Raw genomic sequence first — 72089 nt, 5'->3', positions numbered from 1 at the left:
TATTTGTCTGTGTCAGCCAATCCTTGTTAAACCATAGCCATAAAGGTGCCCATACACCTCATACTGTGGCAGCCTCCCGACTCGCCACCTGGCCAGTATTTCACCAGTACAGCCGGTATTATTGCCACCCTGATGGTATTTTTATATTATACCTGCCCAATACCATCCCTACAGTGATCATGGTGGGGGCAGCATCATGTCTGGGGGAAACCAGGTACTGCCCATCACCTGCCCAATACCATCCCTACAGTGATCATGGTGGGGGCAGCATCATGTCTGGGGGAAACCAGGTACTGCCCATCATCTGCCCAATACCATCCCTACAGTGATCATGGTGGGGGCAGCATCATGTCTGGAGGAAACCAGGCACTGCCCATCACCTGCCCAATACCATCCCTACAGTGACCATGATGGGGGCAGCATCATGCCTGGAGGAAGCCAGGCAATGCCCATCAATTGCCCAATACCATCTCTACAGTGATCATGGTGGGGGCAGCATCATGTCTGGAGGAAACCAGGCACTGCCCATCACTTGCCCAATACCATCCCTACAGTGATCATGGTGGGGGCAGCATCATGTCTGGGGGAAACCAGGCACTGACCATCACCTGCCCAATACCATCTCTACAGTGATCATGGTGGGTGCAGCATCATGTCTGGAGGAAACCAGGCACTGCCCATAACTTGCCCAATACCATCCCTACAGTGATCATGGTGGGGGCAGCATCATGTCTGGAGGAAACCAGGCACTGCCCATCACCTGCTCAATACCATCCCTACAGTGATCATGGTGGGGGCAGCATCATGTCTGGAGGAAACCAGGCACTGCCCATCACCTGCCCAATACCATCCCAACAGTGATCATGGTGGGGGCAGCATCATGTCTGGAGGAAACAAGGTACTGCTCATCACCTGCCCAATACCACCCCTACAGTGATCATGGTGGGGGTAGCATCATGTCTGGAGGAAACCAGGCACTGCCCATCACCTGCCCAATACCATCCCTACAGTGATCATGGTGGGGGTAGCATCATGTCTGGAGGAAACCAGGCACTGCCCATCACCGGCCCAATACCATCTCTACAGTGATCATGGAGGGGGCAGCATCATGTCTGGAGGAAACCAGGCACTGCCCATCACCTGCCCAATACCATCCCTACAGTGATCATGGTGGGGGCAGCATCATGTCTGGGGGAGACCAGGCACTGCCCATCACCTGCCCAATACCATCCCTACAGTGATCATGGTGGGGGCAGCATCATGTCTGGAGGACACCAGGCACTGTCCATCACCTGCCCAAAACCATCCCTACAGTGATCATGGTGGGGGCAACATCATGTCTGGAGGACACCAGGCACTGCCCATCACCTGCCCAATACCATCCCTACAGTGATCATGTGGGGGGCAGCATCATGTCTGGAGGAAACCAGGCACTGCCCATCACCTGCCCAACACCATCCCTACAGTGATCATGATGGGGGCAGCATCATGTCTGAGGGGAAACCAGGCACTGTCCGTCACCTGCCCAATATCATCCCTACAGTGATCATGGTGGGGGCAGCATCATGTCAGGAGGAAACAAGGCAATGCCCATCACCTGCCCAATACCATCTCTACAGTGATCATGGTGGGGGCAGCATCATGTCTGGGGGACACCAGGCACTGCCCATCACTTGCCCAATACCATCCCTACAGTGATCATGGTGGGGGCAGCATCATGTCTGGAGGAAACCAGGCACTGCCCATCACTTGCCCAATACCATCCCTACAGTGATCATGGTGGGGACAGAATCATGTCTGGGGGAAATCAGGCACTGCCCATCACTTGCCCAATAACATCTCTACAGTGATCATGGTGGGGGCAGCATCATGTCTGGAGGACACCAGGCACTGCCCATCAGCTGCCCAATACCATCCCTACAGTGATCATGATGGGGGCAGCATCATGTCTGGAGGAAACCAAGCACTGCCCATCTCCTGCCCAATACCATCCCTACAGTGATCATGGTGGGGGCAGCATCATGTCTGGAGGAAACCAGGCACTGCCCATTACCTGCCCAATACCATCTCTACAGTGATCATGGTGGGGGCAGCATCATGTCTGGAGGAAACCAGGCACTGCCAGTCACCTGCCCAATACCATCCCTACAGTGATCATGGTGGGGGCAGCATAATGTCTGGAGGAAACCAGGCACTGCCCATCATCTGCCCAATACCATTCCTACAGTGATCAAGGTGGGGGCAGCATCATGTCTGGGGGAAACCAGGCACTGTCCGTCACCTGCCCAATACCATTCCTACAGTGATCATGGTGGGGGCAGCATCATGTCTGGGGGACACCAGGCACTGCCCATCGCCTGCCCAATACCATCCCTACAGTGATCATGGTGGGGGCAGCATCATGTCTGGGGGAAACCAGGTACTGCCCATCACCTGCCCAATACCATCCCTACAGTGATCATGGTGGGGGTAGCATCATGTCTGGAGGAAACCAGGCACTGCCCATCACCGGCCCAATATCATCCCTACAGTGATCATGGTGGGGGCAGCATCATGTCTGGGGAAACCAGGTACTGCCCATCACCTGCCCAATACCATCCCTACAGTGATCATGGTGGGGTCAGCATCATGTCTGGGGGACACCAGGCACTGCCCATCACCTGCCCAATACCATCCCTACAGTGATCATGGTGGGGGCAGCATCATGTCTGGGAGAAACCAGGTACTGCCCATCACCTGCCCAATACCATCCCTACAGTGATCATGGTGGGGGCAGCATCATGTCTGGAGGAAACCAGGCACTGCCCATCATCTGCTCAATACCATCCCTACAGTGATCATGGTGGGGGCAGCATCATGTCTGGGGGACACCAGGCACTGCCCATCACCTGCCCAATACCATCCCTACAGTGATCATGGTGGGGTCAACCTCATGCTGTGGAGACAGGGAGATTGGTCAGGGTTGAGGGAAAGCTGAATGCAGTAGTACAGTGCAGCTATATTCTGATTCTTAATGAAAACCTGATCTAGAGCTCTGGACCTCAGACTGGACTGATGTTTCACCTTCCAACAAGACAATGGCGCTAAGCACACGGCCAGGACAACACAGGATTAGTGTTGAGCAAATTCGTAATGCAAATTTTTATCGTGAATATCGGCACTTCGCGATTTCGGGAATATTTAGAATATAGTGCTATATATTCGTAATGACAAATATTCTTTTTTTTCCCATGCAAATTTTTATGCAAATTTTCCATGCGAATTTTCACATGGGAAAAAAAAGTGAACGAACATAGCGAATATGCGAATTTCACAAACATAGGACGAATAATCGTCAATATATTCACAAAATATCGCGAATTTGAATATGGCCCCTGCTGCTCATCACTACACAGGAGCGGCTTAGGGACAATGCTGTAAATGTCCTTCAGTGGCCACAGCCAGAGCCCGAACCCAATGGAACATCTCTGGAGAGACCTGAAAATGGCTTCACCGACCGTCCTCATCCAACCTGACAGAGCTGAGACGATCTACAGAGAAGAATGGGAGAAAATCCCCAAATCCAGGTGAGTAAACCTTGTGGCCTCATCCCCAAGAAGACTGGAGGCCGGAAGTCATTGCCAAAGGGGCTTCAACTAAGTGCTGAGTAAAGGGTATGAATACTTATGTCACTGCAAAATTTTAGTTAGTAAAGATTTGTAACATTCAGTTCTCCCTTTGTCATTATGGGATATTGCGGGCAGAATGCTGGGAAAAATTTGTTTTTTTTTTGTTATATCAGCACAAGTAAAAACTTTCCGAATGTCTTGTGTAACACCTCGTATGTCCTGCGTGTAAAGATGTGTAAACCTGCACCAGACTGCAATGAACCCAGTGACCCGTGAGTATGAAGCAGGTGAGACGGATGATGTCAGATTACCCACACTCAGGGATTACAGAATATGTGCCTGGTTGGACATAGTTCAGGGCCCCGACCGTCATACGAGTCTGTGATAAACTGTATTGTGGGATTAGATGGTGAACCGGATGAACTCTGCTTCTCCACTGGCCAAAGTGATGGACGTGTAGGACAACCTGTGACCGGTTTATTTTCAGCGTATTAGGGGTGGTACAAAGTGGACAAATCCTGTAAAGCATTGGTCTCCAAACTGTAGACCTCCAGCTGGTGCAAAGCTACAACTCCCAGCATGCCCGGACAGCCGTTGGCTGTCCGGGCATGCTGGGAGTTGTAGCTTTGCACCAGCTGCAGGTCTACAGTTTGGAGATCAATGCTTTAAAGTGTGTGCTGCCAAAACTACCATGTAGGATAAAATTATTTACCGTCAACGGGTATAGGGTTTCGGGCAGTGACGTTGTCTACTAACACGTGTTCCTGACCAAAGAGTGTTATCTTGACTCTTCCTAAGCCTGATACCTCAGTACCTGTTTGCTTCTCCTGTGCATGACCCGGATTTTCGACCCTGCCTCTGCTGATCAAGACTATTCCATCTGGATGCATCGGAGCGCCTCAGCTCTTCAGTTCACACTCGCTGGGGGCGTTACAATCAGACTACACCAGTGGTCAAGTCCTGGGGGAAAAAAAGTGTGGTAACTCACCCAAGATTTCCATTTAAAGGGGTACTAGACATCTTATACCCTATCCAAAGGATAGGGGATAAGATGTCTGATCTTGGGGGTCCCGCCCATGGGGACCCCTTGTTCTCCCTGCTGCACCTGGCGTTCGTTAAGAGCGTTGGGTGCATCGCAGGAGGCTCGTGACCTCACGGCCCCTCAATGCAAGTCTAGGGGAGGGGATGTGACAGCCGTCACGCCCCCTCCCATAGACTTATATTGAGGGGGCATTACTGTGACATCATGAGCCTCTGCCCCGCATCACCGCTCCGTGCACCGGATGTCTGGGGTGCCACAGCCAAGATCAGACATCTTATTCCCTATACTTTGGATAGGGGATAAGATGTCAAGGGGCGGAGTACCCCTTTAAGGGCTGGTCCTGCAGGACTCCTGCTAATGGGAACTGCGTTCCTGCTGTGGAAAAAGTGCAGGAACTCCGTTCCCATGAGTTCCTGCAGGACTTGAGCCCTGGACTACACACAAGATTTGCTTGCGGTCTGTAAACATGAGGACATGATTTTCATAAATTGTGATAAAATGAATCTATACATAAAAATAAGCTATACTCACTAGTTGTTGGGTTGTTCACCCAGTATATGTTCCTATATGAGCTGGAATGGGGGGGGGGGGGGGTCATCCACACTGATAGTCATGTGACTTCTTCTTCGTCTGAACTAATAAGAAGATGTGTGGGATCAAGAAGTATCCAAAGGTGATTCACACGCCTACAAAGTGAAGATAGGTTCTACTAATGATAATAGATATATAAGGTGCAACTGGTTCACGAGTCGGGAGGGGTATAGGAATATGGATACATTAGAAGACACAGAATAGATAAGGATGTGAAGAATGTGTGTCTCGGAATGTCAAGTCCATAGTAATAGAAACAGGCTGGATATACGGAGCACACGGTCACCGGGTTCACTTAGAAAAGATAGAACGTGTCGGCAAATAAGTGTCGGCCCATCTAGTCTGCCCAATATTCTGAATATTATGAATAGTCTCTGGCCCTATCTTATATGAAGGATAGCCTCATGCCTATTGTGGTACCACGGGGGTGTTAGGAAAAATAACTGATCAGTTTGTGACGCCAGGGCACAGTTATCCTATATACGGTTTGAGGTTGGAGAAAGCTTTTCCTGGGCCAGACATGGGGAGCCAATGAACACACCGACGCCAGGTTACGGATAACTGTCTTTACTGAGCTGGTGCAGATGGTAATACACATACAGCTTGCTTTAGGTCAGAGGATGCAGTGTAACACCCTGGGAGCCCGGTTGCCTTGCTGGGACTTGTGGTGCTTTCACCAAACAGATTAATACTGACTTGTAAGGCTGTTTTCACACTATGAAAAGTACCCGTTATATAACGCCCGTTATTAAATAGCGGGCGATCGCGGGGTTAAACGCCCATTAGAAAATCCCTAACGAACGTTAGAAAATCACATTATAGTCTATGGGATTTTTCTAATAGCCATTTTAACCCGTTATCGCCCGTTATTAATAACGGACGTTATTTTGTGGCGGAAGATAATAACGGGAGAAATAGTGCATGCACTATTTCTTCCATTCAATCGCCCTTCACAAAATAACGTCCCTCTGCGCTGCAGGACTACCACTACTCCCATCATGGGACAAACTCTGAAGTATTAGTAGTACCGCAGCACTGAGGGACAGCTCCTGCACATCCCCCGGCTGCAGGAGTCCCAGGCGGCGGTCAAGTAAGGCTATGTTCACACGTCCGGAATGTCCGCATGAAATATCTCTGTGCCAGTGTCTTCTAATGTATCCATATTCCTATACCCCTCCCGACTCGTGAACCGGTTGCACCTTATATATCTATTATCATTAGTAGAACCTATCTTCACTTTGTAGGCGTGTGAATCACCTTTGGATACTTCTTGATCCCACACATCTTCTTATTAGTTCAGACGAAGAAGAAGTCACATGACTATCAGTGTGGCTGTCACGTGCCCTCCCCTAGACTTGCATTGAGGGGTCGTGAGGTCACGAGCCTCCTGCGATGCAGGAGTATAAGATGTCTAATACCCCTTTAAATGGAAATTTTGGGTGAGTTACCACACTTTTTTTCCCCAGGACTTGACCACTGGTAGTCTGATTGTAAAGCCCCCAACGAGTGTGAACTGAAGAGCTGAGGCGCTCCGATGCATCCAGATGGAATAGTCTTGATCAGCAGAGGCGATGTCGACAATCCGGGTCATGCACAGGAGAAGCAAACAGGTACTGAGGTATCAGGCTTAGGAAGAGTCAAGTTAACACTCTTTGGTCAGGAACACGGGTTAGTAGACAACGTCACTGCCCGAAACCCTATACCCGTTGACGGTAAATAATTTTATCCTACATGGTAGTTTTGGCAGCGCGCACTTTAAAGCATTGATCTCCAAACTGTAGACCTGCAGCTGGTGCAAAGCTACAACTCCCAGCATATTAAAAAAAAGTGAAAAAACGCCAAAAGGATTTAAAAAACGCCAAAGTTAAAAAACGCCAAGTGGAATTCGAAATTTGCTATTTCTCATTGATTTACAGCTAACACCTGGCCGCATCGTTTTTTGACCAAAAAAAACGCCATGCGGCAGAATTGGTGTTTTTGTGGGCGTTTTGCCCCAAAAAAAACACAAAAAACAAGGGGAAACTTAGCCTAAGTGTTTTTATGGTAGGTCAATGAATATGGTTTGCTATATGATTGTATACGGTTTTCATATACAAAACCATATACGGCAACTATATAGCAAAAACGTGATATTATGCTTCACATTCGAAATGAGCGAACTTACAGTAAATTCAATTAGTCACAAACTTCTCGGCTCGGCAGTTGATAACTTTTCCTGCATAAATAAGTTCAGCCTTCAGGGGCTCCGGTGGGCTGGAAAAGGTGGATACAGTCCTAGGAAAGAGTCTCCTAGGACTGTATCCACCTTTTCCAGCCCACCGGAGCCCCGGAAAGCTGAACTAATTTATGCAGGTCATCAACTGCCGAGCCGAGAAGTTCGTGACGAATCGAATTTACTGTAAGTTCGCTCATCTCTATTTCAGATATCTGAAGACGCCATCTTTATTTATACATGGTAAGTGGGGGCCTTCTTGCACTGGGACTGGATCTAGGATATATATATATATATATATATATATATAGTAACTCTTTCTAGGAGTAACGTGATGAGTAATACTCTGATTATGTTCGGTCCTGGTGACGCCCCCTCCCCCCCTTACCTTCATCATAAGGAGGGACATTAAATCATCGCCCGTCCTGTGCTGGGAGGGGACCTCTGATTTCCCTGGAGTCAATCTGCTCTATATCAGGCAGCAATATTCCTTATTAAATGAAGGGGAGGATCGGGGTGTGGAGCGAATAGACAATGTAATCTCAGGGAGAGGCAGCCGCATGTGTATATATATATATACTGCACTCGGGTCTGGTGTATGTGCAGTGTCAGAAATGGCCGACATCATCAGGCTTTGTCCTATAAAATGTTATTATCATCTATAAAGCTCCAAACATAACCAAAAATCAGAGGATAAAAGTTCTGTTAGGCTATGTTCACACTGCGGAATGTCCATGCAGAATTCCTACAGAAATCTACTGCCCATTCATTTGCTTGTATAGAAAAAGTAAAGACCTGTCTTAAATTTTTTGGAATTCCGCGGCAGAATCCCATTAAAGGGGTACTCCGGCCCTAAGACATCTTATCCCCTATCCAAAGTATAGGGGATAAGATGTCTGACCGTGGGGGTCCCGCTGCTGGGGACCCCCGCAATTTTGCATTCGGCACCCACCTCTTTGAGCTGCATGCCGCGCTGCCAGCTCACAAACTGCCACCCACAGGGCTGGAGTATCGTGACGTCACGACTCCGCCCCCGTGTGACGTCATCCCCCCGTTATGCAAGTCTATGGGACTTGCATAACGGGGGGTGGGGGTGATGTCACACGGGGGCGGAGTCGTGACGTCACGATACTCCAGCCCTGTGGATAGGGGATAAGATATCTTAGGGCCGGAGTACCCCTTTAAAGTCAGTGGGGCTTTGAATTTCAGAAATCTGTGTTTTGAGCTTGATGTGAAGTTCTCTTCACATCACAGAATTATATATGCCCTGAGAGCCGTGATTGGCCGGCACCATCACAGAGCAGTACAGTGCCGGCCGCCCACTTCTCCTGATTATAAAGGACGATCGCAACGGGTGTCACTCCTGACAACTGCTCTGATCTGTCTCTTAGTCTGTTCCTTGCTGGGAGCAGTAGTAGTACCTATATAATGTCGAAAATAAAGTTGAAAAGTAGTAAAAATAAAACGCACTTTATAGAACACATTATTAAAATACATTATATATAAAAAGTTTCACAAAATGAATTTAAAAAAACACATTATTTTTACAATTAAATGGCCCCTTTATCCATTTTTTTTATATTGCCGGCTACATTTTTATGTCCCTGCTGTTCACATGAATCGGTCCGTGATTGAAAATTTATTTTAAAAAAATGTTGTTCTAAAAAATATAATTTTTTTTCCCTAGAATTTTTTTCTATCCCTACTGTATCTTTTTTTTTTTTATAAATTTTTTTATGATAACCTACGAAATTTTATTTAAAAAAAAAAAAGCCAGCTCCATCCCTTTTTTGGATCACTAAAGTAAAAAGAAAAGAATAAAAAAACACCCACAAAAAACGGCAATGTTAAAATCCACATGGCTTTTTTTTGGCGTTTTTCCCTTCTATGGGAGAAGATTTTCCTGATAAAACTGCAAAGTCTCAACAAGAGGTTGTTTGTGAAAATCGTCCACAGAGCCCAAATTAGCTGAAAAAAGCCAAAAGGATTATAAAAAAAACACCAAACTGAAAAACACTGTGTTGCAGAATGGGCCTTTTTGGGGGCATTTTTGGCTGAAAAACATTAGTAGAATTCCAGCCTTGGCTTTTTCTTTTCTAACTCACTTTTTCTTCTCTCGCCCACATTCTTTTGATTTCTTCTTAAAGGGGTACTCCACTGAAAAAAAAAAAAAAAGAATTATGAACTGGTGCCAGAAAGTTAAACAGATTTGTAAATTACTTTTATTTAAAAATCTTAATCCTTCCAGTACTTATCAGCTGCTGTTATGATCCACAAGAAGTTATTTTCTTTTTGAATTTCCTTTCTGACCACAGTGCTCTCTGCTGACACCTCTGTCCATGTCAGGAACTGTCCAGAGTAGGAGCAAATCCCCATAGCAAACCTCTCCTGCTCTGGACAGTTCCTAAAATGCAGCAGGGAGAACTGTGGTCAGACAGAAAAGAAATTCAAAAAGAAAATAACTTCCTCTGGAGCATACAGCAGCTGATAAGTACTGGAAGGATGAAGATTTTTAAATAGAAGTCATTTACAAATCTGTTTAACTTTCTGACACCAGTTGATTTAAAAAAAATATATATTTCCACCGGAGTACCCCTTTAAAGTTGTTATTCAGGAATAGAAAAGCAGAGCTGATTTCTTCAAAACATGGCGCTGCCCCCTGTCCTCAGGTTGTGTGTTGTATTACAACTTGGTTGCATTCACTTCAATGGAACTGAGCTGCAATACCGCACACAACCTAGGGGGGGGGGTGGCGCTAAAGCAGATGCTGGGGGGTACAGGTGCTGAGGCAAGTTTGTGCAATGTTCCTGTTCAGCATTTAGCTTTACCCAAAAATGTCCATGATCATGTGGTGCAGTGTTTCCGAACCAGTATGCCCCCATTAGTTACAAAACTAAAACTCTCAGCATGCCCAGATTTGCAACAGCTGGAGGCAACCTGCTTGGGAAACACTGCTATAGTATTTTTGTAGTAGGGTTACAAAATATCTTCATGAAGCCTTCGACAAAAATTAGCTTCATTATAGCATTCGGGTACATAATAAAAAAAGAGGATTTTCGAGATTTCTTCATGTGACTTCCTATGATTATTCAGGATTTTGTCCAGCAATCCAAACTGCATTAAATCTTTCCACTAGATCAGTGTTTCCCAACAAGGCTGCCTCCAGCTGTTGCAAAACTACATTTCCCAGCCAACGGCTGTCCGGGCATGCTGGGAGCTGGAGTTTTGCAACAGCTGGAGGCACTCTGGTTTGGAAACACTGCATTAGATGTAGAATCCAGGCAGCGTCTGATCGTCCAGGATACTAATAAAGTTTAATTGTACACAGAACTTACAGTACCCCTACAGTACAGGGAGGTATTACATGTTCTGTACTCTTTACCTGTATTACTGAAGTGCATGCACTGACTGGTGTCTGGTAGCGCCCCCTACAGTACAGGGAGGTATTACATGTTCTGTACTCTTTACCTGTATTACTGAAGTGCATGCACTGACTGGTGTATGGTAGCGCCCCCTACAGTACAGGGAGGTATTACATGTTCTGTACTCTTTACCTGTATTACTGAAGTGTATGCACTGACTGGTGTCTGGTAGCGCCCCCTACAGTACAGGGAGGTATTACATGTTCTGTACTCTTTACCTGTATTCTGAAGTGCATGCACTGACTGGTGTATGGTAGCGCCCCCTACAGTACAGGGAGGTATTACATGTTCTGTACTCTTTACCTGTATTACTGAAGTGTATGCACTGACTGGTGTCTAGTAGCGCCCCCTACAGTACAGGGAGGTATTACATGTTCTGTACTCTTTACCTGTATTACTGAAGTGTATGCTCTGACTGGTGTCTGGTAGCGCCCCCTACAGTACAGGGAGGTATTACATGTTCTGTACTACTCCTTACCTGTATTACTGAAGTGTATGCACTGACTGGTGCCTGGTAGCGCCCCCTACAGTGCAGGGAGGTATTACATGTTCTGTACTACTCCTTACCTGTATTACTGAAGTGTATGCACTGACTGGTGTCTGGTAGCGCCCCCTACAGTACAGGGAGATATTACATGTTCTGTACTACTCCTTACCTGTATTACTGAAGTGTATGCACTGACTGGTGCCTGGTAGCGCCCCCTACAGTGCAGGGAGGTATTACATGTTCTGTACTACTCCTTACCTGTATTACTGAAGTGTATGCACTGACTGTTGTCTGGTAGCGCCCCCTACAGTACAGGTAGGTATTACATGTTCTGTACTCTTTACCTGTATTAATGAAGTGTATGCACTGACTGGTGTCTGGTAGCGCCCCCTACAGTACAGGTAGGTATTACATGTTCTGTACTCTTTACCTGTATTAATGAAGTGTATGCACTGACTGGTGTCTGGTAGCGCCCCCTACAGTACAGGGAGGTATTACATGTTCTGTATTCTTTACCTGTGCCGGGGTTAGCTGCTCATTTGGACACCAAGTAAGGGCGGCTCCATTTGGGACACTGTGTGTACTGTATAGGACCCTGAAGAAGCTTCTGTCCTCTACATAAACCATTGTTTCCCAACCAGGGTGCCTCCAGCTGTTGAAAAACTACAACTCCCAGCATGCCCGGACAGTCAGCAGCTGTCCGGGAATGCTGGGAGTTGTAGTTTTGCAACAGCTGGAGGCAATAAGTACAAAAGAATGGGATGGAGTAATAAATTGATAAAAATATTATGACTTTATTAATAATTAATTACATTGTAAAAACAAGAAAAAACATCATAAAAAGGGAAAAGCCAACTTGTGGTGGAAAGAGGGCGTCACTCCAGGAGGTCCACAATGTAAACTATAGTATTAGATACATTTCATAAGTTACGCTACTGCTCATTCTATTGCACAATCCCATAGAGGATATACCTCAACAACTATAAAGTGCTTAGAGACAGTATATATACCAATAAATAGAATCAAAGTGCAAATAGAAGAGGGAACACTGGAGAGACGCCACCCCAACGTACATTTCGGGTTGTCCTTCGTCCTGGGGGTCAAGGACAACCCGAAATGTACGTTGGGGTGGCGTCTCTCCACCGTGTAGTGAATAGAACCCTCATATATACATGGGCAGTGAATAGAACCCTCATATATACATGTGCAGTGAATAGAACCCTCATATATACACGTGCAGTGAATAGAACCCTCATATATACACGTGCAGTGAATAGAACCCTCATATATGCACGTGCAGTGAATAGAACCCTCATATATACATGTGCAGTGAATAGAACCCTCATATATACATGTGCAGTGAATATAACCCTCATATATACATGTGCAGTGAATATAACCCTCATATATACATGTGCAGTGAATATAACCCTCATATATACATGTACAGTGAATATAACCCTCATATATACATGTGCAGTGAATAGAACCCTCATATATACATGTGCAGTGAATAGAACCCTCATATATACACGTGCAGTGAATAGAACCCTCATATATACACGTGCAGTGAATAGAACCCTCATATATACATGTGCAGTGAATAGAACCCTCATATATCCATGGTCAGTGAATAGAACCCTCATATATACATGTGCAGTGAATATAACCCTCATATATACATGGGCAGTGAATAGAACCCTCATATATACATGTGCAGTGAATAGAACCCTCATATATACATGTGCAGTGATATATATACATTTGCACTTTGATTCTATTTATTTAATCTTCACTTTTTCCTATTTTTGGATGACATTTTGGGGCTTCAGAACCAATTACAAGGTTTCCATAGAGTTCTGGTCTCAACATACAATGGTCTCAACTTACAATGGTCGTCCTGGAACCAATTAATATTGTAACTTGAGGGAGCACTGTATATATAATAACATTATTACATTATTAAATTATGCTGTGCAATTTATGTAATTCCGCATCCAATAATTCCTAAATTCTATGGAAGCCACGAATGTATTCAAGTCAATGGGATCCGTTGGGACTTGTAGAGTTTGTTGTGCCCCGACTTGTTTTGGGGCAGTTGGTCACAAAAAAAAAGGGCAGAAGGGACCCAGAATGGGACCGAGCACAATGGCAAGGTGAACCTAGTCATTTTTGATGCTCCGGCCCTGTTGGTACCGACTCTTCCCAGCACCCCTGTGGCGGTGGGTACCGGGGTAATAATTGGGGGTTAGCGCTAGCTGTTTTTTGGGGCTAAAGCTAAGCCCTGGCTTAGTAATGGACTCAGTTTATGAGACGGCTTCCACTACTATGCCTGTAAAGTAAAAAAAATTATTAAAAAAACACATTTAAAAACTTTTATTCCAAAAAACACTCCCCCACAAACCCTTGTTACAAAATGTTTTTAATAATAAAAAAAAAAAAAAACGCTGGTCATCGTAGTCCACCAAATCTGAAGTAAATAAAAAATATTTAAAAAAAAGAAAAAAAAGTGAAAAAGAAATACACACTACATTTTTATTATTGTCAGCTACAATTTTAGTTCCCTGCCCCCCACATAAATTGATCCCTGTTTAAAAATGTATAAAAAAAATTTGTTATAAAAAATATGAATTTTGTTAAATGCATTTTTTCCATTACTGCACCCTTTTTTTTTTTTTTTTTTTTTTTTTTTTTTTTTTTTGGTAACCAACAAATTTTGAAAAAACGCCAAAGGGGCGAAAAATGCAATTTCTACAGAAATGCAAAAACGCAGGACAAAAAAACAAGTACATTTCAATTTACTGTTTGCATTTTTTTGTTATATTTTTTATTTTGTATTCATTATTATTTTACTATTTTTACATTTTTTGCATTATATACTTTATTATATTTTGTTTTCATAATTAGTCTTTATTATCATTATTATTATTTTGCTTATTTTACTTTTTCTTTTTTTATCAGTCTTATTTATATTATATTGTGTTTTCTTTTCTTTTTTTCGTTACATTTTATGTTTTGTTTCCATTATATTTTTGTAGATTCTTATATTTGTCTACTGATTACTTTTATTTGACAATTGATTGTATTTTAGTTGTTTTATCTTATATTTTATTTTTCATTACTTTAATTTGACTATTATTATATTGTCTTTGTTTCTAGTGAATTTCCCTTTACCAGTTTATCTCCCTTATATAAATGTAATATCACTTGTTTACCTCTTTATGAGGTTCTGCCCAGATATCAATGCTTGGGAAATTGTAACCTTTAGCAAATTGACATTTAATTGTTTTATGGTTTTCTGGATAAACGCAGCAGCTGTCGGGCACAGGGAAGTGTTCAGACTAGTGTGTGGGCTGGAGCAGGCGGGACATGAAGAGACTACAAAGGAGACATTGTCACTATCTCAGAGATAACCTGTGTACAAGGATCAGACACCTCCACAGGACTAATGGCTGTCATTACATTGTAACGAAGAGTCAGCTCTGTGCACAAGAGACTAATGGTGAGAAGCTGAGGGCAGGAACCTGTGGGGGAAAGACAGAAAGAGACTGGGAGAGAGGGACACAACAGGGACACAACAGGGACACAACAGGGACACAACAGGGACACAATAGGGACACAACAGGGACACAATAGGGACACAATAGGGACACAACAGGGACACAACAGGGACACAACAGGGACACAATAGGGACACAACAGGGACACAATAGGGACACAATAGGGACACAACAGGGACACAACAGGGACACAACAGGGACACAATAGGGACACAACAGGGACACAACAGGGACACAATAGGGACACAACAGGGACACAACAGGGACACAACAGGGACACAATAGGGACACAACAGGGACCAGCACAAATATTATTACTCTATAGACTGTAAATATTGTGATATGGAGACAGGTATGAAGTATAATGTATCCAGACTAAATACACAGTAATAATGTGACATTATAATAACAACCACTTACTGGACCAACAAGAAAGAAAGATATAGATAGATAGATAGATAGATAGATATGAGATAGATAGATAGATAGATAGATATGAGAGAGATAGATATGAGATAGATAGATAGATAGATAGATATGAGAGAGATAGATATGAGATAGATAGATAGATAGATAGATGGATATGAGATAGATAGATATGAGATATATAGTTAGATAGATAGAAATAAGATAGATAGATAAATAGATAGATAGATAGATATGAGATAGATAGATATATAGATAGATATGAGATAGATAGATAGATAAATATGAGATAGATAGATGATAGATAGATAGATAGATAGATATGAGATAGATAGATAGATATGAGATAGATAGATAGATATGAGATAGATAGATATGAGATAGATAGATAGATATGAGATAGATAGATAGATAGATGAGATAGATAGATATGAGATAGATAGATTAGATATATATGAGATAGATAGATAGATAGATATGAGATATATAGATAGATATGAGATAGATAGATAGATAGATAGATATGAGATAGATAGATAGATAGATAGATAGATATGAGATAGATAGATAGATATGAGGTAGATAGATAGATATATATGAGATAGATATGAGATAGATAGATAGATCTGAGATAGATAGATAGATATGAGATAGATAGATAGATATGAAATAGATAAATAGATAGATCTGAGATAGATAGATAGATATGAGATAGATAGATAGATATGAGATAGATAGATAGATAGATAGATATGAAATAGATAAATAGATAGTTTTGAAATAGATAGAGATAGATGGATCTATAGATCGATAAACAAGTAATAGTTCTAGCCATATTCTAAATATTTGTGGATAATTAATTGTGGATAATTCTGTAGATACCAGGTACAATATATATATATATATATATATATATATATATATATATATATATAAAAGGTGATTACAGGTATACACATACATTGCCACATATCCTCCCATATAGTGAGGTCATTATTATTATACATATTATATACATTGTAATGTTCTCATACTCCTCCTCCCCACACATTACTACATGTTACATCCGCACTTCGTTCCATGTTTGCTTTATTACCACACACACACATATATATATATATATTTTATTATTATTATTATTATTTATGTCTTTATTTAGTTTCACGATTTCTTTATAGTCTCCGCAGATTTACGGTGGAATTTTGGGGGAAAAAATTGGGAAAATCTGAAAGGAATCCGCAGCAGTTCAGCCCCATGTGAATAAACCTTAGAATTATTTCTATTCCAGTTTTTGTGCCGAAATTCCATTGACCAATAGAGGATCGGAGACCATCACCTGAGCTATGACTACTCCCATCAGACACTGCACTACTCCCCTGATTATACATTAACCTCCTATATACATTGTTTTCTGGTGATCTCTGTGTAAAGTACGAGCTCTTATCTCCAGCCGCCCACTGACTGTGATATCTACTGATTATACATCAGTGGTCTCCAAACAGTGTGCCTCCAGCTGTTGCAAAACTACAACTCCCAGCATGCCCAGACAGCCGAAGGCTGTCTGGGCATGCTGGAAGTTGTAGTTTTGCAACAGCTGGAGACACAATGGTGGGCTGTCCAGGCATGTTGGGAGTTGTAGTTTTGCAGCAGCTGGAGGCACAATATTGGGCTGTCCAGGCATGTTGGGAGTTGTAGTTTTGCAACAGCTGGAGACACAATGGTGGGCTGTCCAGGCATGTTGGGAGTTGTAGTTTTGCAGCAGCTGGAGGCACAATATTGGGCTGTCCAGGCATGTTGGGAGTTGTAGTTTTGCAGCAGCTGGAGGCACAATATTGGGCTGTCCAGGCATGTTGGGACTTGTAGTTTTGCAACAGCTGGAGACACAATGGTGGGCTGTCCAGGCATGTTGGGAGTTGTAGTTTTGCAGCAGCTGGAGGCACAATATTGGGCTGTCCAGGCATGCTGGGAGTTGTAGTCTTGTGACAGCTGGAGACACAATGGTGGGCTGTCCAGGCATGTTGGGAGTTATAGTTTTGCAGCAGCTGGAGGCACAATATTGGGCTGTCCAGGGATGCTGGGATTTGTAGTCTTGTGACAGCTGGAGAAACAATGGTGCGCTGTCCAGGCATGCTGGGAGTTGTAGTCTTGTGACAGCTGGAGAAACAATGGTGGGCTGTCCAGGTATGCTGGGAGTTGTAGTTTTGAGACAGCTGGGTGCACACTGTTTGGGAAAACACTGTCCTATCCTGGGCACAGGAAGGGTTAACATGGCTGTTCCACCACCTTCTGCAGAGATCTGCCCCGGTCTTATCTACAGGGGAGGGTTTGTTACAATGGGAGGCTAATCAGCTCATTAGGAGATTGTCCTGCTGCCGCTTATTGAAGTGGGAGGGGGGAAGGGGGGGGGGGGCTGAGGTAATTGTCTGACAACCAATCAGAAGAGGGCCCCGGGCCCCAGGGGCCAAGACTGAGGCTGGGAGAGCAGCGGGGACTCAGCGCAAAACTCAAGTGCAACTAACTAAGAACTTTGCGGAGTTGGTTCATTTTGTTTCCATCAGCAAGAAACAAAAGAAACAGAAGAGAAAGAAAAAGAAGAGGAGGAAAAAGAGGAGGAAGAAGAGGAGGAAGAAGAGGAGGAAAAAGAGGAGGAAGAAGAGGAGGAAGAAGAGGAGGAAGAAGAGGAGGAAAAAGAGGAGGAAGAAGAGGAGGAAGAAGAGGAGGAAGAAGAGGAGGAAAAAGAGGAGGAAGAAGAGGAAGAAGAGGAGGAAAAAGAGGAAGAAGAGGAGGAAGAAGAGGAGGAAGAAGAGGAGGAAGAAGAGGAGGAAGAAGAGGAGGAAGAAGAGGAGGAAGAACAAGAAGAGAAGGAAAAAGAGGAGGAGGAAGAAGAAGAAAAGGAAGGAAGGGGAAGAAGTTCCATCCACATCTGTGCAGGCTGAAGATGTGCTGAATGTATCTGCTGAAATCATTGCTAAGGACCTGAAAGAAACCAAAGAGCTTACAGTTAGTTACCCCGAACACTAAGTGACCTCCAGAGCATCGAGCCCTGGTGAAGAAGACAAGGGACTACTACCCCATCCTCCTCTTTGTAGGTCCAGTATATACCAGGTGTTTGCCTGCAGAGAACCACAGATCTTGCAATTAAATTTCCGTAATTACTAAGCGACCTCCAGAAGAAAGTCTAAGGACTACCACCCCATCCCTAAGGACTACCACCCCCATCCCTAAGGACTACCACCCCATCCCTAAGGACTACCACCCCATCCCTAAGGACTACCACCCCCATCCCTAAGGACTACCACCCCCATCCCTAAGGACTACCACCCCATCCCTAAGGACTACCACCCCCATCCCTAAGGACTACCACCCCCATCCCTAAGGACTACCACCCCCATCCCTAAGGACTACCACCCCAATCCCTAAGGACTACCACCCCAATCCCTAAGGACTACCACCCCATCCCTAAGGACTACCACCCCATCCTTAAGGACTACCACCCCATCCCTAAGGACCACCACCCCATCCCTAAGGACTACCACCCCATCCTTAAGGACTACCACCCCATCCCTAAGGACTACCACCCCATCCTTAAGGACTACCACCCCATCCCTAAGGACTACCACCCCATCCCTAAGGACTACCACCCCATCCTTAAGGACTACCACCCCATCCCTAAGGACCACCACCCCATCCCTAAGGACTACAATTCCATCCTCCTTACTGTATTACAAGGATCCATCAGCTGTCACCGAACCATAGAGCTTGCGATCAAACCCCCTCCTCATCCTGCTCACTGCCCCACCAGGACCACCAGACAGATCACAATCCACCATCCATATTCATGGAATGACCTTTACAGCTCCAGGACACCTAATACCCCATCATCCACCTCCTCTGACCCCCAAGATGCCTTGTTACCCCCGGGCCTGAGCAGTCTGCAGGGAGCCCAGAGCTTGCACTTAGTTTTCTCTACTCACCACAGAAGTCCCCACAGAGACAAGTCCTGTCCTGATCCACAATGCAGAAAGTCATGGAAAACTCACAGAAGTTTCGAATTGATGCCCTCCTGGCTGAAGAGCGCCCCCGTGTGGCCCCAGCTCAGGGCAGAGAGCCGTGTCTAGCGCAATCTGCCCACCTATCGCCACTTTACCCTAAGACTGGTTTCCTGCCGCTGCACGGACTGTACCCCGCACCCCTCTACCACATGCCCCCCATGGGCACCGTGCACCACCACTTCCCATACAGCAGCTTCTCAGGGGTCCCAGGACCGGAGCAGATAAAAGCCTCCCTGCCCCTGGAGCACTGGCTGAGGGCCGGACTACTCCTGCACAGGGGACCCGAACTGCACGGTAAGTGCCTGGGGTATCAGGGATGATGGGGGGTGTAGTACATAGGAGAGGGGTCTGTGGGTACAATCAGCAAGTACTGTAAATAAATACAGAATAATTTAGTATAATCTTATACTCAATCTATCTATCTCATATCTATCTATCTATCTATCTATCTATCTATCTATCTCATATGTATCTCATATCTATCTATCTCATATCTATCTATCTATATCTATCTCATATCTATCTATCTATCTCATATCTATCTATCTCATATCTATCTATCTCATATCTATCTATCTATCTATCTATCTATCTCATATCTATCTATCTCATATATATCTATCTCATATCTATCTATCTATCTATTTTATATCTATCTATCTCATATCTATCTATCTATCTATCTATCTCATATCTATCTATCTCATATCTATTTCATATCTATCTATCTCATATCTATCTATATATCTATCTCATATCTATCTATCTATTTCATATCTATCTATCTATCTATCTATCTCATATCTATCTCATATCTATCTATCTATCTATCTATCTCATATCTATCTATCTATCTCATATCTATCTATCTATATCATATCTATCTATCTATCTCATATCTATCTATCTCATATCCATCTCATATCTATCCATCTCATATCTATCCATCTCATATCTATCTCATATCTATCTATCTCATATCTATCTATCTATCTATCTATCTATCTCATATCTATCTCATATCTATCTATCTATCTATCTATCTATCTATCTATCTATCTCATATCTATCTCATATCTATCTATCTATGTATCTCATATCTATCTATCTCATATCTATCTTTTTATCTCTTATCTATCTTTCTATCTCTTATCTATCTATCTATCTCTTATCTATCTATCTCATATCTATCTATCTCATATCTATCTATCTCATATCTATCTATCTATCTATCTCATATTTATCTATCTATCTATCTATCTATCTCATATCTATCTCATATCTATCTATCTCATATCTATCTATCTATCTATCTATCTATCTATCTATCTATCTCATATCTATCTATCTATCTCATATCTATCTATCTATCTCATATTTATCTATCTATCTATCTATCTCATATCTATCTCATATCTATCTATCTATCTCCCCTCCCCATAGCAGGGCACCATGCCATCTTTAGATAAAATTAGGTAAAATTCTCTTCCAGACTCATTTTTATTATTATTATTGTTATTATTGTTATTGTTATTGTTATTATTATTATTATTATTGTTATTATTATTATTATTATTATTATTGTTATTATTATTATTATTGTTATTATTATTATTGTTATTATTATTATTGTTATTATTATTGTTGTTATTGTTATTATTATTATTATTGTTATTATTATTGTTATTATTATTATTATTACTATTATTATTATTACTATTATTATTATTGTTATTATTATTATTGTTATTATTATTATTATTGTTATTATTATTATTATTATTATTATTGTAGCATTAGAAGAGGAAACAATCCTTAGGAATGTCCCAGTGCTCAGTGTAAATATTCAGTGATGTAATTTTTGCTACTTAATAGGAAGATCACATAGAAAGACTAAGATCCCAATAATGAATAATGCCCCTGGGGACTGTGTACAGGTGGGTCTGTGCCCCTGGGGACTGTGTACAGGTGGGTCTGTGCCCCTGGGGACTGTATACAGGTGGGTCTGTGCCCCTGGGGACTGTGTACAGGTGGGTCTGTGCCCCTGGGGACTGTGTACAGGTGGGTCTGTGCCCCTGGGGACTGTGTACAGGTGGGTCTGTGCCCCTGAGGACTGTGTACAGGTGGGTCTGTGCCCCAGGGGACTGTGTACAGGTGGGTCTGTGCCCCTGGGGACTGTGTACAAGTAGGTCTGTGCCCCTGGGGACTGTGTACAGGTGGGTCTGTGCCCCTAATGACTGTGTACAAGTAGGTCTGTGCCCCAGGGGACTGTGTACAGGTGGGTCTGTGCCCCTAATGACTGTGTACAAGTAGGTCTGTGCCCCAGGGGACTGTGTACAGGTGGGTCTGTGCCCCTGGGGACTGTGTACAGGTGGGTCTGTGCCCCTGGGGACTGTGTACAGGTGGGTCTGTGCCCCTGGGGACTGTGTACAGGTGGGTCTGTGCCCCTGGGGACTGTGTACAGGTGGGTCTGTGCCCCTAATGACTGTGTACAAGTAGGTCTGTGCCCCAGGGGACTGTGTACAGGTGGGTCTGTGCCCCTGGGGACTGTGTACAGGTGGGTCTGTGCCCCTAATGACTGTGTACAAGTAGGTCTGTGCCCCAGGGGACTGTGTACAGGTGGGTTTGTGCCCCTGGGGACTGTGTACAGGTGGGTCTGTGCCCCTGGGGACCGTGTACAGGTGGGTCTGTGCCTCTGGGGACTGTGTACAGGTGGGTCTGTGCCCCTGGGGACTGTGTACAGGGGGGTCCGTGCCCCTTGGGACTGTGTACAGGTGGGTCTGTGCCCCTGGGGACCCTGTGCCCCTTGGGACTGTGTACAGGTGGGTCTGTGCCCCTTTGGACTGTGTACAGGTGGGTCTGTGCCCCTGGGGGCTGTGTACAGGTGGGTCTGTGCCCCTGGGGGCTGTGTACAGGTGGGTCTGTGCCCCTGGGGACTGTGTACAGGTGGGTCTGTGCCCCTGAGGACTGTGTACGAGTGGGTCTGTGCCCGTAATGACTGTGTACAAGTAGGTCTGTGCCCCAGGGGACTGCATACAGGTAGGTCTGTGCTCCTGAAGACTGCATACAGGTGGGTCTGTGCCCCTGGGGACTGTGTACAGGTGGGTCTGTGCCTCTGGGGACTGTGTACAGGTGGGTCTGTGCCCCTGGGGACTGTGTACAGGGGAGTCTGTGCCCAAGGGGACTGTGTACAGGTGGGTCTGTGCCCCTGGGGACCCTGTGCCCCTTGGGACTGTGTACAGGTGGGTCTGTGCCCCTAATGACTGTGTACAGGTGGGTCTGTGCCCCTGGGGGCTGTGTACAGGTGGGTCTGTGCCCCTGGGGACTGTGTACAGGTGGGTCTGTGCCCCTGGGGACCGTGTACAGGTGGGTCTGTGCCTCTGGGGACTGTGTACAGGTGGGTCTGTGCCCCTGGGGACTGTGTACAGGGGGGTCCGTGCCCCTTGGGACTGTGTACAGGTGGGTCTGTGCCCCTGGGGACCCTGTGCCCCTTGGGACTGTGTACAGGTGGGTCTGTGCCCCTTTGGACTGTGTACAGGTGGGTCTGTGCCCCTGGGGGCTGTGTACAGGTGGGTCTGTGCCCCTGGGGGCTGTGTACAGGTGGGTCTGTGCCCCTGGGGACTGTGTACAGGTGGGTCTGTGCCCCTGAGGACTGTGTACGAGTGGGTCTGTGCCCGTAATGACTGTGTACAAGTAGGTCTGTGCCCCAGGGGACTGCATACAGGTAGGTCTGTGCTCCTGAAGACTGCATACAGGTGGGTCTGTGCCCCTGGGGACTGTGTACAGGTGGGTCTGTGCCTCTGGGGACTGTGTACAGGTGGGTCTGTGCCCCTGGGGACTGTGTACAGGGGAGTCTGTGCCCAAGGGGACTGTGTACAGGTGGGTCTGTGCCCCTGGGGACCCTGTGCCCCTTGGGACTGTGTACAGGTGGGTCTGTGCCCCTAATGACTGTGTACAGGTGGGTCTGTGCCCCTGGGGGCTGTGTACAGGTGGGTCTGTGCCCCTGGGGACTGTGTACAGGTGGGTCTGTGCCCCTGAGGACTGTGTACAGGTAGGTCTGTGCTCCTGAAGACTGCATACAGGTCTGTGCCCTAATGACTGTGTGCAAGTAGGTCTGTGCCCCTGGGGACCGTGGCCTGCACAGTGCCATTAGGATGCTGTCCAGGATTTATCCCTCTTCCCAGTTGATGGGTCCCCGGGGAGCGGACACTGAGCGCCTCTTGTTCCTCAGTGAAAATCAATTGGAGTAAATGTCAGCAGTGGATGTGGGAGTCCCTGAGGAGGTCACAGAGGGAGCAGAGGTCACAGAGCATTGTCTGTAGCATTAGCCCCTGTATACAAAGGAATTCCTGCCACAGCACTGCCCAGACAAGTATCCTATAGCCACCTCATAACTGGGCTTATATACTGCCCCTCCTGTATACCCATCTGGCACCTTAAACTCTACTTTTAGGGGTTATACCGAAACCTATTTACACCTGGAATCTACACTCTGCATCCTAGGCTGATAATGACATCTTTCTGTACCAGTGTTTTCCAAACAGTGTGCCTCCAGCTGTTGCAAAACTACAACTCCCAGCATGTCCGGACAGCCAACGGCTGTCCGGGCATGCTGGAAGTTGTAGGTTTTGCAACAGCTGGAGACACACTGTTTGGAAAACACTGCCCTAAACCCATATGGCAACCTTTTCTCTGCATCTTGGGCTGACACTGGCATCTCCTTATACCCACCCTCCACTACCCCTGGGCACTAGAGGGGCTTTATTGTAAAAAAATAAAAAACACAATGGCGCCCCCCATTGGTGCTAGTTCATTATAGCACATCATCTCACCATCCTGGGACATTACCTTTTGCCCCTTGACCCTCAGCACATGCCAGGTCCTATAGTCCCTAGGGCAGTGGTCTTCAACCTGCGGACCTCCAGATGTTGCAAAACTACAACTCCCAGCATGCCCGGACAGTCGTTGGCTGTCCGGGCATGCTGGGAGTTGTAGTTTTGCAACATCTGGGGGTCCGCAGGTTGGAGACCACTGCCCTAGGGCAGTGTTCCCCAATTTGTTGCTCTCAATCTGTTACAAAACTACAACTCCCATCATACTCCTCCCATAACAATGGGAGTTGTAGTTTTGCAACAGCTGGAGAACCACAGGTTGGAGAACACTGTTTTAAAGCAATAGTCCCCAACCCGTTGTTTTCCAGAAGGCCGTCAGAGCATGATGGGAGTTGTAGTTCTGCAACAGTTGAAGATTCACAGATTAGAGAACGCTTCTTTGAAGCATAAGGGTACGTTCACACGCGCTGATTTTTTAGCGGCTGTCCGCTGCAGGTTTTCCGCAGCAGAATTTACGCTGCAGAAAATCCGCCACAGTCCCTACTGACTTCAATGGGGCTTGCGGCGGATTTTCCGCAGAGTACATTCGGCTGCGGACAGCTGAGAAGAGCCTGCCCACTTTCAAATACGCAGCGGAAAACCCGTAAAAAAATCTGTGCATGTGAACATACCCTTAGTCTCCATTCCATAGTTCTCCAGAAGGCTGTTGGGAGTTGTAGTTCTTCAACGGTTGAATAAGACTCTCCTAAGGCATGGGCCTCCTAGCAGCTACATAGGCCACCTCCATGTACACAGGCTCTTGAGCATGGAAGCAGTACAGACCGGCTCTAATTACAGCCTAAATGTTGTCAGGGTATGCTGGGAGTTGTAGTTCTCCGAGCACTAAAAAGTTGAAAACCAGCAATTGATGTCCTATATCTTGTACTCGGCTGACGGTATATATCAGTGGTCTCCAAACTGTGGACCACCAGCTTTTGCAAAAGTACAACTCCCAGCATGCCCGGACAGCCAACGGCTGTCCGGGCATGCTGGGAGTTGTACTTTTGCAACGTCCGTTTGGAGACCACTGGTGTGTTTTGCTTTATGGCGCTGTTCAGATTACAGTCTGTTAAGGGCACAGAGCCATCACTTTTGATAAGCGAGACATCAGGAAATGATAACATTGTCCGCCGCAGATTCCAGGGATGATTTATACGACTGATAAGATAATGAAAAACCTTTATTCCGGGCCGTATATCACCGCGGGCAAGTGCATAGGTCAGGGGACAAAGCCCCCTAAGGCCGGGTTCACGCCACGTTTTTGCAATACAGTTCCTGTATCAGGTTTTTGATAAAAAAAAAAATAATAATGGATTCCTCAAAACCGGACTAAACTGAATGAAAACGTGTGTCCAAATTTTTATCTGTATACGGTTTGAAAAATGATGTCCGGTTGCATCCGTTTTTTAAGAAAAAAAACTTATACGTTTTTAACTTTTCACTCCATTATGAATAAAGTTTCACTTGTTTGATTGAAATTCCCCCCCAAAAAAAAAACTGAGCAAAGCCAAAAACCGTATGGTGAAAACCGGATAGAACCGTACGCACATGCAGTTCTGTACGGTTCCCATTGACTCCCATATTTTAAAAAAAACGTATACGGTTTGAAAAATGATGTCCGCTTGCATCCGATTTTAAAGAAAAAACTGTATACGTTTTTAACTTTTCACTCCATTATGAATAAAGTTTCACTTGTTTGATTTAAATTCCAAGGAAAAAAAAACTGTGCAAAGTCAAAAACCGTATGGTGAAAACTGGATGGAACCGTGGGCACATACAGTTTTGTACCATACAGTTTTGTACCCATAGCAAACATATGCCGCTCTGGACAGTTCCTGACACGGACAGAGAGCACTGTGCTCAGACAGAAAAGAACTACACAACTTCCTGTGGAGCATACATCAACTGATAAGTACTGGAAGGATTAAGATTTTTATATAGAATTAATTTACAAATCTGTTTAACTTTCTGGCACCAGAGGTTTCAATAAATGGAACTGTCCAGAGCAGCATATGTTTTCTATGGGGATTTTCTCCTGCTCTGGACAGTTCTTAAAATGGACAGAGATGTCAGCAGAGAGCACTGTGCTGGTGATGTCAGCAGAGAGCTCTGTGTTCCAAAAAGAAAAAACATTTCCTCTGTAGTATTCAGCAGCTAATAAGTACTGGAAGGATTAAGATTTTTAATAGAAGTAATTCACAAATCTGTTTAACTTTCTGGCACCAGTTGATTAAAAAACAAACAAGAAAAAAAACAAACAGGTTTCCACCGGAGTACCCTTTTAATACTCGATATCCCTGGTGGTTAGGGGGTTTACAGAAAATAAAATCTTGGACCAATGTAGTGTGAACCTTATGTCCCGTTCCGGTGGACTTTCCTCTCCGCCTTTATGTATTTCCAATAATACACCACCAGGGACTTGTCAGCGTGAGTATTATAGTAATATTTTGTATACCCTCTATCATGAACCCGACTCAGGTGGGGCTAGTGTATCTAAGCCTATTATGGTACTCCATCTCCTATCACAGTGTTTCCCAACCAGGGTGCCTCCAGCTGTTGCAAAACTACAACTCCCAGCATGCCCGGACAGCCTTTGGCTGTCCGGGCATGCTGGGAGTTGAAGTTTTGCAACAGCTGGAGGCACCCTGATTGGGAAACACTGCGCTATATGGGGTAACTCTGCTTGTTTTGTGGTGCTGAAATAGTTGTCATTTATATCCATGGTGCCCTAGGGCGGTGGTTATAGGGTTTTTAGTATCTATGGTAGTATAACTCTTAAATGGTGTTCCAGGATGGGGGTTATGGGTTAAAGGGGTCCTCCGGTGGAAAACTTTTATTTAATCAACTGGTGCCAGAAAGTAAAACAGATTTGTAAATTACTTCTATTAAAAAATCTTAAAGGGGTATTCCAGGCAAAAACCTTTTTATATATATCAACTGGCTCCAGAAAGTTAAACAGATTTGTAAATGACTTCTATTAAAAAATCTTAATCCTTCCAATAGTTATTAGCTTCTGAAGTTTTCTGTCTAACTGCTCAATGATGATGTCACGTCCCGGGAGCTGTGCATGATGGGAAAATTTCCCCATAGGAACTGCACAGCTCCCGAGACGTGAGTCATCAGAGAGCAGTTAGACAGAAAACAACAACTCAACTTCCGAAACTAATAACTATTGGAAGGATTAAGATAATTCACAAATCTGTTTAACTTTCGGGCACCAGTTGATTTAAAAAAAAAAAAAGGTTTCCACCGGAGTACCCCTTTAATACTCGATATCCCTGGTGGTTAGGGGGTTTACAGAAAATAAAATCTTGGACCAATGTAGTGTGAACCTTATGTCCCGTTCCGGTGGACTTTCCTCTCCGCCTATATGTATTTCCAACAATACACCACACTTGTCAGTGTGAGTATTATAGTAATATTTTGTACACCCTCTATCATGAATCCAACTCAGGTAGTGTATCTAAGCCTATTATGGTACTCCATCTCCTATCACAGTTTTTCCCAACCAGGGTGCCTCCAGCTGTTGCAAAACTACAACTCCCAGCATGCCTGGACAGCCTTTGGCTGTCCGGGCATGCTGGGAGTTGTAGTTTAGCAACAGCTGGAGGCACCCTGATTGGGAAACACTGCGCTATCATGTAATACTATAGGTATAATATACAGGGGCCCCAGTCTGTAGTATGTAGGCATTATATGTGACCTTGGATTGGTATATATATATATATATATATATATATATATATATATATACGCCCACTTCATCAGTTCTCTCATTCTGCCCTCAATGAGGGGGCGGAGGGTAATCATCAGATTTGGACATCGTTCTCTTTATTGTCCGGTATGGCGGGGGCTGGGGTCAGGGTTATAGCACCATTATTATTTAGAGCCCCTGAGATGTAATAAGACAAAGAGAGAGGAGTTTACAGCTTGTCATCTCCAGCACAAAGCAGCCACTTAACACCACAATTTATGGCCGCCAAACCCGCCGCGTCCTCATTTATGGGAATGTCCTTGGGAAACAAACAGATCTGTGGAGTCGGGGTGCAATGCAGGGTAGATGCAGGGCAGATGTTATGGCCCAAGTGGCAGATGGTATTGACACCTTCTTGTTGTGACGCCAGGGCATGGTTAAGCCTTAACCACCCAAATGTATACCGCTGATCCTGGGTTAGGCACGGGGGCAATGAAGACACCGACTCCAGATGAAGGATAACGGCAGCTTTACTGAGGCAAGACAGGTGATATAGTCTTTGCAGTACAGCCAAATATCCCAGGGAGGTCACCAGTGACACAGGGGGACCTCGCAGGCTTGCTGAGACTTTCAGTAGTTAGACTGACTTTAGTTCAGTTTAGTTCAATACGATGACTTGACTTACTGATGACCGGCTTGTGGCTGCAGGACTTTTGGCTTGAGGCCTCCAATGCTCTGGACACAGACACTGAGATGACTGCACTGGACCTCAGCAAGAAAGAAAGAGATTGCAGCCCCTCCCCTGGTTATATAGGGGGGCTGTGCAAGGAGCCCCTAGGTTACTTGGGGGGTCACCTGGTCACTAGTGCCTCCTGAGTAACAACCATGTGGTACAAACTTTAAAGAAACAGTACACTTTTATTATACATTATGGTAATACTATAAGGGGGACCCTGGGGATATGCAGTATGGGGCCACACCATCCCATAATGGGACACTACAAACTCCCCCACTTTAACAAAGTCACCCTCGATGCCCAGTCCTGGAGGGCGGAGGAGCAAAATGACCACAGGGGTCACATGCAGTCCTGGGGCATTACACACAACATCCATATCCAGGCTGAACTTGCTTGAACTGGTAGATGTAAAGAGTCCTTGTATATGAAATGTCCATACATGCTCCAAACTTATAAAGACTACTGAAGAATATGACATTCTATATGACTACAATATTATACATATGACTATGAAATTAAGTTTAACTTTAGAAACACTTGGGATGGATTGGGTTGCCGGAGGCTTTTTGCCCAATGCCTTGGCTACTGGGGTCCCTTGGCATAACACACATCTCCCTAGAACACTAGATATATAGATTAGACTAGACATTTTTAGAGTAACATCTGTTAAGCCAATGTATCCAAGCCTTTCCTGTGTGATACTTCTGTTAACGCAGTGTATTTAAGCCTGTGATGAATTATTCAGACTGTTAAACCTGTGCACATAGGCATAATGGGGGAGACCTATCAAAAGCTGAGTAGAAGAAGAGCGGTGCAGTTACCCATAGCAACCAATCAGATCGCTGCTTTTATTTGTCAAAGGCCCATTTTAAAAGAAGCTATCTGATTGGTTGCTATGGGTTACTGCACCGCTCTTCCTCTGCACCGGTTTTGATAATTCGCCCCCATTGTGTGTGATACGTCTCCTGAGCTGCTGTTTTTGAGCCTATCATGTATTTTCTGCTGAGCCTGTGTATCTAAGCCTATCACGTGTGATACGGTATGGGGAGGCGCACATGTTGTAAATTATATAGGTGATAATAAGCTGCCGTCTTATCGTTGGCTCAGTGATTAAATCTCCATTACTAGCGGCTGATAAGAGCCTCTGCTATCTGGATACAAAGTTCTCGCTTTTCGCCGTGTACCCGGCAGCTGTCATGTCCGCGGTGACAAATTAACTTCTATAATTCTAATCAAACAGAAATCTCAGGTCCCTCTTATTACTGCCGGGAGGGCGGAAGACGCGGAGTCCTCCCATAGGATGAGACCTAGGCCGCTGCTTAGATCCAGTGATTGCTCAGGACAAACATCTCCTTGTGTTACGGGGATGTGTACGCAGTCACCTCCGGCACACGACATCATTTATATCCAATATTACACCTACAGCCATTTCTAGGGGTATACATAGAAGAGGGAAGCCCATATTACAGAACAAACTGGGTACCCCTTTATAGAGATGATTACTGCCCCCAGTATCTTAGGGTACCCCTTTATGAAGGTGGATGCTACCCCCCAGAACCTAAGGGGTACCTTTTTTTATGGAGATGGGAGCTGCCCTCAAGAACCTGATGGATACCCCTTTATGGAGATGGGTGCTGCCCCCAGAGCCAGAGGAGTACCACTTTATGGATATGAGTGTTGCCCCTCAGAACCTAAGGGGAACCCCTTTATAGAGATGGGTACTGCCCCCAGAATCTGAGAGTACCCCCTTATGGAGATGGGTGCTGTCCCCAGAATCTGAGGGTACCCCTTTATGGAGATGGATGCGGTCCCCAGAATCTGAGGGTACCCCTTTATAGAGATGGGTACTGCCCCAGAATCTGAGAGTACCCCTTTATGGAGATGGGTGCTGTCCCCAGAATCTGAGGGTACCTCTTAATAGAGATGGGTGCTGTCCCCAGAATCTGAGGGGTACCCCTTTATAGAGATGGGTACTGCCCCCAGAATCTGAGGGGTACCCCATTATGCAGATGAGTTCTGTCCCCAGAATCTGAGGGGTACCCCTTTATAGAGATGGGTGCTGTCCCCAGAATCTGAGGGGTACCCCATTATGCAGATGAGTGCTGTCCCCAGAATCTGAGGGGTACCTCTTTATAGAGATGGGTGCTGTCCCCAGAATCTGAGGGGTACCTCTTTATAGAGATGGGTGCTGTCCCCAGAATCTGAGGGTACCCCTTTATGGAGATGGGTGCTGCCCCCCAGAATCTGAGGGTACCACTTTATAGAGATGGGTACTGCCCCCAGAATCTGAGGGTACCTCTTTATAGAGATGGGTGCTGTCCCCAGAATCTGAGGGGTACCCCTTTATGGAGATGGGTGCTGCCCCCCAGAATCTGAGGGTACCACTTTATAGAGATGGGTACTGCCCCCAGAATCTGAGGGTACCTCTTTATAGAGATGGGTGCTGTCCCCAGAATCTGAGGGGTACCCCTTTATAGAGATGGGTGCTGTCCCCAGAATCTGAGGGGTACCTCTTTATAGAGATGGGTGCTGTCCCCAGAATCTGAGGGGTACCCCTTTATAGAGATGGGTGCTGTCCCCAGAATCTGAGGGTACCTCTTTATAGAGATCAGGGTGCCTCCAGCTGTTGCAAAACTACAACTCCCAGCATGCCCGGACAGCCCAAGGCTGTCCGGGCATGCTAGGAGCTGTAGTTTTGCAACAGCTGGAGGCACACCGGTTAAGAAACGCTGCCTTTAGTCAATATTTCCCAATCTGTGGCATTCCAACTGTTGCAAAACTACAACTCCCAGCATGTCTGGACAGCCAATGACAGTTCGGGTATGCTGAGAGTTGTAGTTTTGCAACAGCTGGAGCGTCACAGGTCGGAGAACACTTCCCTAAACCCTGTTGTGGGGATTGATGTGACAATGACCCTGGGCGGCCCTGGCTGGAGTGTGGCAGAAGGAGGAACATTATCCCGGGTGATGGACCACAGAGCTTGCGCTCTTTGTCCCCATTGTCCTGCGGGTTTAATGTCCTGTTAGTGTGATCACATGGGAGGGCCGCATTTTCTGCCCCATTACCCTGAGCGAAGAGACAAAGTGCTCTCCTCCCCGCTGACCACAGATTAGTGATCCGGGGCGTGAGTGTGAACGACGCCTTACATGGGAGTTTGTCTACAGGGCGGATATTTGGTTTCTGAAAGTGAAAATTATGAGAGTTCAAACAAGACTATTTATCAGAGATTACGGTGTGAATGTGTGTGCCGAGCGATTCTCCGCGGATTATTATATCATCATTTACCTGTTTAGTTGTGATGACAGAGAGAGAGACAACGTTTTATACCCCAGAGCTGTACTCACTATTCTGCTGGTGAGGTCACTGTGTACATACATTACATTACTTATCCTGTACTGATCCTGAGTTATATCCTGTATTATACACCAGAGCTGTACTCACTATTCTGCTGGTGGGGTCACTGTGTACATACATTACATTACTGATCCTGAGTTATATCCTGTATTATACTTCAGAGCTGCACTCACTATTCAGCTGGTGGGGTCACTGTGTACATACATTACATTACTTATCCTGTACTGATCCTGAGTTATATCCTGTATTATACCCCAGAGCTGTACTCACTATTCTGCTGGTGAGGTCACTGTGTACATACATTACTTATCCTGTACTGATCCTGAGTTATATCCTGTATTATACTCCAGAGCTGTACTCACTATTCTGCTGGTGAGGTCACTGTGTACATACATTACATTACTTATCCTGTACTGATCCTGAGTTATATCCTGTATTATACACCAGAGCTGTACTCACTATTCTGCTGGTGGGGTCACTGTGTACATACATTACATTACTGATCCTGAGTTATATCCTGTATTATACTTCAGAGCTGCACTCACTATTCAGCTGGTGGGGTCACTGTGTACATACATTACATTACTTATCCTGTACTGATCCTGAGTTATATCCTGTATTATACCCCAGAGCTGTACTCACTATTCTGCTGGTGAGGTCACTGTGTACATACATTACTTATCCTGTACTGATCCTGAGTTATATCCTGTATTATACTCCAGAGCTGTACTCACTATTCTGCTGGTGAGGTCACTGTGTACATACATTACATTACTTATCCTGTACTGATCCTGAGTTATATCCTGTATTATACTCCAGAGCTGTACTCACTATTCTGCTGGTGAGTTCACTGTGTACATACATTACATTACTTATCCTGTACTGATCCTGAGTTATATCCTGTATTATACTCCAGAGCTGTACTCACTATTCTGCTGGTGAGGTCACTGTGTACATACCTTACATTACTTATCCTGTACTGATCCTGAGTTATATCCTGTATTATACTCCAGAGCTGTACTCACTATTCTGCTGGTGAGGTCACTGTGTACATACATTACATTACTTATCCTGTACTGATCCTGAGTTATATCCTGTATTATACTCCACAGCTGTACTCACTATTCTGCTGGTGAGGTCACTGTGTACATACATTACATTACTTATTCTGTACTGATCCTGAGTTATATCCTGTATTATACTCACACATTTGTAATTACCCTGAGGTCCTATTCACACTACTGAATCTCCACACAGAGTAGATTCTGGTTACATCAGGCTCCACCAAAATGTAGATTTTTTTCATCAATATTTGCAGGTAAAAAATCTGCCTAGTTTTATAGGGAAATCTGTAGTAGCAGATCTTTCTTGTGCAGATTGTGGCGCAGTTTTTTTCTGAAAAGTAAAAAAAAAAAAAAAAGCCAATTGGGTTAAAAAAAAAAAAAAAACACGTTGCAGATTCTGTCATGGATCCGCAGGTTATCTGACACAAAAGCTGCAACAATTCATTTCCTTGGTCAAGTCACTGGGTAAAACTGGCTGTAGGTTAAAGGGGTTCTCCACAGTGTATGGATTAGATTCGCTGGTGCTGCAGGGCAAGGTTTAAAATATGCGCCAATTATCCAGGAAAGTGCAGCTGCATTTTCCTAGAATATTGTCACATAAACTTAAAGGGGTTCTCCACTGAAAAACATTTTTTTTTAATCAACTGGTCCCAGAAAGTTAATCAGATTTGTAAATTACTTCTATTTACAAATCTTAATACTTCCATGACTTATCAGCTGCTGTATACTACAGAGGATGTTGTGTAGTTCTTTCCAGTCTGACCACAGTGCTCTCTGCTGACACCTCTGTCCATGTCAGGAACTGACCAGAGCAGGAGAGGTTTGCTATGGGGCTTTGCTCCTAATCTGGACAATCTGTTTAACTTTCTGGCACCAGTTGATGATAAATGTTTTCCAGTGCTGTGGATTTTCGCGGTTTGCCTATAAAATCCACAGTGAATCCGCCCCATGTGAACATCTCCCTAGTCTCATTCTCTGCTTCTAATATTTGCAGCCAATCTGACAGAGACGTCCTGACTGGCCTCTTGATGAAAATTTCCCCGGAACAAAGATCGGCGCTGGCTAATTATTTTATTTTAATTTTGTGCGCTTTGTGGACAGAAGATAAGAAGTGTTTTATTTTCCACTTAGCAATAAATCAGGACCCCCCCCCCCTGTGAACGCCGTCTGCTGCTACGCCTATTGTATAATACTGATCAATGCGGAGGAGAGATAAGTACAACGGACATACAGAGTGTACCCATAGATCACATACAGGGGGCAGTCATGGTGCCATAAAAAAGAGGAGTGTACGTGCCGCCATGTTGCTGTGTGTACAAGACCTGAGTGTCACGCGTGCGTGCGCTTATGTATCTTGTCCAAAACAGAAGTTATAAGGAGCTGGTAGGATCTCACAATCTGTAACATTTTTTTGTACAAAGATTATAGTAACCCCCATCTGTCCTAAGAGTTTACAGTCTAATCTCTTTGTCTGATGCACTGGACCTCCTGTCCCTGATTGATTGACAGTCAGCTGGAAGCCGAGCCCTGTGCTCAGTTTGTCTGCACAATGCAGTAATGAGATTTGGTAACAGGGCTTGGCTGCAGCTGACTCTTTTTCCTATGTACAGCTCCCTGGAACTTATGGTGCTTTCAGATTATAATTGAAATAATAATAATAACATTCCCTCGTTACATACTTGTACTTGGATCTTAAAGGGGTACTCCTGTGGGGGGAAAAAAGTTTTCAAATTAACTTGTGCCAAAAAAGTTAAACAGATTTGTAAATTACTTTTATATAAAAATCTTAATCCTTCCAGTACTTATCAGCTGCTGTATGCTCCAGAGGAAGTTGTGCAGTTCTTTCCAGTCTGACCACAGTGCTTTCTGCTGACACCCCTGTCCATGTCAGGAACTGTCCAGAGTAGGAGAGGCTTTGCTAAGAGTTTGTTCATGCTCTGGACAGTTCCTGACACGGACAGAGGTGTCAGCAGAGAGCACTGTGGTCAGACTGTAAAGGACAACACAACTTCCTCTGGAGAATACAGCAGCTTATAAGTACTGGAAGGGTTAAGATTTTAAAATAGAAGTCATTTATAAATCTGTTTAACTTTCTGGCATCATATGATTAGAAATCATTTGTTTTCCACTGGAGTACCCCTTTAAATGTAATTTTGAGGATGTTAGGCCAATTTGCATATAAAAAAAAACAGACCTCTCGAAGTTATCCTTAAAAACAGGGGTATAGTAGTACTAAAAATATTATAAACATACCTTTTCATATATCCTTTAAAATGAACAAAAAATCAAACCCAAGCAATGTGGATGCCGCACACCAGGTAGAAAAAAGATAATTCTTATGTGGTAGCCCTTGGGGGGTGTATGGTAGTGGTGGCATGGTATCGGTATATGAGGGGTTAATGTTAACCCTAGAGTTCGTGACGCCAGGCTGAGGCAATGCTCCGGCCTATCGCCGCCCTTCCCAGTAACGACAGGTTCATAAAATGACTGAAGGTCCACAAGGAGATTGAACTTGAACAACTTTACTTAAATGCTTGCGATACATCAAAGGCACAGTAACAGTCTCGTACAAACAATCCTTTAAGTTGCGTAGTGACTGACAATTGTTGCGGACCTTGATATTTATGCAGTCTCTAAATTTAGGGTAGATATTTGCAGATCCGTCCGGATTTAGGGGTATGATTAGGTCCGGTGATGCTGCAGAGTGTCTGGGAATTGATACACTCTATATTTTGAATGATCCGGCCGTTGCCGCAAGGCTCGGGCCTAACTCACTGCGAGAATAGCTGTAGAGATGCTTCTTGTTTGGTGGCGCAGGAACAAGAGAGGTGCTTACTGCTTGGTTGCACAGGAACAAGAGAGAGAAAACATGGCCGCCGCTCCCTTATATGGGCAGGGGGCGGGGTGAATCTGATTGGTTCGAACACCTGTCATTCACCATTACAGAGAGTAATGGGATTGCTTACGTCACAGGGCCTCCAAAGGTCCTTAAGCAGAATACCATAGAGTTTACTCAGTCACGTGACCCGCAGGTCCTGCAACGCTATGGAACAGGTAATTAACCCTTTATTTACATATATATTACTCTATTTAGATTAACCTTAAATAAATTACTAGTCTACGAGCTAGAATAGAGGCGACAAGGGGTAAACTAAATTACAGGGATCCCTACGTCCTAGGGACTCTGGCCATGGGGACCCACAAACACATAGGTACCACATCAGATGCGGGACTGGGACACCACACTTACAAATCCACACCCTGAAGTGACCTTTAAGGATTATCTTTTTGCTACCTGGTGTGCGGCATCCACATTGTTTGGGTTTGATTTTTCGTTCAATTTAAAGGATACTGGTCCTCTACAAGTCCAACGCCAGAAACGGCACTTAAAGGGGTATTCCAGGATTTTATTTTTTTATTTGACTATGCTACAGGGGCTGTAAAGTTAGTGTAGTTTATACTATAGTGTCTGTACCAGTGTTTCATGGTGGTCTCGCAATTCTTCAGTGATTTTTGCCCCAATGTTTATTTTTATCAGCCTACAAAATGAGTGTCATCTCAGGTTTTCCCAGGTTGCAGTGGGGGCCGAGACATTACATCACTAGTCAAGTGTTCAAAGGAGCCTACCTGCTTCAATGGGTGGGAGGGAGATCATTCTGCAAGGAATTATAGTTTTGCAACAGCTGTAGGCACCCTGATTAGAAAGCACTGGTCAATGGCATGGAAAGGAGTACAGGTGTGTTTCAATGGGTGGGGTGGCTGATGTGTGGGAGGGAGAAAAGTGACCTCAAACTTACAAAAAATGAATCCTGGGACTTGTAGTTGGAGGGAGGGAACTCCAACAGGAAACAGCCATTTCCCAAAAAGATAGCCACAGTGTTATGATAATCTCACAACATAGTCATTTATCCCCAAGACAAGCGCAGATCCTTCTGTATACGGCTGGGAGGCGGGGTGGGCGGGGCTTGATCGCGGCGCCCGCACTCAGCCGTGTTCGGGAACCGTAGTTAATGTATGTCTATGAGCCGACCGGAGTGAACCGCAGCCTCCGGTCGGCTGCTTTTTCGTCCGTATGCGGTTTCCCGACCGCAGGCAAAAACGTGGTCGACCGCGGGCGCCGCCCACCCCTCCTCCCAGCCGTATACGGGAACCGTAGTTCAAATCGTAGTGTGAACCCAGCCTAAGCGAGTCCATTCCTGTCTGGCAGGTAAGTACTAAAGTCACCTTGATAACCCCTTTAACTGAAAGAGTTAACATTTGGGGGTTCTTTCCTGTTCTTGCCTCTAATCCCTTATTTAATAGTTAAATCCCTGTGTGAATCCCAGTGCGGAGGTCGCTCCCCCGCAGGCGGAGTACACACGCTCTCTACCTGTTCCCGTGAGAGGTTCTCATTGTGGTCGGAGATTCACACCTAATAATAATATTGACACGAGCAGCGGCGCATTGACTGTGCGCTCCCTGCACTATGACCCCTGGCCCTGGTCCAGATATTACTGTGTAAACTCCTCTATAAACTGCGCCTCTATCTGTGTTTGTCGACCAATCATTAGTTATTAGGCAGCAGATAAGGCGAGCCGGGCGCCATTCACTCCCAGTCCAAAGCTTTTATTAATTTACCTGCTCTTGGCACCGAGTCATCCTCAGCCTTCTGTCCCCGGGGGTTAATACCTCTGCCATCGAGCTGCATGGGAACATCATACATCTGCTATATACACTCATCAGCCATAGCGTAAAGTGCTCGGTTATTATTATAGATCAAGTCCAACCAGGGCATTGAAGGGAAGGGTGTAAGGCAGTGGTCTTCAAACTGTGGCCCTCCAGATGTTGCAAAACTACAACTCCCAGCATGCCCGGACAGCCAACGGCTGTCCGGGCATGCTGGGAATTGTAGTTTTGCAACATCTGGAGGGCCACAGTTTGAAGGCCACTGGTGTAAGGGGATGAGGGAAAGAATATCAGAAGCGACTACGACTGAATAGTGATGTGTAGACTCCGGGGTCAGATCATCTCCAGAGCGGCCGGTCTTGTGGGGCGTCCCCAGTTATGTAGTGGTCAGAACCGACCAAAAGTGTCCAAGGAAGGAGAATTGGAGACCAGGACATTGATGTGGGGGTGGGGGATGGGGGGGGGGGGTGGAGGCCCGTCTGGTCCGATCCCTCAGATGAGCTGCTGTAGAGCAAACTGCTGAAAAACTTTCTGTTGTCTACGATAGAAAGGAGTCCGATCACTCAGGATTTCACAGCTTGTCCCCCCCCCTTCACGGCAGCTGGACCCCCTAATGGCAGCGGCCTCTTTTAGCAGGATAATGTCCCCCTGGCCACATTGTAGACATTGTTCAGGAATGAGGAACGTGAGAAAGAGATCAAGGATGGGACTCGATCTCCAGATTCCCCAGATCTCAATTTGATCAATTACAGTATCTCCCTTAAGTGAGTCCACCATATACAGTATATATATATATATATATATATATATATATATGTGGTACTACGGGTGGTGTAGGGAAATACCTGATCACTTTGTGAGGGAGAGGATGCAGAGTAACCCCTTGGGAGCCCTGTTGCCTTGCTGGGACTTGTGGTGCTTTTTCCCAATAAATTGATACTGCCTTGTGAGAATTGATGATTGATCCTGATAGCTCGGGGTTCTGTCAAGGTCCTGTAGCTTCCTCCGTCAGGGCATGAACTTCCACCGTGCGGGTGATCCTTGCAGAATGACCGGATAAAATACACTGCTCAAAAAAAAAAAGTGAACACTAAGATAACACCTCCTGGATCTGAATGAACTAATCGTATGAAATACTTTCGTCTTTACATAGTTGAATGCGCTGACAACAAAATCACACAAAAATTATCAATGGAAATGAAATGTATTAACCCATGGAGGTCTGGATATGGAGTCACCCTCAAAATCACAGTGGAAAACCCCACTACAGGCTGATCCAACTTTATGTAATGTCCTTAATACAAGTCCCAATGAGGCTCAGTAGTGTGTGTGGTCTCCACGTGCCCGTATGACCTCCCTACAACGCCTGGGCATGATCCTGATGAGGTGGAGGATGGTCTCCTGAGGGATGTCCTCCCAGACCTGGACTAAAGCATCCGCCAACTCCTGGACAGTCTTTGGTGGATGGAGCGAGACATCCCAGATGTGCTCAATCGGATTCAGGGGAACGGGCGGCCAGTCCATAGCATCAATGCCTTCCTCTTGTAGGAACTGCTGACACACTCCAGCCACATGAGATCTAGCATTTTCTTGTATTAGGAGAAACCCAGGGCCAACCGGACCAGCATATGGTCTCACAAGGGGTCTGAGGATCTCATCTCGGTACCTAATGGCAGTCAGGCTACCTCTGTCAAGCACATGGAGAGCTGTGCGGCCCCCCAAAGAAATGCCACCCCAAACCATTACTGACCCTCCGCCAAACCGGTCATGCTGGAGGATGTTGCAGGCAGCAGAACGTTCTCCACGGTGTCTCCAGACTCTGTCACATCTGTCACATGTGCTCAGTGTGAACCTGCTTTCATCTGTGAAGAGCACAGGGCGCCAGTGGCGAATTTGCCAATCTTGGTTTTCTCTGGCAAATGCCAAACGTCCTGCATAGTGTTGGGCTGTAAGCACAACCCCCACATGTGGACCTTGGGCCCTCATACCACCCTCATGGAGTCTGTTTCTGACCGTTTGAGTGGACACGTGCACATTTGTGGCCTGCTGGAGGTCATTTTGCAGGGCTCTGGCAGTGCTCCTCCTGCTCCTCGTTGCACAAAGACGGAGGTAGCGGTTCTGCTGCTGGGTTGTTGCCATCCTGAATGAGCTGCACTACCTGAGCCACTTGTGTGGGTTGTAGACTCCGTCTCATGCTACCACTAGAGTGAAAGCACCGCCAGCATTCAAACGTGACCAAAACATCAGCCAGGAAGCATAGGAACTGAGAAGTGGTCTGTGGTCACCACCTGCAGAACCACTCCTTTATCAGGGGTGTCTTGCTAATTGCCTATAATTTCCACGTGTTGTCTGTTCCATGTGAAATTGATTGTCAATCAGTGTTCTTCCTGAGTGGACAGTGGGATCTCACACAAGTGTCAGTGACTTGTTGTTACATTGTGTGGTTTCGGTGTTCCCTTTATGTATTTGAGCAGTATATATATGAATGCAGTATAGAGTATTTTATGGGCAGCGTCTTTGAAGTGATATCGGTAGAATGATCTCTTGGCAGATCTACAGTCAGGAGTGTTGCTGGTGATGAGTTTACTCTCTGTATATCAGGTGTTCGCGCCATTTATAGAGATACGGCCATCAATATCAGATGAGCGATTGGATGAAACCAACAATTCAGTATTTAATGTTTTTATTAGTTTATTATTTTGTTCCCATAATCTTCATTGTATGTTAATCTGTGAAGGTTTCTATCTGTATCCTCCTCAGTCAGGACTAGAGGTTCTATGAGGTCCGGAGGCCTTGGAATTTTTCCATTGTGGATATCTCCATAAACCCATAATAAAATGTCCGCGTGTACCATGCAGATTTGGGATTTTTACATTAAATGTGATGAGATTAGTAATTAAAACATGCGACACAAATGGAACAGCCTGAGCTCGCTGTAACCTGCGCATATTTCTGCATGGAAAGAGTCTGCATTCTGCTCGGTGTACACAGCGGGAGATGTATGTATACTCATCCAGATACTTGTATACTCATCTAGATATTTGTATACTCTTCCGGATATTTGTATACTCATCCAGATACTTGTATACTCATCTAGATATTTGTATACTCGTCCAGATATTTGTATACTCATCCAGATATTTGTATACTAATCCGGATATTTGTATACCCATCTAGATATTTGTATACTCATCCAGATATTTCTATACTCATCCAGATATTTGTATACTCTTCCAGATATTTGTATACTCATCCAGATATTTGTATACTAATCCGGATATTTGTATACCCATCTAGATATTTGTATACTCATCCAGATATTTGTATACTCATCCAGATATTTGTATACTCATCCAGATATTTGTATACTCATCCGGATATTTGTATACCCATCTAGATATTTGGATACTCATCCAGATATTTGTATACTCTTCCGGATATTTGTATACTCTTCCGGATATTTGTATACTCATCCAGATATTTGTATACTCTTCCGGATATTTGTATACTCTTCCGGATATTTGTATACTCTTCCGGATATTTGTATACTCTTCCGGATACTTGTATACTCATCCAGATATTTGTATACTCTTCCGGATATTTGTATACTCATCCAGATATTTGTATACTAATCCGGATATTTGTATACTCATCCAGATATTTGTATACTCTTCCGGATATTTGTATACTCATCCAGATATTTGTATACTAATCCGGATATTTGTATACTCATCCAGATATTTGTATACTCATCCGGATATTTGTATACTAATCCGGATATTTGTATACTCATCCAGATATTTGTATACTCATCCAGATATTTGTATACTCATCCAGATATTTGTATACTAATCCGGATATTTGTATACTCATCCAGATACTTGTATACTAATCCGCATATTTGTATACTCATCCAGATATTTGTATACTCATCCGGATATTTGTATACTCTTCCGGATATTTGTATACTCTTCCGGATATTTGTATACTCATCCGGATATTTGTATACTCATCCAGATATTTGTATACTCATCCAGATATTTGTATACTCATCCAGATATTTGTATACTAATCCGGATATTTGTATACTCATCCAGATACTTGTATACTAATCCGCATATTTGTATACTCATCCAGATATTTGTATACTCATCCGGATATTTGTATACTAATCCGGATATTTGTATACTCATCCAGATATTTGTATACTCATCCAGATATTTGTATACTCATCCAGATATTTGTATACTAATCCGGATATTTGTATACTCATCCAGATACTTGTATACTAATCCGCATATTTGTATACTCATCCAGATATTTGTATACTCATCCGGATATTTGTATACTCTTCCGGATATTTGTATACTCTTCCGGATATTTGTATACTCGTCCAGATATTTGTATACTCTTCCGGATATTTGTATGCTCTTCCGGATATTTGTATACTCTTCCGGATACTTGTATACTCATCCAGATATTTGTATACTCTTCCGGATATTTGTATACTCATCCAGATATTTGTATACTAATCCGGATATTTGTATACTCATCCAGATACTTGTATACTAATCCGCATATTTGTATACTCATCCAGATATTTGTATACTCATCCGGATATTTGTATACTAATCCGGATATTTGTATACTCATCCGGATATTTGTATACTCATCCAGATATTTGTATACTCATCCAGATATTTGTATACTCATCCAGATATTTGTATACTCATCCAGATATTTGTATACTCATTCGGATATTTGTATACTCCAAGTAAAACAATCTATATAATAAAAATCACCACTAGATTTGCTTCTTCAAATAATTGCACGCGCCTGTATATACAGTATATAGCAGTGTAGTATAACCAGTATATATAAGTGTATTATTATATATACAGTATATAGCAGTGTAGTATATCCAGTATATATAAGTGTATTATATATCCAGTATATAGCAGTGTAGTATATCCAGTATATAGCAGTGTATTATATATACAGTATATAGCAGTGTAGTATATCCAGTATATATAAGTGTATTATATATACAGTATATAGCAGTGTAGTATATCCAGTATATAGCAGTGTATTATATCCAGTATATAGCAGTGTATTATATATACAGTATATAGCAGTGTAGTATATCCAGTATAAAGCAGTGTAGTATATCTAGTATATTATATCCAGTATATAGCAGCGTAGTATAACCAGTATATATAAGTGTATTATATATCCAGTATATAGCAGTGTAGTATATCCAGTATATAGCACTTTGGAATATATAGTATATAGTAGTATATTATATCCAGTATATAGCAGTGTATATCTAGTATATATCAGTGTAGTATATCCAGTATATAGCACTTTGGAATATATAGTATATAGTAGTATATTATATCCAGTATATAGCAGTGTAGTATATCCAGTATATAGTACTTTGGAATATATAGTATATAGTAGTATATTATATCCAGTATATAGCAGTGTATATCTAGTATGTAGCACTTTAGAATATATAGTATATAGTAGTATATTATAGCCAGTATATAGCACTTTGGAATATATAGTATATAGTAGTATATTATATCCAGTATATATCAGTGTAGTATATCCAGTATATAGCAGTGTAGTATATCCAGTATATAGCAGTGTAGTATATCCAGTATATATCAGTGTAGTATATGCAGTATATAGTACTTTGGAATGTATAGTATATAGTAGTATATTATATCCAGTATATAGCACTTTGGAATATATAGTATATAGTAGTATATTATATCCAGTATATAGCAGTGTATATCTAGTATACATCAGTGTAGTATATCCAGTATATAGCAGTGTAGTATATCCAGTATATATCAGTGTAGTATATCCAGTATATAGCACTTTGGAATATATAGTATATAGTAGTATATTATATCCAGTATATAGCAGTGTAGTATATCCAGTATATAGTACTTTGGAATATATAGTATATAGTAGTATATTATATCCAGTATATAGCAGTGTAGTATATGCAGTATATAGCACTTTGGAATATATAGTAGTATATTATATCCAGTATATAGCAGTGTAGTTTATCCAGTATATAGCACTTTGGAATATATAGTATATAGTAGTATATTATATCCAGTATATAGCAGTGTAGTATATGCAGTATATAGCACTTTGGAATATATTGTATATAGTAGTAAATTATATCCAGTATATAGCAGTGTAGTATATGCAGTATATAGCACTTTGGAATATATAGTAGTATATTATATCCAGTATATAGCAGTGTAGTATATGCAGTATATAGTACTTTGGAATATATAGTATATAGTAGTATATTATATCCAGTATATAGCAGTGTATATCTAGTATATATCAGTATACTGTAGTGACTGTGGGGTCTTATTTTGCAGCCTCTGCCCAGGCCGGACTGATGGGGAAGTGCAGACGCCCGCGGACGGCGTTCACCAGCCAACAACTGCTGGAACTGGAAAACCAATTCAAGCTCAACAAGTATCTGTCCCGGCCGAAGCGATTCGAGGTGGCGACTTCCCTCATGTTAACTGAAACTCAGGTAAGTGAATAACTGCGACAGTAAAAGACAGTGAAATAAATAAAGCAAAATATTAATACAGTATAATTATTATTTATTATAAATCTCCAACATTTTCGGACTTTTGAGTGACCTCATGTATTTTTCTCATTGTTTTATTCCTCATTGATGGATTGTATACGGCAGTGGTCTTCAACCTGCGGACCTCCAGATGTTGCAAAACTACAGCTCCTAGCATGCCCGGACAGCCGTTGGCTGTCCGGGCATGCTGGGAGTTGTAGTTTTGCAACATCTGGAGGTCCGCAGGTTGGAGACCACTGGTGTACGGTTTTCCATTGTTTTTGTGCCGGTCTGTTTTGCTGCTAAACTTTAAACCAAAGGCAATTGTGCCCTCTAGTGGGCATCACTGGTAAAATTAAATATAAAAAATTGCCAAATGACAATGACAATAATCTCAGACATTATTCACTGATAAAGTATAATGCTTGGGTAACCCATTCTAGTCAGACCAGACCCTAAAAGTATTCCAGGCCTCAAAATTCAGACCCCATAATACAAGCCCAGACTAAATCCCATAGTTCAGACCCTAAATCAGACTCCATCATCCAGACTCTATAATTTACACCCCAATATTCAAACCCCATAATTCAGACCTCACACCAAACTCTTTAATTCACACTAATATTCAGATGCCAGTCCCTATAATTTACACCCCCTTAGTATAAGGGTACGTTCACACAGGCGGGTTACCCTTGAGTTTCCCGCTGCAGATTTTCAACATTGAAATCACTGCAGCCAAAAATCTGCAGCAGATTGCATTGATCTCAATGGTGTCTGCTGCAGAAAACCCCCCATGGGAAACTCACAGGTGACCCACCCTTGTGAATGTACCCTAAGGGTGCGTTCACACGGGCAGATTTCCTGCAGAATATCCGCAGCGTGTTTGCTGCTGAAAATCCACAGCAGATTTTGCTACCATTGACTTCAATGGGTCATCAGAAAATCCGCAATAAAAGGTAGATTTGTAGATTTTCCTTTGGACCCATTGTAGTCAATGGTAGCAAACTCCACTGCTGATTTTCCGCAGCAAATACACTGCAGAAATTCCGCAGATAATCTGCCTGTGTGAATGTACCCTTAGGCCCCATTCACATGGCATAAATTCCATGCAGACTCCCGCATGCGAGATGCATTCTGCACGGAATGCATAACCGTCTATGAGACAGCGCATTCCATGTGGTCCTTGCACGTCAGATTCTGCACTGTACGTAGTGTCCGCACGAAGATTTTCAGTGCGGACATTTCGCTGTGTGGACACGGCCTTAGGCTGGATTGTATTGGCTATAAATCCATGCAGAATTCTGTGCAGAATGCGCCGTCTCATAGACCGTTATGCATTCCATGTAGACTCTGCAGAAAGAATGAACACGTTCATTCTTTGTGGCGACACGGAAATTGGAATTTCAGTGCCAGAAACATCTGGCACGGAAATTCCGCCATGTGCACAGCTGCAGCAGAATCCCGTCGAATTCAACAGGACCCTGCTGCAGCGGAAATTCCGTGCGGACTCTCCAAGCGGAAGTCTGCATGTAATTTCCGCCATGTGAACGTGGCCTAAGAGTTAGTGCACATGGGTTGGAATCACTGTGAAAAATTACAGCAGCGACTCTGACCAAAAGCGCGACAATTCTTCCCTAAATTACGTAGATTTTGGTTTGGATTTGCTGCTGCAGATTTTAAAGAGAAATAATTCCAATAAAGCCACCATTGCAGCAAACCCTCAGCTGTGATGAGGAGGGGTGTGAATTGGCCAGAATCTGACGATATGATATGTATCACGATATGCGTATGACGATACGATATTTATTGAACTCCATTGATCTGTGTGCTCTGTGATCCATTGATAGAGCCTGGTCCAGCCAGGTTCTATCAGTGACAGAGCCACAGGACAGCAGGGAACAGAGGTAAGCCCTCCGGCTACCTCTATAGTGTATAGTGGATCTTCCCCCGTGATCACGCTGGGGGGGGGGGGGGGGGGGAAGGGGAGGGGCGATCCACCCCACTAGCCCACCTGGGAGCATTCACATGTCCCTTTAGACGCCGCTGTCAGCTTTGACAGCAGCAATCTAAAGGGTTAATGGCCAGCCGCAGCGATCGCTGCAGGCCGGGGGCTGCAGAGTATGGAGCGGGCAGGAGTCGGGAGCCTTCTCCATACAGACTGCTGAGCGCCGCCGCACTTGTTAGGGCCGGACAAATTCACCTGCCCAGAGCCCCAGAACTGCATGTCCCGGGCGTCGGGCGATAGGAACTATAAAAGATCGATTCGAACATATTATGAATCGATACAGTATCGTATATTATCGCGATATTTGACTGAATCGATTTTTTCTAGTCAGTTGAAATAATTTCATTTTCCTCTCTGCCTTTATTTCCAGGTAAAGATTTGGTTCCAGAACCGAAGGATGAAATGGAAGAGGAGCCGTAAAGTCAAAGAACAGGGACCGTCCAGCCATGGCGACCGACAGAGGTCCGAGGACAAAGCGCCACCTAAAGACGATGAAGACGAGGAGGAGGAAGAAGATGAGGAAGAGGACGCCGGGTACCAGAGAGCAGAGCGCAGCACGGACATCCTGCGGCTTCCCGCCCAGCGCAGCTACAGCCCGGAATCCTTCTGCTCAGAGGAAGAGACTGCGGCCATGTCCTCTCTATAAGACACGGACAGTGGGCAATGGAGACCCCAATATCTCAATTATTTATTGACCATGGACTGATACCTCCATGCATACCATAATTTATATGTATTTAACTATCTGTAGAGGTTATGTGGGGGGGGGGGGGGGGAAGGGTGGAGGCGCAAGGGGTTAAACTGCCCTGTGAGCTCTTATGTTCGCCTCCGATATAGAATAGAGACTGCAAAATTATAGGAGGGTTTACAGATTTTATACACGTTAAAAAAAAAAAGTTCTGAAAAAATTTGCCGACTTTCAATTCATCACCCTTTTCAAAATCTCTGCTTGCTGTCAGTAAATGGAAGCAGAGGGCGAAAAAAAAAAAAAACGTACGGACCCCAATACTTAGGCTGGGTTCACACTGTGTGGATGTTTCCCTTTAGAGGATATGATATATATATATATATATATATATATATATATATATATATACCGTATATAAAAACATATACATTAAGGGATGCTAAAAACGGATGCTGATGTGCGCTGTAAATTATTTTAAAAAATTTAATAAAATTAAAAAATTAAAAAATTGTAACATATGCTTTTTTTTTTTTTTTTTTGCCATACTCAATAGCGTTACAGAAAACGAAGACAGAAAATGCAGTGTGAACCTGCCTTAAAACATTGATACTGCAGTAATACTCACAGGTAAGGCTGGGTTCACACCTCCCGTATACGGCTGGGAGGAGGGGGCGGGGCTTAATCGCGGCGCCCGCACTCAGCCGTATAGGGGAACTGTATTTAATGCATGCCTATGAGCCGACCGGAGTGAACCGCAGCCTCCGGTCGGCTGCGTTTTCGGTCGTATGCGGTTTCCCGACCGCAGGCAAAAACGTGGTCGACCGCGTTTTTGCCTGCGGTCGGGAAACCGCGTACGGCCGAAAACGCAGCCGACCGGAGGCTGCGGTTCACTCCGGTCGGCTCATAGGCATGCATTAAATACGGTTCCCCTATACGGCTGAGTGCGGGCGCCGCGATTAAGCCCCGCCCACCCCTCCTCCCAGCCGTATACGGGAACCGTAAATACAAAACGAGGTGTGAACCCAGCCTTAAAGGGGTACTCCGGTGGAAAAAAAAATTTTTTAAATAAACTGGTGGCAGAAAGTTAAACAGATTTGTAAATTACTTCTATTGAAAAAAATCTGGACAGTTCTTATAATGGACAGAGATGTCAGCAGAGAGCACTGTGCTCGTGATGTCAGCAGAGAGCTCTGTGTTCCAAAAAGAAAAAGAATTTCCTCAGTAGTATTCAGAAGCTAATAAGTACTGGAAGGATTAAGATTTTTTAATAGAAGTCATTTACAAATCTGTTTAACTTTCTGGCACCAGTTGATTAAAAAAATTCAAAAGTTTTCCACCGGAGTACCCCTTTAAGCATTTGCTACAGTTAACTGCAGTGTTTCCCAACCAGTGTGCCTCCAGCTGTTTCAAAACTACAACTCCCAGCATGCCCGGACAGCCGTTGGCTGTCCGGGCATGCTGGGAGTTGTAGTTTTGGAACAGCTGGAGGCACACTGGTCGGGAAAAACCCAGAACCCTATATAATATACCCTCCTGTACTGACAGTTCGTTACAATGTATCAGTGCAGGTAAAAATGCAGTACAGTATATTGGTGCTGCAATTGAGTTTAGCTCACAGAGGATTGTCTACACTGGATACAATACTAACACCAAGCTTGTGGGGCAGTAGGGACCTGTTCACATCGCAAATTTTATAGGACCGCTTGGAATTGCGCCGTCTCCTTAGATGGTAATGCATTTCCGATAGGATTGCATTGTGCTATACTTAGACATAGAATCTTTCTGCAGACGCCACAATCAGGATTTTTGCAGTGTGCACAGTGCAGCATAATTCAACTTAAAGGGGTACTCCGGTGAAAACCTTTTTTCTTTTAAATCAACTGGTGCCAGAAAGTTAAACAGATTTGTAAATTACTTCTATTTAAAAATCTTAATCCTTCCTATACTTATTAGCTGCTGAATACTACAGAGGAAATTCTTTTCTTTTTGGAATTCTCTCTGATGACATCACGAGCACAGTGCTCTTTGCTGACATCATAATAATAATAATAATAATAACTCTTTTTTTATTGTTGTTCTTAGTGGGATTTGAACCCAAGGCCCCAGCGCTGCAAGGCAGCAGTGCTAACCACTGAGCCACCATGCTGCCCTTAGCATACATCTGCTATGCACTGTTGCTAAAATGGACAGAGATGTCAGCAGAGAGCACTGTGCTCGTGATGTCATCAGTGTTCCAAAAAGAAAAGGAATTTCCTCTGTAGCATTCAGCAGCTAATAAGTACTGGAAGGATTAAGATTTTTTAATAGAAGTCATTTACAAATATGTTTAACTTTCTGGCCCCAGATGATTTAAAAGAAAAAAGGTTTTCACCGGAGTACCCCTTTAAGGACGCAGCCCTTTTTCACCTTAAAGGAGAACTCCGGAATATAAAAATTCCATAGTGTCGGCAGTAAAAAAATAAAGATGTACATACCTTCCTCCGCTCCCCCGGGGCCTTCGGTAGCCAATCACCAGCCGCAGCGAAGTCAGACTCGGCCGGCGATAGGCCGAGTCGGGACTTCACTGCGGCCGGTGATTGGCTGTGCGCAGTATGATTCATCCAACCACCCGCAACCAGGAAGTGGATCACGGCGGAGGCCGGAGCCGGTTACCGAAGGCCCCGGGGGAGCAGAGGAAGGTATGTACATCTTTATTTTTTTTACTGCCGGCAGTATGGGGGACAATTTTTATATTCCGGAGTTCTCCTTTAAGGACGCAGCCCTTTTTCGCAATTCTGACCACTGTCAGTTTAAGCATTAATAACTCTAAGACGCTTTTACCGAATATTCTGATTCTGAGATAGTTTTTTTTGTGACATATTGTACATTATTTTAGTGGTAAATTTTCGTTGTTACTTGCATCCTTTTTTGGTGAACAATCCCCAAATTTCATGAAAATTTTGAAAATTTTGCATTTTTCTAACTTTGAAGCTCTCTGCTTGTAAAGAAAATGGATATTCCAAATACATTTTATATTGATTCACAAATACAATATGTCCACTTCATGTTGGCATCATAAAATAGACATATTTTTACTTTATGAAAAAATTTGAGGGCTTCATAGTAGAGCAGCAATTTTCAAAATTTTCATGAAAATTGCTAAATCAGAAGTGACAGATGTTACAGAACTACAACTCCCAGCATGCCTTGGCAGTCTAGGCATGCTGGGAGTTGTAGTTTGGCAACATCTGGAGGGCCACCGTTTGGGCACCACTGTAATAGTGGTCTCCAAACTGTGACCCTCCAGTTGTTGCAAAACTACAACTCCCAGCATGCCCAGACAGCCTTTGGCTGTCTGGGCATGCTGGGAGTTGCAGTTTGGCAACCACTAGAAGGGCAGCAATAAAGATTGCTTTACTGCCCCCATCCTTCCCCCCCCCCCTCCCACCATTGCCTCCCTACCTGCACCGTGATCTCTGCTGTCTCCAGCGATGATTGGCGGGCCCCACGGCATCTTGTCCTCAGGTACCGGCCTCCATCTTTTCCCCCCATTCTGCCCGACATCCAGGGGTGGGCAGAGCGGGGGGGGTTTCCATTGCAACCCCCTGTCGTGCAAATTCATTTCTGACCAATGGCAGGGGATAGGAGGAGATCGCAGCACTGCGACCTCGCTCTTATCCCTCAGGATGATCAGGGCTGTCCTTGACAGCTCCGATCATCCCTATTTTCCGGGCGATAGGGTCACCAGAGACCTGATCAGCCCGGAATAGCAGAAAATCGCATGTCTGAATTGACATGCGATTTTCTGCGATTGTCAACATGGGGGGGGGGGGGGGTCTCAGGACCCCCCTCGGCAATGTGCCGGGATGCCTGCTGAATGATATCAGCAGGCATCCCGGTCCGGTCCCCAACCGGCTAGTGGCGGGGACCGGAATTCCCACGGGCGTATGCATACACCCTACGTCCTTAAGGACTCGGGATGCATACGCCCTGCGTCCTGAACAGGTTAAATCAATGGGATTCTGCTGTAGCGGAATATTCCGGCGGAATCCTGCTTGGGATATTCCGCTGTGTGAACAAAGCATAAAGGTACATTCACACAAGCGGATCCCCAGCACGTATTCGGCTGCGTATCCGCTGCTGAAGGACCGCTGTATGCTGCCTTTACAGGTGCCTGCTCGGAACGGCAATACGCCGCTACACGCAGACACCCTGAAGCGATGTGCGAGACGCTGCGCATGCGCGGTGTACTCGCACACATCGTGGACGCTACCCCTGCTCTTTGAGCTAGGCCGAGAGCTGGCGCTATGTGCGAGTATATTGCCGCTCCGAGCAGGCACCTGTAAAGGCAGCATACAAAGGTCCTTCAGCGGCGGATCCGCAGTGTAATACACTCTGGTGATCCGCTCATGTGAACGTAACCTTAGGCCGGAAAAATTCTGCTCTGAAATTCCGCAAAATTTACCCCCCCCCCCTGCATTGAATGGGGATTCCTTTTAAAGGGTAACTCCGCTCTAAACATCTTATCCTTTGGATAGGGGATAAGATGTTAGATCGCAGCTTTCGTGACGTCACACCAGGCCCCCTCCATTATTTATGTCTATGGGAGGGAGCGTGACGGCTAGAACATAGCCATCGGGACTCCTCCCATAGACGTGAATGGAGGGGGCGTGGCGACGGGCATCGCCAGTCATCGGACGCGGATGGGACTTCGCTCCGTGCACTTGACAGGGGTGCAGCAGCAGAGATCACGATGAGACCCCCATGATCTAACATCTTATCCCCTAGCCTTTGGATAGGAGATAAGATGTGTTCAGCGGAGTACCCCTTTAGGGGATTTCCCTATCCTATTAAGACTAGTCTCAAACTTTTGCTAAATTCTGGGCGGAATCCCATTGAACTCAATGGGGCTTTGAATTTCGGCAGAATTTTATGTTTTGAGCACACAGAAATTCTGCCGAAATTCTGATCAAATTGCGCAAAACTGCAAAAAAAATCTGCAGCGAACTGTCCACCGAGAATATTATGTTTTCTCCATATTGTGAGTCACAGCAGAGAAATGTAGATGTTACAAAGCCAAGCGTCCTATAAGTCTTTCACATTCTTGTTTCCTTATTGCAGAACAGTTATGAAGTGCAGGATGGGAGACAGACGGGGTCAGCGCATAAGATTATTGACTATAATATTATCATTGAGTGCTGTGACCCCAGTATAAGCCCCCGGTGCCCTCCACGGCTGACCCCAGAGTCATCGCTCAATCTTTATATCCAAGGGAACAAAAATAAATCAGAAAATTTATGGGGCTGGGAAGCTGAATATAGTGAACTGCAAATCATTACCTTTATATACATTTATATTCTGCGTAATCCCAGCATGCATCACAGCCTAATGTCTACACACAAACAAGACGCTGATCTTTCCCAGGACCCTGTATGTCCCCAATATATAATACTTAATGTACAATGGGAAAAAAAACATGAATTCCTCCAATAGAGATACTGTATTATTCACTATAAATATGTTTATATGGAAACTACTACAATTGAAACAAAAGAATCAATGTTACTCTGCAGTTTTGAAATATAGTGAAGTCTATACAAACAGTTGAGTACATTTGCAAATTACATTACTTACCCTGTACTGATCCTGAGTTATATCCTGTATTATACTCCAGAGCTGCACTCACTATTCTGCTGGTGAGGTCACTGTGTACATACATTACATTACTTATCCTGTACTGATCCTGAGTTATATCCTGTATTATACTCCAGAGCTGCACTCACTATTCTGCTGGTGGGGTCACTGTGTACATACATTACATTACTTACCCTGTACTGATCCTGAGTTATATCCTGTATTATACTCCAGAGCTGTACTCAATATTCTGCTGGTGAGGTCACTGTGTACATACATTATATTACTTATCCTGTACTGATCCTGAGTTATATCCTGTATTATACCCCAGAGCTGTACTCACTATTCTGCTGGTGAGGTCACTGTGTACATACATTACATTACTTATCCTGTACTGATCCTGAGTTATATCCTGTATTATACTCCAGAGCTGTACTCACTATTCTGCTGGTGAGGTCACTGTGTACATACATTACATTACTTATCCTGTACTGATCCTGAGTTATATCCTGTATTATACCCCAGAGCTGTACTCACTATTCTGCTGGTGAGGTCACTGTGTACATACATTACTTATCCTGTACTGATCCTGAGTTATATCCTGTATTATACTCCAGAGCTGTACTCACTATTCTGCTGGTGGGGTCACTGTGTACATACATTACATTACTTATCCTGTACTGATCCTGAGTTATTTCCTGTATTATACTCCAGAGCTGTACTCACTATTCTGCTGGTGAGGTCACTGTGTACATACATTACATTACTTATCCTGTACTGATCCTGAGTTATATCCTGTAGATCTTTTATTAAAATTTCAAACATAACAATAAAAAATTACAAAACATAAACATACCATATCCGACAGAACATATCAATATAGCGAATCATAAAACCAAACACCATAGCATAAAATACAACACCGGTCCACCCCACACTCATTCCTGCACACAAACAAATATATACAATATTTACAAAAGACATATTCCTATAATACCCATAATACCCATACCATACTAATAAACTATATACACTAATATACACTAATACTAAATGTGAATTTCCTGGCCCAGTTGCAATACCAAAAACCCAATACCAGTAATATACCAAAAAGAATAACAACAACAACAATAATATATACAAAATAATAAAAACCAACACAAACAAAATAACACCACTTTTTTTTTTCTTTTCTTTTTTTTTTTTTTTTTTTTTTTTGGCCCTGAGCTGTTCCCGCATCCCATGCCCCCAGTACATGTTACCAGACGTCCATGAACCAGTCCAGGATTTTCTGTATATATAAAAGTCCCATACAAACCCCCTCCCCCCTTTTTAACCCACCACCCAACCTAAACTAAACCCAAACCCCAGGTGGCATCACACAATATATACAATATATACATTACATAAAATATACACAGACTAACAATATATACAATACATAAGTATACAAATAGACTACAACAATAAATACAATAACAAATACATATAACACTATAAGCCAAACAACAAACCCCTAAAGCTCAAGTTCAGCGCCTGCAAGCCCTATATTACCATAAACCAACTGCTCAAAACAAAAAGACTAATGTGCCAGCATCAGCCCACCACCAGGGGGAGACAACAGGCTAAGGCACTTTAAAGGCAGAGCCCCTCCATAGACGAGAGGCCCTGCCAGCACCCAGCCTCTCGTACTCCAGAGAACGCACCTTCACCAGGTCACCGAGAATGTTCCTAACCACCACATCCACAGGGAGGATTTTACGCTGCGTCGACACTAAACACCGTGCGTTCCACGTGTAGTACCTAACCACTGAGCTGACTAGGAATAAAGTGCACCGGTCCCAGCCTCCAAGGTTTCTGAATGCCCCATAGGCCCATTCCGCATAGGAGAGACTGGCCAGCCGAGGCCAACCAATGGAAGCGCCCACCCTGTTGTAAACCTCTGTGTTAAAGGGACAATGAAGCAGAAAATGCTCCATGCTTTCCAGCATGCCTCCACACTCTTCGCGGGGACATCCCCGGTCATCAGAGCTCCTGCACTTCAGATTGTCCCTCACACACAGTTTCCCGTGGAAACAGCGCCAAGTCAAGTCCCAAAACTTCAAGGGGATCCTGATAGAATTCAAAAGCTCTAAACCCACCTCCAGATCCCGACTTGGGCAGTCCTTGAGCGCCAATGGCCTCTGGAAATGAGAAGACAGGACCCTCTTGTCAAGGAATTTCCTCGACAGAGTCCTAATCTCCCCATCCCCAGACCCCACCGACGAATAACCTTCAGAACCGGGGTAGCGTAAGCCGGGAGATGCCCGTGTGGTGTGCGAAGATCCTTCACTTGCCCTCCTGTCTCCCATTCCTGGAAAAAAGGCCAAAACCATCCCCTACAGGAGGATACCCACGGAGGAGCCCTCTCTGACCAGAGGTTTGCTATATTGGTCTTAAGAAAGGTATTCACTAGGAACACCACAGGGTTGACCATACACAACCCCCCTAGTCTCCTCGTACGGTAAGTAACCTCCCTCTTCACTAGGTTCAGTCTGTTCCCCCATAACATCTGGAAGAACACACTGTAGACCCGGGTCCAAAGAGGTTCTGGCAACATGCATACACTGCCCAAGTATATCAGTAAAGGGAGCAGGAATGTTTTGATCAGGTTAACCCTTTCCCGGAGGGTCAAAGACCAACCCTTCCACTGATCCACCTTCTGAGCGGCGATCTTAAGCCTGCTGTCCCAGTTTTGTTTGGGGTAATCCCCTTGGCCAAATTCGATGCCGAGAACTTTTGCAGATTCCTGGGGCTCTGGAAGGGCGTCCGGGAGATCAAAACCAGGATCTCCCCCTCCCAGCCAGAGACTCTCGCACTTATCCCGGTTGATCTTGGACCCGGATGCCTCAGAGTAGCGGTCCACCTCTGACATCACCCATTGGCCTTCCTCTTGTGAGGAGACAAACACGGTGACATCATCAGCATACGCTACCGCCCTCAGAGCCAAATCCGGCACCGCCAGGTCCATTCTCACCCCCGCCAACGGTCCACAATCAATCCTCCTAAGGAAAGGATCAATTGCAAACACGTACAGCAACGGGCTCAAAGGACAACCCTGACGGACACCAGACCCAACCTCAAAAGAGCGGCCAATCCAACCATTCACAAGCAGGAAACTCTCTGCCCCTACATACAAGGTCTTAAGCCAATCAACAAACCCCCCCGGCAGGCCATATCTCAGAAGAACAGACCAGAGGTATTCATGGTTAACCCGATCAAATGCTTTTGCCTGATCCAAGGACAGCAAGTACCCCTTCCAGTGGCCAGCCCTACCCTGCTCCACAGCCTCTCGGACACTGAGCACAGCACTAAATGTACTGCGGCCCGGAACAGAGCAATGCTGAGCCCCCGAAAGGAGCCGGGGTGCAAACTCCACCAGCCGGTTAAACAGCACTTTTGCCAGAATCTTTCGGTCCACATTGAGAAGTGCTATGGGACGCCAATTCTCAATGTGGGACGGGTCTTTACCCTTTGACAGGATGATCAGCGCTGACCTCCTCATTGACCTTGGCAGAGTGCACGAGGATAGACACTCATTAAAAACCCCAGTCAAGAGGGGAACCAAAGTGTCCTTAAAGGTCTTATAGAACTCAGATGTTAAGCCATCTGGACCGGGTGACTTCTTGAGGGCAAGCCCATCAATAGCCATCCTGACTTCCTCTTCCCGGATCATCTCTGTCAAAACGTCAAGAGAGGAGTCTACTCCTGGTTCAGGGACGGTTTCAGCCAAGAAAGCTGATACCTTATCTCGATCTAGATCCTTCCTTCCCAAGAGGTGCGAGTAGAAGGATCTGACGACCTCCAGGATCCCTGATCTGGACCTTTTCAAGGATCCCGTACTATCAATCAGTCCTGAGACTATTTTACTATTCACTGACATCTTGCAGTTTCTGTAAGGGTCGGGCGAGCGGTACTTCCCGTAATCCCTCTCAAAAACCAAAGATGCGTGTCTGTCATACTGGCACTTCATCAACAAGGACTTCACTCTGGAGATATCGTCACGACTACCTCCAGTCGAGACAAGGTTCTCAAGTTTCTTCCTCAGGCCCTGGTACAAGCGGTACCTGTTTAGGCTTCTGAGGCCCGAGAGCTGGCGGAAGAATGTTGCAACCCTTTCCTTGAAGATCTCCCACCACTCTGACTTACTGCTACAAAGGCCCAGCAATGGTACCTGGCTCTGAAGAAAATCCTCAAAGGACTGTCTTATCTCCGCTTCTTCCAAGAGAGACGAATTCAGCTTCCAATAGCCTCTGCCCATCCGGGGGGTCTCTGTGACATTCAGAGAAAACAAAATTAAACAGTGATCGGAGAACTCCACCTCAACAACAGACACTGCTGAAGAGACGGCTTCCTCCTTTAAATAAAACCTGTCTATCCTAGACCTAAAACTACCCCTATGATAGGTGAATCCCGCGTGGCCTGGGGTGTGCCGGATGTGGACATCCACCAGGCGAGCCTCACTCGCTATGCTATTAAGGGCGACGCTATCATAAGTCAGCTTGTCTCTGGCACCTCCCCTGTCTTGGGGCCTCGTGACAGCATTAAAATCCCCTCCAAAGACCACCTGCCGACTTGTAAAAAGATAGGGCTTGATCCTCATAAAGAGACACTTCCGGTCCCACTTAGACTGTGGGCCGTAGATGTTAATAAGGCGAAGTTCTTGTCCCTTCATGAGGACATCTAAGATCAGGCACCTCCCCATTTCTAACTCGATAACCCGTCGGCATTCTACCGCTGCGGTAAAAAGGACCGCCACTCCGCTATACGGCTCGGCCCCAAGAGACCAGTAGGAGGGCCCATTCCTCCACTCTCTTTTAGCCTTGTAGATAGATGACATATCTGTTAGCCTGGTCTCTTGCAAAAATAAAATATCAGCATTAATATGGGCAAAAAAATCATAGGCCGCAAATCGAGCCGTATCTGACTTTATGCTGGCAACATTAATAGATGCCAGAGTCAACGGAGAGGGTGCCGCCATCGAGGGTGATTGAGTTAGACAGCTTTCTTTTTCCCACCATCCTTCCCATCCACCCCACCACCCTCCTCATCAGATGATGGTTTACCCCTTTTAAGTGAAATAGATGTGTCCATTTTCCCTTTATATACATTTTCCTCGTCCCCTGACTCTGGGCCTGTCTCCCCCCCTGAAGACATAGATTCCCCAGGGAGAGAGGACTCAGCGTCTCCTGTGAGTCCCACCGCAACATCCGGAACCTCACCCCCAGCCCCCCCCTCCTCCGAAGAGGAAATGTCGCGGAGGGCTCGGAACCGGTTGGAGAGACCAATCAGAGGGGGGTCAGTTGTACCTTCCTTTGGCATCTGGCGGGTGGGAGAAGATCTTACATCTCTCCTTTTCTTATTCTTCCGAGTACCCCGCTTTGTTTCTGCCCATCCCCCACTGTCCTCATCCGCGCTCCCACCATGGGAGGACAGTGGGGAGACGGCATCCCCCTCTTTGTGGATCTTCCCAATCTCCTCATCCAGTTCACTATCCCCCAGGGCCTCAGCAGTAAGACTGGCCGCAGGGACAGGATCAGGAGTCACCCCAGTTGGTTGATGCTCCTGTGAGTCCCGAATCTCCCTGTCCCTTTGACGCTTCTCGAGACGCCTCAGTTGGGCAGGCGTCTTCTGCTTACTTTTCTTCCCTGGCCCCTGCACCCCTTCATCCCCGACAGCCATCCCCCCAGCAGAATCCACCTCACGGCTTACTCCCACCGGGGCAATAACCGCGTTGACAAAGGAACGAGGGCAGCGACTGAATGGGTGACCTAAGTCACCACACAGGTGACACCTAATCTCTGCACAAGATGTAGCGAGATGGCCTATTTCCCCACACAGAGTGCACTTCTGCACAGTGCAATTGGCACTAAAATGTGTGGGGTCACCACATCTGTGACAGAGCTTCGGCTGACCCTGGTAGAAGATCTGGATACGATCCCTTCCGAGGAAGGTCGCAGATGGTATATGGGTAACGGTGTTTCCTGAAAGCTTAAGCTTGACCATAAACGTCCAGGCCCCTGACCAGATGCCATATTCATCCCTGTTCTTTTTTGGGACCTCCACCACCTCACCATACCGACCTAGCCACGTCATGATGTCAATACAAGAAAGCGATTCGTTACGGGTTAAAACGGTCACCTTCTTGACATTATTTTGGCGAGACACTGCCTGAATGGCAAAGTCTCGCCAGCCGGGCTCATTCTTTACCAACTCATAATTCGACCAGAAGAGCTCAAGCCCCTCCGGCCGAACAAAGCTGATATCGAACTCAGGGGTACCATAAGGATGTATTAAGGCATAGATGTCAGCTGCCTTAAAGCCCAACTTCAGCAGAAGCTCAACAACTTTAGCTCTTGGAGGACATGTATCACTGCCTCTCCACCTCAGCCGGACCACATTCCTTCGGAGACCACCTGGCCCGGCTGTTGGGAGGGACCACACAGTATCCCCCCCTCTTTCCTCTCGGAAGGCTGAAAGACCATGTCTTTCTATCCAAAAGGATAGATCAACCTCCCTACCCTCTACATTGATTGATCTCTCCCCTCTCCTTAAGGCCCCCAGGAGACGCTGCTGCAAACTGCTCTCCCCAGAGCCAGAGGACGAGGAAGCTGCCCCCCTTCCCCCAGCGGTGACATTCGCGTAGCTGCGGACGGGTGCTGCCACCGCTGGGGGTGCAACTGGACCAGGCCCTACATTCCCACCACTAATCTGTGCCCCTTCACCACCCTCCTCCACATAATCCATACCCAAACCATTGACCCCTATTTTAGCTGATGTGCCCCCCATACCTCCACCCATGCTACAGCCCAAACCACCATTCAAAGCCCCAGAAAGATTTTTAGTAACAGATGAATTATTCCCCTCATTCACACCCTCAGTCACTCCAACATTAACCTCCACATTCATACTGGCTGGACCGGTGCGTTCTGGTGCAGATTTTGTACTATCAGCATCACTGGGTACCAGGGCTGGAGCCATCACCACAGAACAGGTCACCGGTCCCTTATACAAGGACCGGGAAGCCTGCCTAGCCTGTTTATTAGCGGCCCCAGCCCTGTTTTTACCGGTACCCTCCGCCTCATCCGTACTAGAATGTCCAGCTCCTGGGCGCCGCTGATCTGGATCAGCGGCGCCAATGCAAAACAAAAGTTTTTTTCTACTTTTGGGAGAATCTATTTTTCCCTTAGCCACCACGACTACCTCCGGCACTGAGTCACCCCCCTCTCCCACAGGGGAGCGAACTACAGCACCGGAGTCTGCCTCTATGCCCACCGCTGGGCCGCCCTCACTGTACGGCCTTGCGGCCGATGCCTTCTCTGCTCCATCCCTGCTACTGCAAACAGGCATGGAGCTCTGCGCCCTTTTAGTATCTGTACTCTCCCCGCACCTTTGCACCGAGTCCACCACAGAACACGGGCTGGGCTGGGTAACGGGGCTTGCACAATGAGCTGACCCTGCGGCCGACTCAGGGTTTACAGGGAGGGGGGTGTAGATGTAACTCACCACTTCTTGCTGCTTTGGCTTGGTCTTCTTCTTCTTACCCCCAGGTGCCTCATTTGGGAGCTCATCTCCAAACACCAGGTTCTGAGGACACACTGGGGATTCCAGCATGCGGATCTGGGCCATTAGCGCCCCTCCCTGGTAGCTGCTGTCACTGTCCTCCCCTGAGTCGGCAGGTGATACTGCTGGTTGCTGTGCAGGGGGCCCACTGTACGGGGCCTGCTGCTGTTGCCGCAGGCCACCAGGTGGATCTGCCTGTTGTTCTTCCTCCATCTCCTCCGCATCATCCACCTGGCTCTCAGGTTGCAGCCCCATCAACCTTTTATTTTTATCTTCTTCTTTCACCCTGAAGCGCTCCTCATTTTCCAATTTCTCTTTAAATGGCCCACTCTTCGCCAGTAATTCTCCTCTCCTCTCCTCCAAAGCTTGTATTTCAGCCATAAGTCTCTTTATCTGCCCCTGGATCTCCGTCTTTTTCTTTTTTGGAGTTACCTTAGCCCTGGCACGGGCACAGCGCAGTTCCTCACGGAGCCTCCTGATGGCCTTACAGGCGTCTTCATACTCACGGAGGTGACTTTTTACCCGGGAGGTATAGGTGGAAATAGACTCCCGGGTCCTCAGCACTCCCCAGCCTTCCTCACTGAGGTCGGCTTCACCTCCGTGAGCACTCTGCCTTCTTTCTGATGAACCCAGCTTTCCGCTGGTAGCACCCAGCTTTCCTGAGGTGGATCCAGCCTTGGAGCTTCTCACCTCTGTGGGGGGAGTTGGAGCAGCATTGCTGCGACTTCTGATGGAACGCCTCACCCCCAAATCCTCCGATGTTCCGGCCGCTTGCTGGCTTCTACTGCTCCCCTGCGGCCTATTCCGAGGAGCAGAAGCCTGGGCCTCGCCTCCCTCACTCATGCCTGGAAACCCACTCCCTCCCTGGGGAGGAGGAAGCAGGCCCCAGGTGGAATAGATGGTAATTCCCTGGAGCTCAGGAGACACAGCAGACACACACAGCACAGCTGAAGCACGACCACACCCGCAACTAATTGGTCAGCACTCCAGAGCTGTACTCACTATTCTGCTGGTGAGGTCACTGTGTACATATATTACATTACTTATCCTGTACTGATCCTGAGTTATATCCTGTATTATACTCCAGAGCTGTACTCACTACTCTGCTGGTGAGGTCACTGTGTACATACATTACATTACTTATCCTGTACTGATCCTGATTTATATCCTGTATTATAATCCAGAGCTGTACTCACTATTCTGCTGGTGAGGTCACTGTGTACATACATTACATTACTGATCCTGTACTGATCCTGAGTTATATCCTGTATTATAATCCAGAGCTGTACTCACTATTCTGCTGGTGAGGTCACTGTGTACATACATTACATTACTGATCCTGTACTGATCCTGAGTTATATCCTGTATTATACCCCAGAGCTGTACTCACTATTCTGCTGGTGAGATCACTGTGTACATACATTACTTATCCTGTACTGATCCGGAGTTATATCCTGTATTATACTCCAGAGCTGTACTCACTATTCTGCTGGTGGGGTCACTGTGTACATACATTACATTACTTATCCTGTACTGATCCTGAGATATCCTGTATTATACAACAGAGCTGCACTCACCATTCTGCTGGTGAGGTCACTGTGTACATACATTACTTATCCTGTACTGATCCTGAGTTATATCCTGTATTATACCCCAGAGCTGTACTCACTATTCTGCTGGTGGGGTCACTGTGTACATACATTACATTACTTATCCTGTACTGATCCTGAGTTATATCCTGTATTATACTCCAGAGCTGTACTCACTATTCTGCTGGTGAGGTCACTGTACATACATTACATTACTTATCCTGTACTGATCCTGAGTTACATCCTGTATTATACTCCAGAGCTGCACTCACTATTCTGCTGGTGGGGTCACTGTGTACATACATTACATTATTTATCCTGTACTGATCCTGTGTTATATCCTGTATTCTACTCCAGAGCTGCACTCGCTATTCTGCTGGTGGAGTCACTGTATACATACATTACATTACTTATCCTGTACTTATCCTGTACTGATTCCAGAGCTGCACTCACTATTCTGCTGGTGGGGTCACTGTGTACATACATTACATTACTTATCCTGTACTGATCGTGAGTTATATCCTGTATTATACTCCAGAGCTGTACTCACTATTCTGCTGGTGGGGTCACTGTGTACATACATTACATTACTTATCCTGTACTGATCCTGTGTTATATCCTGTATTCTACTCCAGAGCTGCACTCGCTATTCTGCTGGTGGAGTCACTGTGTACATACATTACATTACTTATCCTGTACTTATCCTGTACTGATTCCAGAGCTGCACTCACTATTCTGCTGGTGAGGTCACTGTGTACATACATTACATTACTTACCATGTACTGATCCTGAGTTATATCCTGTATTATAGTCCAGAGCGGTACTCACTATTCTGCTGGTGAGGTCACTGTGTACATACATTACATTACTTATCCTGTACTGATCCAGAGTTATATCCTGTATTATACTCCAGAGCTGTACTCACTATTCTGCTGGTGAGGTCACTGTGTACATACATTACATTACTTATCCTGTACTGATCCAGAGTTATATCCTTTATTATACTCCAGAGCTGCACTCACTATTCTGCTGGTGAGGTCACTGTGTACATACATTACATTACTTATCCTGTACTGATCCTGAGTTATATCCTGTATTATACTCCAGAGCTGTACTCACTATTCTGCTGGTGAGGTCACTGTGTACATACATTACAATACTTATCCTGTACCGATCCTGAGTTATATCCTGTATTATACTCCAGAGCTGTACTCACTATTCTGCTGGTGAGGTCACTGTGTACATACATTACATTACTTATCCTGTACTGATCCTGAGTTATATCCTGTATTATACTCCAGAGCTGTACTCACTATTCTGCTGGTAAGGTCACTGTGTACATACATTACATTACTTATCCTGTACTGATCCTGAGTTATATATCAGACAGGAGGCTCGTATCTTGCATTAATCTTTCTTTATTAATGCCCATAGCAGAAAATTAAACTTTCAGGTTAATGTATTGAAAGAAAAACGTTTTGCAAAACTACATCTCCCAGCAGCCCCTCTGAGGACTAGTAGCCAATCATATGCCGATGACCTCTATAAAGGGAACTGCTGTGCCATAACTCCTCCTCTTTCTTTCTGCTCATAGCGACAGATAAGTATTTCTCTTCACACTGTATTCATAAATATAAGTTTCTTCCTTACTAACATTCGGGGGTACTCTAACGGTATACCCCTGTCCTTATCCCTGCTGGTGTCTGCGTTGCGTTCATCAGCCAGGTGTTACTAAATCCTATTAATCCTATTAAATTCTATTTCCCTCACGGACACGGCACTTGTTGCACAGTGTCCCCAGTTTTCACCTTCTATATTTCTGGCGCAGGTCGCCCCACTGACGACCCTGCGCTCCGTTCTTTGTTCCCCCTTTATTCATTCATACCTTTCTCCCGGCGCCATATTGCGGCGCCATTTTCTCCTTCTCCCTCAGTTCTCTGTTCCCGCCGCTCTCGGCCTTCCCGCGCATCTGACGCGCTCGGAGGGGCGGTCCGTTCTAGAGGCGGCAACCAATGACCAATCAGAGACCCGGAGTGGCGTAATCTCGCGAGATTTCGTCCCCGGGCTCTCTAGCTCCGCTGTACCTCTCACCACAGCCCTCAGTTCAGCGCTGCCGGTGAGGAGAGTCAGAGCCTGAGCGTTACGGAGCATCTGTGCAGTTATTAACAGGTTTTTTCCTGTCCTCCTGTGCTACTGTTCCCCTATAGGCCCCTTCCCTGGCAGGTCTACCCTTGACCTCCCTCTCAGAATCCTAGATATACCACTTAGATATATATATATATATATATATATACTTACCTATATTTCTCTGATATGTCTGAGGAGGCCAATACCAGCTCCCTTCCTGGGATGAGCTCCCAATCTGAAGCAGCGCAGTTCATGAATGCTGCACAAATTCAAGAACTGATTAGCAAGTCAGTTCAGGCGGCCCTTGCTTCTGCCGCTTTACCGTCAGGGTCTCATCAACCCCTACCATCAATGTCACTGCCAATCGCAAATGACCCGATTGTTAAGAAAGGCAAAGCCTCGCACAAGCGTAAGCACACAGTGCCCGCTCACGACTCCCCGGCAGGGGAAGATAATTCCATGCTCCGGGCAACCTCTATCACGGTTAGCCAACCCACTTTACCTTCAGACTCTCTCCGACCCTCGGGCCTCGAGGAGATAACAACCAAGAGGCATAGATCCGCCAGGCGGGCAAAACCAGATTCTTATGTGGACACCTCTGAGGAGGATACGTCCGGAGAATCTGAATCCTCTGCAGAGTCTGACGCATGTGATGAGGAAAGTGGGACTACTGCGTTTCCCAACAACGCTACCCCTGAAACCCAGGGCGAAATAATTCTCGACTCTCTCGGAGAGCCATTTTTTGACCCGGATGCGATTTCCCACCCTCGCTCCGGAGATTGGGCACCTCTCCCACAGGTCTCTAGTTTTATAGAACACTGGACCCGTAGGTCCCTGGGGAGATCAAATAGGAGTAAACTTAAGGCAGAATGCCCTAGACCCTCGATTCCGAGGAAAGTGACCGATACCCCAACGGTAGATCCCATCCTCGTTAAATACCTTACCAAAAATGGTAAATTTCCAAAAAAGGGCATTGAACGGTCCTTTAGATCTATACAGGACCGTATCCTGGATCTTCTAGGACCTTTGACGAAGATCCTAAATCTTTCTGAGCAGGCCGCTGCATCCAGCCAGCCTGTGGATCTCACCCAACTTAGAGGTTGGGCTCAGAGGGCCATTTGTATGTTAGGAGCCGCAAATACGACTTGCTTGGTCGAAAGACGGAGATCCATTCTTATGCGATTGGACCCTCAACTGTCCCATCTCGCTGAGTCAGAACCAGGCCCCTCTGCTGAGGGCATGCTTTTTGGCGATAATCTTATTAAAGATATCAACAAATTTGTGGGTTTGTTTACTTCACTGGACAAGGCCCAAACGTCCTTGAAAAAGTCCACTCCCGCAAATAAGGTTTTTGTCAAGGCCGGCAGACATAGGGGCCGCTCTGCCGGCCGATCTAATTATTACAGGCCACCACCCAGAGCTCCAGCTCAATATGCACAGGCTCCTCCATCCTACCAGATTCCTGTGGCGCAACCCGCGCCGTTCTTCCCTCCCAGGGGTAGACCATGGAGAGGACGTGGTGCCCGAGGCTATCCCCGCTCTCGACCATTCACTGGTGAGTACTCCTCTACATATACATTCACATATCCCAGTGGGGGGCAGACTACAGTCTTTTATCCACGCCTGGTCTGCGATTACGGCAGACTCATGGATCCTCAACACGGTGGCGGGGTACCAAATAGAGCTCCACTCCCTTCCGGTGTTGGGCATAATACCACCCCCCATACAGTTCTCCGACCTAAACGTTGTTCTTATAGACAACGAATTACAAGATCTCCTGTCCAAAGGAGCAGTGATAGAGGTCAATCCAACCTCCACGGGGTTTATCAGCAACCTCTTCTTGGTCAAGAAGAAGGGTGGCGGATTCCGCCCGGTCATAAACCTTCGCAATTTGAACCAACACGTAGTGTATCGACACTTCAAGATGGAAGGGATCCACTTCCTACGAGACCTCTTGTGGCCGGGGGACTGGCTGATAAAGGTAGACTTGAAAGACGCCTACCTCACCGTGCCCATTCATCCATCATCCCAACAGTTTCTCCGTTTCCTTTGGAGAGGGCAAATGTGGCAATTCACTTGCCTCCCCTTCGGCCTATCGTCCGCCCCATGGTGCTTCACCAAACTCCTGAAGCCTGTGGTAGCATCCCTGCGCAGCAGAGGCGTAAGGATGATCATATATCTGGACGATCTGCTCATTATGGCTCGGTCCAGAACCCAAGCCATTTCCCATATGCATTGGACGGTTTCTTTATTACAGGAACTGGGTTTCCTGATCAACCACGAAAAATCTGTGCTCGTCCCGGCTCAGGAAATGGAATTCCTGGGGTTTTTGGTGGATACCCAACAAGCGGTTCTCCGTCTCCCCAAGTCCAAACTAGCCCTTATTCGCAAGGAAATCAGGGCGGTACTCCGCAAGGGTCGCGTTTCACTACGCGTCCTTGCGCGTCTGGTGGGCCTCCTATCGGCCTCCATCCAGGCCATATTTCCGGCCCCCCTTCACTATCGGGCCCTTCAGAGACTAAAAACACTACACCTCCGACAAGGCCTCAGATATGCGGACGAGGTACCCCTCTGTCCGGAAGCCAAGGAGGAACTACAGTGGTGGCTGCGTCATGCCGTCGACTGGAATGGCAAGACCATATTCAACTCCAGCCCGGACTTCATCATAGAGTCGGATGCGAGCCGACAGGGCTGGGGCGCTCGGTGCGGAGAGTCCTCTACAGGAGGGAAGTGGTCCGCAGAGGAATCTCTATTACACATCAACGCGCTGGAATTGCTGGCGGCATTCTTCGCCATAAAAAGTTTCTTACCACATGCACTCAAATGCTGCGTGTTGTTACGCATGGACAATGTGACAGCGGTTCAATACGTCAACCGCTTGGGAGGTGCGAGATCCAAAATCCTGGCGGATATTGCAAAGGATTTTTGGCACTTCTGTCTTCTCCGCGACATAGTTCCAGTGGCGGAATACATTCCGGGGGTTTCCAACTCAGTGGCAGACTGGAATTCCCGTTACATGATCGATGCCAGCGACTGGAAGCTGGATCGATCAGTATTCCTGGCGTTACAGCGACTCTGGGGTCCATTTTTCTTGGACCTATTCGCTTCACGCCTCAACCACCAACTGCCCCGCTTTTACAGCTGGAGACCGGACCCGGCAGCTTGCGCAGTCGACGCGTTTCGCCAACACTGGCCGGCGGGGACGCATTATGCGTTCCCGCCATTTCCTATGATCTCCAAGCTTCTCCTCCATGTGATGACTCAGCGTGCAACGATAGTGTTGATCACTCCCTGGTGGCCGACTCAACCGTGGTTCCCTCTCCTACTGGGGATGGCGATCGATTATCCACGGTTGCTTCCTCCCCTCCAACATCTCCTCACCAATCCAACCAAGGGTCTCCATCCTCTGGTGTTGGAGGGCAACCTGCCTCTCCTGGCGTGGTTGGTTTCGGGGTCTCGGAATCAGATAACGAACTTTCAAAATCAGCTAGAGATCTTCTCGCCCTGGCCTGGGCCCCCGGGACTCGATCGGCTTATCGATCAGCCTGGAGACTCTGGGTTCGTTGGTGTGATCAACGGCAGATTGATCCAGTTCACGCCCCTGTATCCATAGTGGTCAACTATTTAGCCGACTCCTTCGAGTCAGGAAAGTCATATAGTTCCATCAACGTCTACCGGTCGGCCATCTCGGCCTACCATAATCCAGTAGACACTTTACCAGTCGGCAAACATCCCCTGGTTTGTCGACTCTTGAGGGGCATTAAGTTTAAACGACCCCCACGTCCCAAATACCAGGCCACTTGGGACGTCGCCAAGCTACTCGACTTATTTTCCGCATGGGCGGATAATGATGACCTTCCCTTACGGTTATTATCTTTTAAACTGACCGTCCTTTTATGTCTGGTCTCCATTAAACGGGTTTCAGACGTGAAAGCCTTGGATGTATCCAGACGTCAATTCTCACCGGACGGCGTTCGGTTTTCGGTCGTCCGTAGGACCAAGACCGGGATTCACTCGATCTTTTATCCCTTCTTCCCTGACCATCCTCGACTCTGTGTTGTTCGTTGCCTTCAGACATATGAAGCACAGACAGCGGGGTTGCGGTCTTCGGAGTCCTCTCAACTCCTTATTTCCTATGTCCGACCCCATTTGCCGGTGTCATCGGCGACGTTAGCCCGATGGGTTCGATCCGCCATGGACATGGCAGGGATAGATGTTTCCCTTTTCGGCGCACACTCTTCCAGGGGCGCCATGGCCACTAAGGTAGTTACCTCAGGGGGCTCCCTTGTGGATCTCCTTTTAGCGGCGGACTGGTCGTCAGAGACGACTTTTCGCAGATTCTATTTCAGACCGGAGTCTCACGTATCCATGTCGGCCCTTTCTACTGTGAGCTAACTTACTGGTTATACATGTCATTTGTAATGTATACTGTTGAGCTTTAAACTTGCAAGATACGAGCCTCCTGTCTGATATATAAATCGAGATTTTCCTAGCTTCCGTGACGGAAAATATTAGTTATATGAAGACAGGAGGCGAGTATCTTCCCTCCCGACCCAACCCTATTATGGTGTTCTTTTCTCTTTTCTGGTTTCAGGATACTGAAGAACGCCTGCGTTTAAGTGTTGGCGGCTGAGATGTTCCTGTTGTCCCCGTTGGGACGTTGTTTCTTCTGTTCGGTTCTTCAGAGAACGGCAATCCTGTGGCTGCTCTTGCAATGGCGCTCCGGTTCCAGAGGTCCGTCGTTAGGATGTGGAGTCAAGTTGGAGTCTATGTTCGGCTTTCCTGTGTCGGCTATGACGTCGGGTCAAGAAAGAGGAGGAGTTATGGCACAGCAGTTCCCTTTATAGAGGTCATCGGCATATGATTGGCTACTAGTCCTCAGAGGGGCTGCTGGGAGATGTAGTTTTGCAAAACGTTTTTCTTTCAATACATTAACCTGAAAGTTAAATTTTCTGCTATGGGCATTAATAAAGAAAGATTAATGCAAGATACTCGCCTCCTGTCTTCATATAACTAATATTTTCCGTCACGGAAGCTAGGAAAATCTCGATTTATATCCTGTATTATACTCCAGAGCTGCACTCACTATTCTGCTGGTGAGGTCACTGTGTACATATATTACATTACTTATCCTGTACTGATCCTGAGTTATATCCTGTATTATACTCCAGAGCTGTACTCACTATTCTGCTGGTGATGTCACTGTGTACATACATTACATTACTTATCCTGTACTGATCCTGAGTTATATCCTGTATTATACTCCAGAGCTGTACTCACTATTCTGCTGGTGAGGTCACTGTGTACATACATTACATTACTTATCCTGTACTGATCCTGAGTTATATCCTGTATTATACTCCAGAGCTGCACTCACTATTCTGCTGGTGAGGTCACTGTGTACATACATTACATTACTTATCCTGTACTGATCCTGAGTTATATCCTGTATTATACCCCAGAGCTGCACTCACTATTCTGCTGGTGAGGTCACTGTGTACATACATTACATTACTGATCCTGTACTGATCCTGAGTTATATCCTGTATTATACTACAGAGCTGTACTCACTATTCAGCTGGTGGGGTCACTGTGTGCATACATTACATTACTTATCCTGTACTGATCCTGAGTTATATCCTGTATTATACTCCAGAGCTGTACTCACTATTCTGCTGGTGAGATCACTGTGTACATACATTACTTATCCTGTACTGATCCTGAGTTATATCCTGTATTATACTCCAGAGCTGTACTCACTATTCTGCTGGTGAGATCACTGTGTACATATATTACATTACTTATCCTGTACTGATCCTGAATTATATCCTGTATTATACTCCAGAGCTGTACTCACTATTCTGCTGGTGAGATCACTGTGTACATACATTACATTACTTATCCTGTACTGATCCTGAGTTATATCCTGTATTATACTCCAGAGCTGCACTCACTATTCTGCTGGTGGGGGTCACATTTATTATTTGCATCTATTAAAAAAAATGTTTACATTTTTGCACAGTAAAAATCCATGAGGTAAAAAAGTTCATCTACAGGGGTACTCCACTAGAAAAAAAAATTTTTTAAATAAACTGGTGTCACGATGCCGGCTGGCAGGTAGTGGACCCTCTGTGCCAGAGAGGGATTGGCGTGGACCGTGCTAGTGGACCGGTTCTAAGCCACTACTGGTTTTCACCAGAGCCCGCCGCAAAGCGGGATGGTCTTGCTGCGGCGGTAGTGACCAGGTCGTATCCACTAGCAACGGCTCACCTCTCTGGCTGCTGAAGATAGGCGCTGGCAGGTAGTGGACCCTCTGTGCCAGAGAGGGATTGGCGTGGACCGTGCTAGTGGACCGGTTCTAAGCCACTACTGGTTTTCACCAGAGCCCGCCGCAAAGCGGGATGGTCTTGCTGCGGCGGTAGTGACCAGGTCGTATCCACTAGCAACGGCTCACCTCTCTGGCTGCTGAAGATAGGCGCGGTACAAGGGAGTAGGCAGAAGCAAGGTCGGACGTAGCAGAAGGTCGGGGCAGGCAGCAAGGATCGTAGTCAGGGGCAACGGCAGAAGGTCTGGAAACACAGGCAAGGAACACACAAGGAACGCTTTCACTGGCACTAAGGCAACAAGATCCGGCAAGGGAGTGCAAGGGAAGTGAGGTAATATAGGGAAGTGCACAGGTGAAAACCCTAATTGGAACCACTGCGCCAATCAGCGGCGCAGTGGCCCTTTAAATCGCAGAGACCCGGCGCGCGCGCGCCCTAGGGAGCGGGGCCGCGCGCGCCGGGACAGAACAGACGGGGAGCGAGTCAGGTAGGGGAGCCGGGGTGCGCATCGCGAGCGGGCGCTACCCGCATCGCGAATCGCATCCCGGCTGGCAGCAGGATCGCAGCGCCCCGGGTCAGAGGACGTGACCGGAGCGCTGCAGCGGAGGGAGTGAAGCGAGCGCTCCGGGGAGGAGCGGGGACCCGGAGCGCTCGGCGTAACAGTACCCCCCCCCTTGGGTCTCCCCCTCTTCTTGGAGCCTGAGAACCTGAGGAGCAGACTTTTGTCAAGGATGTTGTCCTCAGGTTCCCAGGATCTCTCTTCAGGACCACAACCCTCCCAGTCTACTAAAAAAAAATTTTTCCCTCTGACCTTTTTGGCAGCCAAAATTTCCTTGACCGAGAAGACGTCCGAGGAGCCGGAAACAGGAGTGGGAGGAACAGATTTGGGAGAAAAACGGTTGAGGATGAGTGGTTTGAGAAGAGAGACGTGAAAGGCATTAGGGATACGAAGAGAAGGAGGAAGAAGAAGTTTATAAGAGACAGGATTAATTTGACACAAAATTTTGAAAGGACCAAGATAGCGTGGTCCCAACTTGTAGCTAGGGACACGGAAGCGGACATATTTAGCGGAGAGCCATACCTTGTCTCCAGGGGAAAAAACGGGGGGAGCTCTTCTTTTCTTATCCGCGAACCTCTTCATGCGTGAAGAAGCCTGTAAGAGAGAATTTTGGGTCTCTCTCCATATAATGGAAAGGTCACGAGAAATTTCATCCACAGCGGGCAGACCAGAGGGCAAGGGGGTAGGGAGGGGGGGAAGAGGGTGACGGCCGTACACCACGAAAAATGGGGATTTGGAGGAAGATTCAGAGACCCTGAAGTTATACGAAAATTCGGCCCATGGAAGGAGATCTGCCCAGTCATCCTGGCGGGAGGAAACAAAATGTCGCAAATAATCACCCAGGATCTGGTTAATTCTTTCTACTTGTCCATTGGACTGGGGATGATATGCAGAGGAAAAATTTAATTTAATCTTGAGTTGTTTACAGAGAGCCCTCCAGAATTTAGACACGAATTGGACCCCTCTATCCGAGACAATCTGCGTAGGCAACCCGTGAAGACGAAAAATGTGTACAAAAAATTGTTTAGCCAACTGAGGCGCAGAAGGAAGACCAGGAAGAGGGATGAAATGTGCCATTTTGGAGAATCGATCAACGACCACCCAAATAACGGTGTTGCCACGGGAAGGGGGTAAATCAGTAATAAAATCCATACCAATCAGAGACCAAGGCTGTTCGGGGACAGGCAGAGGA

At 45.6% G+C, this 72089-nt stretch overlaps 1 protein-coding gene across 3 annotated transcripts; it reads left to right on the top strand.

Annotated features, from left to right (window-relative positions):
* The first annotated feature begins 14590 nt into the window (after positions 1-14590).
* Positions 14591-47506, top strand: LOC130284385 (motor neuron and pancreas homeobox protein 1-like). Of its 3 annotated transcripts, none has more exons than XM_056534677.1 (3): positions 14591-14864; positions 44192-44352; positions 46767-47496. In XM_056534677.1, exons 1-3 carry the CDS (start codon positions 14732-14734, stop codon positions 47040-47042), a joined length of 570 nt encoding a protein of 189 aa, XP_056390652.1. In that variant the 5' UTR covers positions 14591-14731; the 3' UTR covers positions 47043-47496. The 3 variants fall into 3 exon arrangements, with proteins under 3 accessions (XP_056390652.1, XP_056390651.1, XP_056390653.1); XM_056534676.1 differs by lacking the exon at positions 14591-14864 and adding an exon at positions 19060-19694 and having other exon boundaries at positions 46767-47506; XM_056534678.1 differs by lacking the exon at positions 14591-14864 and adding an exon at positions 26490-26698 and having other exon boundaries at positions 46767-47494.
* The last annotated feature ends 24583 nt before the right edge of the window (positions 47507-72089 follow it).

This window comes from Hyla sarda, chromosome 8 (genome assembly GCF_029499605.1).
Source record: "Hyla sarda isolate aHylSar1 chromosome 8, aHylSar1.hap1, whole genome shotgun sequence".
NCBI classification, from domain to species: domain Eukaryota; kingdom Metazoa; phylum Chordata; class Amphibia; order Anura; family Hylidae; genus Hyla; species Hyla sarda.
The sequence above is the reverse complement of the archived record's forward strand: the minus strand, read 5'-3'. Positions and strand labels throughout refer to the sequence as shown.

Bases quoted from the DNA above. Each gene is read 5' to 3' on its own strand.
- LOC130284385 (XM_056534676.1), top strand. From the start codon at position 19,364: ATGCAGAAAGTCATGGAAAACTCACAGAAGTTTCGAATTGATGCCCTC. The intron at 19,695-44,191 runs GTAAGTGCCTGG...CTTATTTTGCAG, and splicing joins CAGGGGACCCGAACTGCACG to CCTCTGCCCAGGCCGGACTG. The intron at 44,353-46,766 runs GTAAGTGAATAA...CTTTATTTCCAG, and splicing joins TCATGTTAACTGAAACTCAG to GTAAAGATTTGGTTCCAGAA.